At 37.3% G+C, this 72,089-nt stretch overlaps 2 protein-coding genes across 6 annotated transcripts; both read left to right on the top strand.

Moving 5' to 3' along the window:
- Nucleotides 1-40,046: 40,046 nt before the first annotated feature.
- On the top strand, nucleotides 40,047-43,688 carry LOC117910256 (box C/D snoRNA protein 1-like). The gene is made up of 5 exons (XM_034824340.1): nucleotides 40,047-40,344; nucleotides 40,943-41,144; nucleotides 41,497-41,565; nucleotides 41,668-41,800; nucleotides 42,705-43,688. Exons 1-5 carry the CDS (start codon nucleotides 40,131-40,133, stop codon nucleotides 43,242-43,244), a joined length of 1,158 nt encoding a protein of 385 aa, XP_034680231.1. The 5' UTR covers nucleotides 40,047-40,130; the 3' UTR covers nucleotides 43,245-43,688.
- Nucleotides 43,689-43,743: 55 nt separating this feature from the next.
- LOC117910255 (acetyl-coenzyme A synthetase, chloroplastic/glyoxysomal-like) lies at nucleotides 43,744-59,387 on the top strand. 5 transcript variants are annotated; one of them, XM_034824338.1, is made up of 18 exons: nucleotides 43,744-43,981; nucleotides 44,085-44,228; nucleotides 44,338-44,493; nucleotides 44,610-44,732; nucleotides 44,836-45,004; nucleotides 46,803-46,885; nucleotides 47,104-47,205; nucleotides 47,283-47,371; nucleotides 47,469-47,559; nucleotides 48,393-48,506; nucleotides 48,853-48,929; nucleotides 49,012-49,090; nucleotides 49,263-49,331; nucleotides 49,426-49,601; nucleotides 49,820-49,876; nucleotides 50,049-50,139; nucleotides 50,247-50,345; nucleotides 59,025-59,387. In XM_034824338.1, exons 1-18 carry the CDS (start codon nucleotides 43,838-43,840, stop codon nucleotides 59,034-59,036), a joined length of 1,875 nt encoding a protein of 624 aa, XP_034680229.1. In that variant the 5' UTR covers nucleotides 43,744-43,837; the 3' UTR covers nucleotides 59,037-59,387. The 5 variants fall into 5 exon arrangements, with proteins under 5 accessions (XP_034680229.1, XP_034680227.1, XP_034680226.1 ...); XM_034824336.1 differs by having other exon boundaries at nucleotides 58,986-59,387; XM_034824335.1 differs by lacking the exon at nucleotides 59,025-59,387 and adding an exon at nucleotides 51,894-53,252.
- Nucleotides 59,388-72,089: the final 12,702 nt, after the last annotated feature.

Genomic DNA, 72,089 nt, shown 5'->3' with positions numbered 1-72,089 from the left:
AAAGTCCACCTCTCTTCTTTTTAGAGCCACCTTAACCTTGTAGGTTGAGCCTTAAATCATTCGATCAAGATTTCCTTTCCTACACATGGGTGCATTTGTGGGCCTTTGGTTGAGGCCTAGATGGTTATGTTTTTCCCTATGTCCCTAAGTGGTGCGACACAACATTGGTTTGCTTCATTAGATGTATCACGCAGCCGGACTTGGGATGATTTGGCCCAAGAGTTCTTGAGATAGTTTGCATTTGACACTATCATTGATGTTTCAAGGAGAGAGTTAGAGGCTTTGAGATAGAGGCCAAAGGAGTCAATCACCTCATTTATCTCCTGCTGGAGGGATAAGATTTCATAGGTTATTGATAGGCCATCTAAGAGGGATCAGATTAGTATGATCATGAGGAGCTTGCAGCCTCGATTTGCTAGGCACTTGATAGGATTTCCTCATACGGATTTTAGATCCTTGGTACAGGCTTTATACAATATAGATGAGGGCATAGCTAGATGATTATGGTTCGAGTCTTTACTAACTCGAAGGGGAAGAAGCCTTTAGGAGGACAAAGATCAGGATATGTTAGTGTCGTCAGTTCAACAGGTTTAAGACCTCCTAGATGCTATCAGACAGTTAGGCAGACTTCTAGACTCTACTACCTACCACTACCTTAGTAGTATAGGCCATGAGCACCTCCATGGTCGTATGATCAGGCCTACTTGCCTCCCACACTAGCACTGCCTTATTACGCCGCACAGGGCACAGAGAGACCTCTGGTTTCCTATTCTACCCTAGTACAACCATGCTACGTAGCACAGATTGTCACGAGACCCCCAACTTCATATCTTAGACCTAGAGCTCCACAGACTTCTACTCATTTTGCATTGAGAACGCAAAGACAGTTTTCATGGTTGGGTATGCCGTTGAGCCAAGCTCTTCGAAAGCTCACAGAGGTTAGGTTATTCACAGCTCTTACTCATAGGCTATTACCTCAGCCCGTCCCACCACAGTTCAGGATGGATTTACATTACGCATATCATTAGGGGCTAGCACATGAGATTGACCATTGTACTGCTCTGAGGCATGCCATCTAAGATTTGATTAATCAGAGTGTGGTTCACTTGGGTCAACTGAGTGTAACCACTAACCCATTACCGGCCCATACTACACATGCGATTCCCCCTCTGGCTGATGGCATACAATTCATTGACTTTGTCGAGCTTGATGATCATATCCACATGCTGTGTTGGGATGAGTCAGAGTCGGAGCCTATAGTAGCAGATGGGATTTATGAGGTAGGTGGAATGACCTTAGGCTAATGGATGCCCACACCATTTAAATTGTTCCCGATATGACGCTAGTATGATCTACCACAGTTGAGCCATTAACTTTCCCATGCTACAATGTTCAAACTTTCGATTCCAGATGATGATGAGGTCCACACTCCATATGTTGATAATGTTCATACTCCACATATACAATATGTTATTCACGGAGGGAGGGTAGAACGAAAACAGCCCCCCACAACCACTAGACCCTTGGAGGGTGCAGCCTCTCATGAGGAGGTTAGGAGAGAGGATGATGAGATTCTGAGACAGCTTCAGAGCACTTAGGTTTGCATCTCCATTTAGAGTCTTTTGGCATCTACATTCCACCGGGAGGCATTGGTTAGGGCATTGAGTCAAATATGAGTTGAGACATCTACCTTTCCTGATGGATTGATCCACATGTTGACAGCTGATCGGGCCACATGTATTGTCTTCTCTGCTGATTATCTACCCCTTAAACGTTCTGACCATACTCTACCTCTCTACATTTTTGTTAGTTGTTCTGGGCATAGAGTTCCATCTGTCCTTTTAGACAATGGCTCTACCCTGAACGTTTGCCCACTATAACAGTCGCTCTCGACTTTGGACCTTCAGACTTTAAGCCATCTTCTCAGACGGTTCGAGCCTATGATAGTACACGCAAAGAGGTTTTGGGTACATTGACGTTGGACTTGCATATAGGCCCAGTCACATTTTCTGATTTATTTCAGGTTTTGAGGATTCTTATATCCTTTAATTTGTTATTGGGTCGGCCTTAGATCCATAGAGCCAGAGCTATACCATTTTCCCTTCATTAGAAGGTGAAGTTCATACATGAGGGCAGAGTCATTACTATACAGTCTACTGGATACACTTATTCTACTTCCGAGCCAATATTAGAGATTAGTCATAGCAACGACGACCTATTTCTGACTGGTTTCACCTTTGACAAGATACAGACTGTGGAGGTAGAGTAGTTCCGTAGAGATCATGTGGCGCTTCCTTTTGATGAGCATGGTAGTACAGTGGTTTTGGACATGATGAGGTTGATTACTACTCAAAAAGTGCTATTTTATAACTTGTAATTAACTCTTTTAAACACTTTTGATAATAGTTATTACCTTTTAACTCAATTGGCATGTTAAGGACCCTTACAATCGTTTCTAATCAAATTGTGTTAAGTTTTGGTGTTTTTGATAGCTTTTTTATCACCAAAGCAATCTAAGATGAGGAAGAGCTTTATATAATCCATGGCAGAGCAAATGGAAGCTCATTTACATGAAGAATTCAAGCTTTAGAGCTTCGTAGTTCTTTGCCAAAGCCAATCAAGAATGCAAGGAGGAAAAATAGAGAAATCTAACATGAAGAATTCAAGAGGACACCAACTGTTGGACACATTTCGAGCTCTTGGAGTCCATTTCATGCATACTATATTTCATTTCGAAGCTTGGGAAGTCAGGAGTCTAACGCTTCAAAAGGTGCGCAAATTGGAGTTGAAACGAAGATGTTATGGCCGTTTGAAGACAACCACGTCAAGCTATGCGAAATTTCGCAGCCTAAAGCCCATTTCACAGCTGCGAAATGAGCTGCGAAACCCACCTTTGGCACACGAGTGCCATTTCGCAGCCCATGCCTCCATTTTCGCAGCTGCGAACCACTTTGCGAAACCACCTCCAAGCTACGAATCAAGTTGCAAATCATCTCCAAGTTGCAGAATCACCTCCAAGTTGCAAAATCATAAATTCAACTTGCGAAATCAAAGTTCAAACCTGTGCAATCTTAGATATTTGCTATCGACTAAGTTAGATTTTTTCTCAAGATATTTTGTGTAAATTTCTATTTTCTCCTTGTAATCAGTCAAAGATATTATTGAGATATTTCTTAGAAAATATCTTCTCTATATATATCTTTGAACCATGATGTAATCAATAGATGTAATCCGATGAGAGGAGGATCATAAGGAAGAAATATATCTATAGAGCACTTGTTCTGCTTTTCCTATATATTTTTGTTTTCTTGTTATTTTTATTTCTAGCAAATCAAACTCTGAGGATGTTTCCTTAGAGGATGAGTGGCTAGGCTTTTTGTCTCTTGGAGTGAAGAAAGCCGAGTAAGTTTCCAAATGCAAAAATTGGAAGTTTTATTGTTTCAGCTTTTAATGAAGAGAAAGTGTGACCCGTTAATGGTTTATCTTTTTAGTTAACTTAAAACGCCTTAAAATCACCTGGGCCAACACTTGGTAAGGCAAGTGGTCTCCATCCATTGAGATACACTAGTTTATCTCTTGCGAGCCTTTGGGAGATGGTTTAAAGGTAGGATTTTCTAGAATAGCCAACACTTGGTAAGCTTTTGGACTCCAAGAAGACATCTATTAGTTATCTCTTGTGAGCTTTTGACGGGTAATCCAAGGTTAAAGATCACCTTGAATGGCAAATGCTAGGTGAGAGGTATGAGCCATTGCAAGATGCATCAGTGACAGGAATTTAGTGTTTGAACCCATTAAGGGGAAGCATCTGTACCACACCGGTTCGGGAAATAACTATATGTTAAATCCCCAATGCGCGGAAAAGAAACAAGTGATCGAAACTTTCTTTTTGTATTAGGAACCTGAGGCTAGTGATCTGAAACTCCAAGAAACACTTTTCTTTGTAATTAAAATCAGTTACTATTTTTGTTAGCTTAAAACCAACCTTTTCAAGCATCTTTATGTTTTCTTGTAAAGCTAGCCTTGAAATGAAAAAGCATCAATTCATCTTTGAATTAATATCAATTATGGAGTGAAAACCCATCCTAGTGAACGATCCTAGAGCCACTATGCTATGCTAGCTGAGGCTATCCTAGTACATGGTGTAATAAGTTATAAATTCTGTTGATTACTCCCGTTTGAAGACCAAAATCAAGGCACCAGCTGGGTACGAATCAAATGGCGCCGTTGCCGGGGATGGTGCCACTTTACAGTGATATCACCTTTTCAGAGTACTTGTGATCTTCATCACAAGTTTGGTGACTTTTTCTTTTCTTTTTACTAACTCTTTTTATTTGTTTATCTTTCTTTGTTCATATTTTAGTATACCTTTTATTTAGTTTTTAGTTTACTTTAATTTTTTTTTTCTTAGAATTGTTTTTCTTTTGTTTTCTTTTGCTTTTTCTGTTTTTAATTCACAAATTGCTAGTTGTGCATGCCATATTGAATACAAGATAGCAGAGGAAGCCATGAACTTCATGAGTTATGTGGCTGAAGTTTCATGAGGATGGGATGAACCAAATGCTAGAGATATGGGAAGAGTGACGTCTCAACCTAATACCAAGGGTGAGATGTATATTTTAAATGACGGCATAGACATGAAGGCAAAGATTGCAGCTATGGCAAGGAGATTGGAAGAGCTAGAAATGAAGAAGATGCAAGAAATGCAAGTCATCTCTCAGACACCATTGCAAGCTATGCCTTGTGCCATTTGTCTATCTTATGAGCACTTAGTGGAAGAGTGTCCTACCATTCCAGCGGTGAGGGAAATGTTTGGTGATTGCAACACCTACAATTCCAATTGGAGGGACCATCCAAATTTCTCTTGGAAACCACAGCCACCTCAGTATCAACAACCTACTCAAGCACTTCCGCAAGCCTCGAACCTTGAACAAGCTATGGTGAATCTTAGCAAGGTCGTGGGAGACTTTTTTGGAGCTCAGAAATCCATCAATGCTCAGCTCAATCAAAGAATTGACAGTGTAGAGAGTTCATTGAATAAAATGATGGATGAAGTGCAAAATGATCTATCTCAGAAAATAGATAATCTCCAATATTCAATCTCAAGGTTTGCCAACCTCAACAAAGTGCAAGAGAAAGGAAACTTTCCTTCTCAACCTTATCAAAATTCTAAGAGTATCGTGAAGGAAGTTAAAATGGTTATCACTTTGAGGAGTGGTAAAGAGGTTGATCTGCCCACATCCAAGCTAGAACATAAGGTAGAAAGTGAAGTAGAGAAAGAAAAGAGGGAGGAAATCAAAGGAAAGATAGTCATCAAGGAAGAAATGATGAAGAAACACATGCCTCCACCTTTCCCCCAAGCTTTGTATGGCAAAATCATACAGAGCAAGTCTCAAGTAAGAGATGCAAACTTCATATGGGATCCAGGCAAGCTAAATCAGGATCAAATTTTTTGATGGACTTAGTCTTTCTAAAGACTAGCTAGTCCATATCTTTTTGTTTTATTTTACTACTTGTTTTAATTTTAATGCTTTAATTTTACTTTGTTTTTATTTAACATAGGTTTTTGAATAATCAAAATCAGGAAGGATTGCAAAAGAAGTGAAGGAAGGTCTCTGAGAGTAAAAAGAAGCTCAAAGCAAGGAAAAATTCATGGTCTGTGAAATTTCGCAGCCCAAAATAGGCCCTTGCGAAAATGGCCCTTAGTTGCGAAATAATTTCGCAACCCCAAGAAGCTCGCTGCGAAATCAGGCCTTGACTGCGAAATTGCCCCTTGGCTGCGAAATGATTTCACAGCCCCGTGCACCCCCCTCTGCAACATTTTTCGCAGCTGCGAAACACCTCCTTGGCACACGAGTGCCATTTCGCAGCCCCCCAACCCCATTTCGTAGCTGCGAAATGGCCTGCGAAACCCCCTGCAAAAATGCCCCTTGGCTGCGAAATGGGCTGCGAAAATGGTCATTTGCTGCGAAATAATTTCGCAGCCACAAGGTACTTGCTGCGAAATCCCCCATTGGCTGCGAAATCACCCTTTTGCTATGAAATGGCCTCCAAACTTCGAATTGGCTACGAAATGGCCTTCAAGCTACGAAATTGACTTGCGAAATGGGGGAAATGGTTTGCGAAAACACCTTGTGAAGCCAAGGGAAGTTGCGAAAATGCTAATAGAGCCACGCAACCATGCATCTAAAGAGGAGAGCCCTCTCATTGAGATCACACACACGAAGCCTCTCACTCCATTTCTGACCTCCCTAAAACCATCAGAGCCTATAGCTCCAACTGAGAGCTCCAATTGAGGAGACTATGCCACCTAAGGAGACTACCAGAACAGAGGCCAAAGTCCTGATCCAACCCACTCAGGAGGCCACCACAGATGCATCATCTCCATAGGACCCTACCATTACTTGATCATCTCTTTACTTTTTGTATTTACTTATTATATTAGTATAAGATAATTCCATGTTTTGATGTTTTATATTCTGGGATTGGATGTATTACTGATGATACATCATATATAGACATCATTTTTGTTTAAACTTGGCATTTTTCTATTTCCTCTACTTACTAACTCTTTTTTTTTTTTTTTTAAACATGTGGTTTCTCCTATACGACTCAGACTCCATGTCACTCAGGATGTACCACTTCCTCCCTATTTTTCAATCGCTTTTGTCACATTGAGGACAATGTTCAACTTGGTTGGGGGGAGAGTTGAGGAAGGAAGTTTTGTTATTAATGCTAAGTTATTTTGGTAATTTAGTTGTTTTTTGCTTCATTTTAAAATTTTTTACAGTTTTCATTCTACTCTCCATGGTTATTAAGGAAAAACTTTCAAAATGAAAAGGAAGAAATTGAATTTTTGTCTTTTTACTTGACTTAGAGTTTGTATTATGCTTACTAAAGTTGATGAATTGTTAAAACTTCTATAGAATTCAACCTTAGTTCTTCCACTTTAAGCTATTCACACACTATGCACAATAGGTTCCGATTATAAGATGAAAAACTATTTCCCTCTTGACTTAGGAAAATTTAGACTTGGTACCTTTGACCTCATTTTAATAGTGTTGGGACACCTTATAAAAGGCTAATGAGCCTTTAAAAAAGAAAGAAAGAAAGAAAAAATGTTTTACTTGCCTTGAAACCCGAGCAAGGTCTGAGAAATATATGGTGAAAATCTTTAAAACCTGGTGCCCTAAACCTTAATTGGTTGGGAGTCACCGACCTCAATGCTTGTTACAAGGGTGAATAGGTGGAGTTTAACATACTGTAGGTGCTTGGATATTAAAATTCATTCTCTAAAGTCCGGGGTAAAATTCGAGGAGTTAGTGGTTGAAAGATCCTTAAAGCTTGATGCCCTAAACCTTAATTGGTTGGGAGTCATCGATGAACCCCCGTTACATGGACAATTTAGAAAAGAATACCTTTAAGCCTTGTACTCCTACAATGAAAAAAAAAATGTGGAATAAAAGAGGTGCGTTCCTAGCCTATTGGAGGTTGATCAGTTTGCTAAGCTTTGAAAAAGAACTAGGTTGGGGGAAGAGATTAGTTCAACATACTATATTCGGAAGCTAATAAATAACACTTAGATTTTTGTGGAAGAGTAAGGTTTGACCCTTTGGGAGTGGAAATTCTTTTAAAGCTTAAATTTGCATAATGTCTTCTCTTTATGAATTGTGATTAGACAAGTTATTTGATAACTCTTGTTGAAGTTTGAGTTTTATTTCTTTAATGTTCCATGTGAGAGTTAGATCATCATGCCACTTGAAATTTGTTTTTTGATCAGCATGATGTTGTAAATTATAGTACTTTTTATTTTTCCTTTTCTCTCCTTCATTGCTAAGGGACTAGCAATACTACTCAAAAAGTGCTATTTTATAGCTTGTAATTAACTCTTTTAAACACTTTTGAGTAGTAGTTAATACATTTTAACTCAATTGGCATGTTAAGGACCCTTACAATCGTTTCTAATCAAATTGTGTTAAGTTTTGGTGTTTTTGATAGCTTTTTGATCACCAAAGCAATCTAAGATGAGGGAGAGCTTTATATAATCCACGGCAAAGCAAATGGAAGCTCATTTACATGAAGAATTCAAGCTTTGGAGCTTCGTAGTTCTTTGCCAAAGCCAATCAAGAATGCAAGGAGGAAAAATAAAGAAATCTAACATGAAGAATTCAAGAGGATAGCAACTGTTGGACACATTTCGAGCACTTTCTGGAGACCATTTCATGCATACTATATGTCATTTCGAAGCTTGGGAAGTCAAGAGTCTAACGCTTTAAACGGTGCACGAATTGGAGTTGAAACAAAGAAGTTATGGCTGTTTGAAGACAACCACATCAAGCTATGCGAAATTTCGCAGCCCAAAGCCCATTTCGCAGCTGCGAAATGAGCTGCGAAACCCACCTTTGGCACACGAGTGCCATTTCGCAGCCCATGCCTCCATTTTCGCAGCTGCGAACCACGTTGCGAAACTACCTCCAAGCTGCGAATCAAGTTTCAAATCATCTCCAAGTTGCGGAATCACCTCCAAGTTGCAAAATCACAAATTCAACTTGCAAAATGGACAATTCAACGTGCGAAATCCACCTGTGCAATCTCAAATATTTGCTACCGACTAAGTTAAATTTTTTCTCAAGATATTTTGTGTAAATTTCTATTTTCTCCTTGTAATTAGTCAAAGATATTATTGAGATATTTCTTAGAAAATATCTTCTCTATATATATCTTTGAACCATGATGTAATCAATAGATTTAATCCGATGAGAAGAGGATCATAAGGAAGAAATATATCTATAGAGCACTTGCTCTGCTTTTCCTATATATTTTTGTTTTCTCGTTATTTTTATTTCTAGCAAATCAAACTCTGAGGATGTTTCCTTAGAGGATGAGTGGTTAGGCTTTTTGTCTCTTGCAGTGAAGAAAGTCGAGTAAGTTTCCAAATGCAAAAATTGGAAGTTTTGTTGTTTAAGGTTTTAATGAAGAGAAAGTGTGACCCGTTAATGGTTTTTATCTTTTTAGTTAACTTAAAACGCCTTAAAATCACCTGGGCCAACACTTGGTAAGGCAAGTGGTCTCCATCCATTGAGATACACTAGTTTATCTCTTGCGAGCCTTTGGGAGATGGTTTAAAGGTAGGATTTTTTAGAATAGCCAACACTTGGTAAGCTTTTGGACTCCAAGGAGACATCTATTAGTTATCTCTTACGAGCTTTTGACGGGTAATCCAAGGTTAAAGATCACCTTGAATGGCAAATGCTAGGTGAGAGGTATGAGCCATTGCAAGATGCATCAGTGACAGGGATTTATTGTTTGAACCCATTAAGGGGAAGCATCTGTACCACACCGGTTCGGGAAATAACTATATGTTAAATCCCCAATGCGAGGAAAAGAAACAAGTGACTAGAACTTTCTTTTTGTATTAGGAACCTGAGCCTAGTGATCTGAAACTCCAAGAAACACTTTTCTTTGTAATTAAAATCAGTTACTATTTTTGTTAGCTTAAAACCAACATTTTCAAACATCTTTATGTTTTCTTTTAAAGCTAGCCTTGAAATGAAAAAACACCAATTCATCTTTGAATTAATATCAATTGTGGAGTGAAAACTCATCCCAGTGAACGATCCTAGAGCCACTATGCTATGCTAGCTGAGGCTATCCTAGTACATGGTGTAATAGGTTATAAATTTTGTTGATTACTCCCGTTTGAGGACCAAAATCAAGGCACCAACTGGGCACGAATCAGAGGTCTATGTCTTTCTTACTTGGTTTGGGTTTAGGACGTCATCAGCATGGCTCTGGAGAGTTCATTGCCTTAGTTGATCACGATACTCCTTTCAGTCTTGGTTTTGTTCCTACTAAGGTCGATTTTCGATATATGGCATGATTGCACAAGAAGAGAGTGAGAGCCCGATTGACTCACACGCCATTTGACTATCCTATTCGCCCATACAACATGCGCTTGGCGAACTATTTCGGGAGGACACCGGAGCTACAAACGCATTCAGGTGGGATTATTGATGGATTCAGCACTATTCAAGAGGTTGACCTTCAATGTTTTGTCCATCAGTTGCGATTGAGTGATAGAACTCCTGGCACTTCCACTCCTACTTTAGCTACCCCATCATCTCCAGATCATATGAGCCTCATGACACTCTATTTCTTGGATGAGGTCGATGAGCATGGGACATTTTCCAAGAATGGGGACATGGTGGATGGAGTTGTTCCACACGACAAGTACATTGATGAGATGTTTGCAATGAGTATCAGCCAGATTGATGGGATAATTCAGCCTAAGCTTGCTTCGCCATTTGATCTCTTTGGGGTGTCCGTCATCGAGGTTGTCGAGGAGATCCACACTGCTCATGCTTTGGAGTTTTCAGATGGTGATGTTATAGTTGTTGATGATTTGTTTAAGGGTCTAGTTGGCCCAGTTGAGGGAGCGTCCGACTTTGTGGACTCACTTTTTTCATTTGATGTTTTATCGGGGTTTGTCTCCCGTTTTGATGATGTTCATGACTCTTCATTTATGGATTTGAGCATTTTCGAGTATCTGTCTGTCTCTTGTGATGTTACTTTATCTGTACCCTCTTCATCCACATCATAGATATTTGATATAGATGATGAGATTGCACATCATTATTAAGATGATGACTCATCTTTTGCTTCTGACCCGGGCCCCATCGATCAGAAGGTTTCACCTGCTATAAGAGACATTGAGACTATTGATTTTGGTACAGTAGACCAGCCTAGGAAGCTGAGGATTGATTGGATTTGTCTGCAGATGAGAGGGATGGCCTCACCTAGTTGCTCAAGTCATATTTGGATGTTTTTGAATGGTCTTATGAGGACATGTCGGGCCTTGATCCATCCATAGTCCAGCATCACTTGCCACTTCTGTCTCATGTCAGACAGGTTAAGCAGAAGTCGAGGTGATTGCACCCTCACTGGAGTTTGCAGGTAAAAGAGGAAATTCAGAAGCAGCTCAATGTAGGATTTTTATCAATGGTTGAGTATCCTGAGTGGCTGGCCAATGTCGTCCCTGTTCCCAAAAAAGACGACAAAGTGAGAGTCTGAGTTGATTTCTAAGATCTCAACAAGGTCAGTCCCAATGACGATTTTCCTCTCCCACACATTGACATGCTAGTTGATAGTACAGCAGGTCATTCGACGTCGTCCTTTATGGATGGGTTTTTCGGGTACAATCAGATCCTGATGGCTCCATAGGACATGGAGAAGACGTCTTTCATTACATATTGGGGTACTTACTGCTATAGAGTGATGTCATTTGGCTTGAAGAATGCATGAGCTACTTATCAGAGAGTAGCGACTACTATTTTCCATGACATGATGCATCGAGACGTCGAGGTCTATGTAGACGACATGATAGTGAAATCCCGAGATAGAGCAGATCACCTAGCAGCTTTAGAGAGATTCTTTGAGAGGACCAGAGAGTTCAGATTGAGACTGAATCCCAAGAAGGGCACTTTTGGAGTGACTTATGGGAAGCTACTGGGATACATGGTTAGTGAAAGAGGCATAGAGGTGGATCTAAATAGATCAAAGCCATCCTTGACATGCCTACGTCGACGATCGAGAGATAGATTAGAGGCTTCTTGGGTAGACTTCAGTACATCAGTAGATTCACTGCCAGATTGACAGACATCTATGAGCCTATTTTCCAAATTTTGAAGAAGAGTCAACTTACTATTTGGGATGATCAGTGCCAGCACTCATTTGAGAGGATCAGAGAGTACTTGTTATCACCTCCAGTCTTGGCCTCTTACACCAGGCCGTCCCTTACTCCTAAACTTGTCAGTCTCACACATAGCATTAGGATGCATGTTGGCTCAGCTAGATGATTCGGGAAAGGAGCGAGCTATTTATTATTTGAGTAAGAGGATGTTAGATTATGAGACAAGATATGTCATGATTGAGAGCTTCTATTTGGCATTGGTTTGGGCTACTCGAAGACTGAGACACTACATGATCGAGTATTCGGTGCACTTGATATCCCGTCTAGATCCCTTGAGATATTTGTTTGATAGGCCTGCTTTGGTTGGTCGACTCACGAGATGGTTGGTACTTTTGACTGAGTTTGACATTCATTATGTCACTCAGAAGTCTATTAGAGGGAGCATTGTTGCGGATCACTTAGCCTTATTACTAGTTTTCGATGGTAGAGCGATTGATAATGATTTCCCAGATGAGGATGTTGCTGCTGTGACTAGTATATCAGGTTGGTGCATGTACTTTGATGGTGTGGCTAACCATTCTAGATATGGGATAGGTGTCTTGTCGATATCCCCTCATGGTGACCACTTTCCTAGATCTGTTCGTTTGGCATTCTCAGATCGACATCCTGCCACGAACAATATTGTTGAGTATGAGACTTACATCTTGGGATTAGAGATAGCTCTTGAGCCCAGGATCAGATAGATGGAGGTGTTTGGTGACTTCAATCTAATATTAAGACAGATTCAGGGTGAGTGGAAGACTACAGATGTAAAGCTTAGGCCTTACCATGCATACTTAGAGCTACTGGTTGGGAGATTTGATGATTTAAGATATACACATCTGCTTAGAGCGCAAAACCAGTTTGTTGATGTCTTAGCTACCCTAGCTTCCATGATTGATATTCCTGTTGATACCATTGTTCGCCCTTTACTAATTGAGTTGAGATATGTTCCTGCCTACTGTTGTTTGGTTGATGAGGCAAAGTTTGATGATGGTTTGCCTTGGTACCATGACATATACCAGTTTTTGAGATTTGGTGCATATCTTGAGACCTTCACGACTAAGGATAAAAGAGCATTGAGACAGTTGGCCACCCGATTTATGATCTGTGGGTAGACATTATACAGACGATCAACTGATGGGATGTTACTACTGTATCTAGATCATGCCTCTGCATATCGAGTGATGAGAGAGGTTCATGCGGGAGTTTGTGGATCACATATGGGAGGGCATATGTTAGCCCGTAAGATCATAGGGACTGGCTATTTTTGGTTGACCATGGAGACAGATTGCTGCCAGTTTGTTCAGAGATGTCCAGAATGCCAGATACATCTCATTCACGTGCCCCCTTCAGAGTTACATGCATTGACTTCGCCATGACCATTTTCAGTATGGGGTATAGACATTATTGGGAAGATTTCACCAAAGTCTTCTAGTGGTCATGAGTTCATCCTGGTCACCATTGATTACTTCACCAAGTGGGTGGAGGCTACTTCATATGCGAGATTGACATCATTTGGGGTTGCTAGTCTCATCAGATCACACATTATCTATCGCTATGGAGTCCCTCACGAGCTGATTTCGAACAGAAGAGTATATTTCAGAGCAGATGTTGACACTTTATTATAGAAATATGGTATCCAACATCATAGATTGTTTGCATACAGGTCGCAGACTACTGGGGTAGTAGAGGCTGCGAATAAGAATATTAAAAGGATCTTGCGGAGGATGATTGAGACTTCTCGGGATTGGTCAAAGAAGCTTCCGTTTGCATTGTGGGCTTATCGGACTTCTTTTTGCACCTCTATAGGAGCCACACCTTATTCCTTAGTATATGGTATAGAGGCGGTGCTACCAGTTGAGATAGATATGGGTTCATTGAGGGTAGCATTGGAGCAGCAGATTTCGAAGACAGATTGAGCCTAGGCTAGATTATACCAGCTCAATCTCCTAGATGAGAGGAGATTGAGAGCAGTAGACCATGTTCGTGCCTATCAAAGGAAGATGACCCTTGTATTCAAAAAGCAGGTCAAACTTAGACCGCTATAGAGAGGTGACATGGTTATGAAGGTCATCAGGGGATTGATTAGAGACCATAGAGGGAAGTTCAGACCCAATTAGAGCGGACCTTATTTCATTAGGGAGCTGACCCTAGAGGGTGTTGCATGGTTGATGGATCTAGATGGAAACCGATTCTTAGAGCTGAACAATGTAGATCAACTGAAGAAGTATTATGTTTGAGACCATGGTCGTAGGATGGGTGGCCATCATTTCGATTAACCATATACCTTGTTATTCCCTTTTGACATACAGACTGTTGCTAGCCCATTGAGCCTCGCATATGCCTCAGAGTTTTTATTTCTTATTGCCTTGTTTACATTTCTATACTGGGATAGGGGCCCTTTAGTGTATGCATGCTTCATTCAGGAGTTTCATGAGCCTTCGGCCTACGAGCACATTATTCTCTCATTATTTTTCCTACCATCGCACTACTACATTCCTTCATATCTCATTGGTTGTGTTCTTCATCTCTTCTTCTTTATTATATCTACTACTTATTTTTCTTCATATTCTCTCCACCCTGAGTGATGATCCTCCTCAATTCATTACGTGGAGGATAGTCACATCATTTCCACTATCTATCATACGAACACTGATTTAGAGATCCTTAGTTTGAGAAGGTTATCTCGTCAGAGAGAGTTTTTGTCACCTTAACACTTGAGAGTGTGTCTATCCATTATTGATATCATCTTTGGGGTTCATTTGTTTATGTTCAGGGTATGTGCATTTGTATATATGTAAAAAAAAAAATCTAGGAAAAAAAAAAGAAAAAAAATGAAATGAAAAGAAAAATAAGCACATGTGTGTATGTGCATAGTATTCTCCATCATTGAGCGTATATATTGATATCTAAGGGTCATTTTATTTAGTATGTTTGTTGTTGAGAGTTCGTATGTGAGCTTTCTGAGATCATCTTTTCTTTGTTTTCACTTTGTCATATATCTTTGAGAGTGAGATGAGTGACCTTCTCCTAGAGACTTTAGGTCATTGTCCTTTTCATCATTATATTCATTATTGATGTGGCTTCACTCCACGTTTGACTTCAGATGATCATCACTTTTCTTCGTATATTTATTGTTTCGCTATCATCCTCGTCATTGCTTGTGATTCATCCTATTCGCTTCACCCCATTGTTCTTTTCTTACACTGACCTATTCCAGGTTCAATTTTTCCCTTACATCATTCTTGCATATCTCATTATCGGTTTGATTTGCCTCATTGTTTCATTATTGATATTATATTCACATTGGGCACCCTCAGGTCCATGGCTCACAAGCTTTTCTATGCATGTTGCATTTTATACATGAGGGCATGGGTTTTTTATCATTGGGTATTTAGGCCTAGTTTTCCTTCATTTCTATTACCTTATCACCCTAGCCTACGTTATGTCCCGTGTCTTAAGACCACCGTGAGGCCATGGGATCAAATGTCATCTTCGACTGCCCCTACTTGGACAGGTGTTTGAGATTTGGTTGATATTTAGATATCATCATGCTTCTTCTTCTGAGAGACGCCTCTTTGACATTTGAACTCAATTCAATTATGGATATGGATGACCAGGATTGCACATTTGATGATGGATGATTCGATGTTGTCTGCTTTATCGATCTACCATACATCTGATTCCATACTAGGGCATATTTCTGTTTCGATTGAGATTTATAGATCTTCATGGAGTCGCATGATCATCCCCACCTATGAGATACACGCCGAGATGATGATCTGTTTATTATCTTATCATGATCCCCCAGTGGAGCCTCTCTGGAGCCATCCAGTCAAGCCCACATTTTTCGACATTTGGTTGTCATCATGTTTCTCCTTTTGGGGCACACCCTTTTGATATGTAGGTCCAATTCAGTTATGGACGTGGATGACTAGGATTGCACATTCAATGATGGATGATTTGATATCATCTGGTTTTTCGTATTATCACACATTCAATGCCATACTGGGGCATACTTCCGTTTTGGTTCAGATTTGTAGATCCTCATTAATTTGCATGATTGTTCTCAGTCGCGAGATACAGGTTGGGCCGATGGTTTGCTTTCATTTTGTCCTGATTCTTCAATGGAGTCTTTCTCAAGTCATTAAGTTAGGCTCATATTTTCTTATATTATCATGATTCTTAGATGGAGTTATCTTAGGTGCATAGACTCCCACATCATCATTTCAGTGGAGTACATGTCAAATTTCTATACTGGGGCATATTTCCCTTTTTTTAGCTATGAAGATGATTTTTTTCTCACAAACTTGTTACAATCTTCATCACTTAGCCGATGGATATTTATTTGCATTACTAGTCATTGTTTCAATGATTTTTGTCGAGATGAGCCTCCAGAAGAGCACAACCTTCGGGTTTTGGCTGTCCCACTATCCATGACTCTTCCATAGATTGTTATGTTGAGGTCGTGCTAGTTACCCCAACGGACTATTCTCTTGAGGTCCCCTAGTGGATCAGTCATTTGAGATGACGATGGACTTCTCTTGTAGAGCATTTTGAGTTAGAAGTGCCTGACTTATTGTGACACATCATTAGGCCTTGTGATTTAGTCGGATGGATTGTGAGGCCATACTTATAGTTGATTTTACCATTCCGACTCACTAGCAAAGCATCTTTTGAGACTCATCGAGTCTCTTTCAGACCCTTTCAGTAAATTGGGAGTTGTGGTGGCACGCTACATTGAAGCATATTTCCCTCTTCATCATTTCCTTGCAGCTCGGCGTTCAGAGCTGCCATCTATTCTCAGTTTTGACATTCAGAGTCATCATTCTCAGTTTGACGTTCAAAGTCATCATTCTCAGTTTAACGTTCAGAGTCATCCTTCTCAATTTTGGTGTTCAAAGCCACCATTTCTTTTTAGTTTAGCGTTTAGAGCCACCATCTCTTTTCAGTTTGGCATTTAGAGCCACCATCCCTTCTTAGTTATAACGTTTAGAGCCGCCATCTTTTTACAGCTTGGTGTTCAGAGTCGCCATATCTACTCAGTTACGACATTCAGTGTCGTCCTGCTCAGTTTGACATTAAGAGATGTCAGTTCTCAGTTATGGCGTTCAAAGCCATCATCGTTTCTCAGTTACGACGTTTAGAGTCATCTTTCTCAGTTTGACATTCAGCGATGTCAGTTCTCAGTTATGGCGTTCAGAGTCTTCATCTTCTTCAGTTTGGCGTTCAGAGCCGCATCTCCAGCTTGGTATTCAGAGTCACTATCCCTTCACAGTTTGATGTTTAGAGCCTTCATCTTATTCAGTTTGGCATTCAGAGCCGCATCTCCAACTTAGCGTTAGAGTCACTATCCCTTCACAATTTGATGTTCAAAGCCCTCATCTTCTTCAGCTTGGCATTCAAAGCCGCCATATCTTCTCAGTTACGAAATTCAAAGTCGTCCTGCTCAATTTGACATTCAGAGATGTCAGTTCTCAGTTATGGCGTTCAGAGCCACCATCTCCTTACAGCTTGACGTTTAAAGCCATTATCGCTTCTCAGTTACGACATTCAGAGTCGTGTTTCTCAGTTTGACATTCAGAGATGTTAGTTCTCAGTTATGGCGTTCAGAGCCTTCATCTTCTTCAGTTTGGGGTTCAGAGCCGCATCTCTAACTTGGCATTCAGAGTCACTATCCCTTTACAGTTTGATGTTCAAAGCCTCCATCTTCTTTAATTTGGTGTTTAGAGCCACATTTCCAGCTTGGCGTTCAGAGTCACTATCCCTTCATAGTTTGACGTTCAAAGGCTTCATCTTCTTCAGTTTGGCGTTCAGAGCCGCCATATCTACTCAATTTGGCCTTTAGAGACATGTTTCAATTTGGCGTTCAAAGCCACCATCCCTTCTCAGTTTGGGCGTTCAGAGCCACCATCTCTTTTTAGTTTGGCGTTCAGGGTCACTGTCCCTTCACAGTTTGGTGTTCAGAGACATCATCCTATCATGATCGGGCATTCGCTACCACCTTTTCGGCGTTCAGAGCTACATTCCCGGCGTTTAGAGCCGTCGTTCATAGTTTGGAGTTCAGAGTCATTGTTCACTCCTAGAGTTTAGAGCCATCATATCTTAGGTTCGGCATTTAGAGCCATTAATCAGCTTGGCATTTAGAGCCATCATATATTGAGTTTGGCATTCAGAGCCATTAGTTAGTCTAGCATTCAAAGCCACCATTTTCCTCTAGTCCGGCGTTCAGAGCTACATTCCTAACATTTAGAGTTGTCTTTCTCTTTTAATTCGGTGTTTAGAGCCACATTGCTAGCATTTAAGGTTTCCATTTTCTTTTAGTTTAGCATTCAGAGTCATTCTTACCATTCAAAGCCACTTTCATCAATTTTAGGCGTTCAGAGCCATGTCTTTAGTTAGGCATTTAAAGCCATCATCTTCTTCAGTTTGGCGTTCAGAAACGTGTCTTCATTTTGGCATTTAGAGCCATTTTCCAACTTGGCATTCAGTGCCACCATCTTCCTTTAGTTTTGGCGTTAAGAATTGTTATGCGTACTCATTCAGGCATTTAGAGTCACCATTTTTCCTCATTTTTGGCATTCAAAGTCATTTTTCCTTAGCCATATCATTCACAGTCATAGCTCCTGACATTCATATTCATTGGCATTACATATCTTGCCTTCACGATTTTACATTCGTCCTCATTTTCCTCACCTTGTTACCTTGTGCTTATCGTTTGTTCATCATGCTCTTCTAGACTTTCCCTTCCACTGCACATGACATAGTCCTTTGAGTTCACGATGCATTTTCGGTCATGTTGTTGGACACCCCACACTTAGCGTTCTTATGTAGTTTACATAGGCTAGTTCCCATTTGGACGCGTTCTTTCCTGTACTCCAAGGTGGTTCGACCATTACTCATCTTTAACATTGATCTTTGAGTCACTTTTGGAAACATCTTAAAGGGAGTCTGGATCCATAGTGCAGTTTTAGAGGCACTCTGAGGACTACCCTTCTCTTAGGATTTTTAGAGCCGTTTTTGTTCATTTGTGGGTTCGAGCAAGTTTGCATTCTACTTGTGTACCTTTAGGTGTCTTTCTTTTTCTTCGGTAGAGTTCACTTCATTCCACTCACTATTCACACTTTCTTTTCACTCTAGTGTTCATATTCCTTACACTCATGAATTCTACCAAAGAGGGGCATATTTGTAGACCCCTCTTGGACCAGGGGATTTTTCTCACACCCGGGAATAGCTGCCTTTTTTATTTTCTGGAGGAGCCAACCTGCATGGGATGTGTGGTAAAGATGTGACTAGGCAATGACAGTGGTTGAAGCAGTGGAGCAGAGGAGTAGTTGGAGAGGGGATGGTTGGAACGAGATAGAGGAAATGATGATCTAAGTAAGAGCAGGGAGTCGGTAGAAGCTGGTATGAAAAGAAAAAATAGGAGGAGGTCTGAAGAGGAGATAGAAGAGAGAGGTGTGAGAGAGTTTTTTTTTAGTAGGTAAGGTTTTGGGAGAAGAAACGGGCAAGTAGGAAGAGGAAGCAAAAGTGAGAGTCGTTTTGGGTTTTTTGGGGCATCTGTAAAAAGAAAAAAAATAATTAGGAGAAAAGAGAAAGTAGAAAGAGAAGATTGCAGCTTGTTGGAAGCCAAGCAATATTTTACTCGAGGGGAATCACTCAGGTTTAACTATTTCACACCTTAGGGTCTCCATTTTTTTTAACAGACATACCATGTTCCTTCCTGATATTTGGATTTTTTTTTTAATTAATTAATTTATTTATTTTTATTATTTTTTTATTATTATTATTATTTTACGTTTGAATGTGTTAAGCCTATTTCCTATTTCTGTTTACTTGATCTCTGTTTCACCTAAATGCGTTGCAAGGTAGATATGCCATTGTTCATGTGTTAAGATCACTCAAACCTTCCCACTAACTTTTAAAACTCATCAGCATTTATGGAATGGAGCTAGATTTGACTGTGTTATTTTCGTTTGTGCATGCTCTATTTTTCTTTACCTTCTCCTCTGTTCTTAGTATATTTTAGGGTGTCAAGTATCATGTTTGAGGTTGGCCATCTTGTTTGGGGGTGTTTCCGAGAGGGCACCATGAGCTATTTTTCATACTGTTAGAAATTTCTGGGTGTTTGAGAGCCATATGGGTCACATTGAAGGCTTAAGAAGAGATGTGGAGAGGTGATTCGGGAAAGAGAAAGTGAAAAAAAAAATGGTGCTTGAAGGAAACTGCTCCGGTGGCGACACACGGTCTTGCTCAATCTGCTTGGCTAAGTGGGCAGTTGCACCGGTCACCAGTAACGACAGCAGCGTTTTCTTGGTGCTGCCGAATTAATACCACTGCTTCCGTCTCTGTTGTGTCGATGCGTGGTTGAAGCTTAACGCATCGTGCCATGTTTGCCATAACTCATCGTTGCTCCACCCAAATCATTCCTCCATGGAATGGATGTAAACCACTTGCCATAGATGCCCGACTATGAAGAAGAAGCCGATATTTCGTCACCAAACAACGCCACTCTTCCACCCACCAACAACGTTCCGCCTCCCATTACGCTAACTCTTCCTTCCGTCATCAACTAAGTATATTTCAGGGTTGTCGCCTTCTGGAGGTGGAACGAGGCCCTGCATGGTGATTCATGTGCTACCATGTGTAAATGGGCTGTGAGTTGGTGCTTTTCATAGAGAAGTGGGGCTTCATTACTCCTCTCCCAAAAGTCAGTAGTTCACTAATGACATGAAAAGGTTTAAACAAATGATGAATGACAAGTCAATAGTGGCATGAGAATTTTCATAAGTGGTAGGGCACTTCAAGTTTTCTAATTAAATAACACCCTTCAGTGTGTGGGTCCAGTTGTGGCCTTATGGTGAATTTTTTTTTTTTTCCTCACATGTCAAAGTTTGATTTTCGTAAATTTTTTTTAAATGATTCTTAAAATCCCGGTTTCTCAAATAATCTCATTTCTATTCCAATTTTCAAATTTAATTCTTAAATATTCCATTTTAAAATAATTTTTCAAATCTTTAATTTTTAAAATTTAATTTCCAAAACTTCTATTTTCAAATGATCGCCCAAAATTCTGATTTTCAAATAATTTTCAAAACTTTAATTTTCGAAATTCAATTTTCCAAAACTCCATTTTTTAAAATTTAATTCTTCAAAATTCAATTCTCAAAATAATTTTCTAAGACTCTAATTTTGAATTTAATTTTCCAAGATTCAAATTTTTAAATTTAATTTTTCAAAAATTCCAAAATTTCAAATTTAATTTTTAAAATTCCAATTCTTAAATTTAATTTTTAGAACTCCAATTTCTTTCAAATAAATTTCAAAACTCCAATTTTCAAATTTAATTTTCCAAACTTTAATTTTCAAATAATTTTTCAAAATTCCAATTTTCAAATTTATTCTTTTAGAAATTTCCATTCTTAAATAATTTTCCAAAATTCCAATTTTCAGATTTAATTTTTAAGAAATCTCATTCCCAAATAATTTTTCCAAGTTCCAATTTTCATGACTTCTAGTTTCAAATTATTTTTCTAAAATTCCAATTTTCTAATTTAGTTCTTAAAACTTCAATTTTCAAATAAGTTTCAAAACTTGATTTTCAAAAATTTGTCTTTCAAATGGTTTTAAATCTTTTAAATTTATTTATTTAATTTGTTTATTCACCTAATTTAATTATTTTATTTATTCATATTTCATATAATTATTTATTTATTTATTTTATTATTTTACTTTATTTATTTATTTGTCATTATTATTATTATTATTATTATTATTATTATTATTATTATTATTATTATTATTATTATTGTTATTTTCTTCTTCTTTTTTCTTTTTCTTTTCTTCAGTAAAATCCTGATTCACCAAAACCTAATTTTTAATAAACTTGCTGCCATTTTTTATTCAAGCATGCATCTTGTGATTTTCTTTGATTTTTAATAATTTTCGCGTTTTTCACTATTTTTAATAAGCATCAAGGCAATTTTCATAATTCCAAAATAATAGAATTTGTGAGATTAATTCATGCAAGATCAATTGGGCTTTGGTGGGGGCCCTACATATGAGTTTTTTCTTTTAATTGTCAATTGTTATGCTTAATGAGTATTGTCTAATCTTTGTCTTGCACTTTGATATGCATGTGATATATTTTGTATTCGTTATTGCGCACTAACTTTATTTCATGATAATGCTTTATTACCTGCTGTCAAGGTACGCTCTCACTCTCACTTTGTTAATTTATTCATTATCATGACTTGCTTTTAATCTATGATCTCTTTGGTATCCACTGATCTCCTAATTCATTGTCATGCTTGTTTCACCTTATTTAGTAGAGACCCATTTTTAGGGGCTTAGAGGGGTGCTACGGTTTTTATCTTACCTTCCTAATGAATAATCTGACTCCTAGACCCAAACTCGATTTTTCACGGACCTGTTTTTTTCCTTCAGGATTCACACTTAGGGTTTTTATTTCTTATTTTGTTTTTCCCTTAAAAAATAAAACAAAAATAAATGGCGACTTAAGTATTTTTCTAAAAATCAAATTTTCACCATCGAGTAGGAACACATCTAGCAAAATGCGGGGTCCACACTCTTATAATTGAAAATTACAATGTCGATTAAAAAAGAGAGAGAAATAAAAAAAAAATGAATGCAAATATTTGACCAATAAATCAACCATGTTTTTTCAAATAATAAAAGTACTCAATTTGTGAAATGATCGAAATATTATATATATAAGTCTTATTGATTTTGATAATTTTTTTTAAATGAATTCAATAGAAAAAAAATCATTTTAATAGATATTTTAAAAATAAAAATTTATTAAAAATCAATAATGTTAATAATAAGGATTATAAATACAAATCTTGATTTGACTAATGTTTAAAAACTAAATAAGAAATTTGTTTTGGAAAAAAGTTTTGGAAGTAGTTTATATTTATAAAATTTAATAATCTCATCAATTTGTTTTACCAAAATGTTTAAACCTTTTTACTAAACAATTAATAATTTAATAAAATTTAATAAAAAAAAAGCTTTATAGTTTTCTTTCTAAAAAGAAAATTTAAAAGTTTTCTTTGCTGAACATTATTTAAAAGTTACATGCACGTAGAAGCAGAGCGACAAGTTTTGGAAGTAGTTTTTCTATTTTTTATTTATTTTTAAATCTCTCTTTCCATTTATCTTAAGGAAGCATGTACCATTCCTTGATTCTTAATTTTGGGGGCCATCATGTAAAAAGGAAGCCCATGTCAATTCTTTATGAAAAAATTTCCAATGTAAACTAATTTCATATTGTAAAACATGATATATATATACTAACTTTTTGAAAAACGGTTATCAAAACAAATCTCCAGCCCATAAGACAACCCTTAGCTTCTCTCTTCTAACTCTTTCTTTTCCCTATTCTCTTCAACTGCCTTTCTCCTTTTCTCCACTGTAACCCTCCTCTCATCTTCCACTTTCTTTTCTATAAAGGCAAAAACCCCTAAACCAGAGAGAACCAAGACAGAAAACCCACCAAATGAAGCCCAAGAAACCTCACCAGTCCGAGAGATATCTCCACAGACACAGTTCCAAAGCCTGTTTAGTCTAAGAACCCAAGAAAGAGTTCCAAACAAACCTCTAAACCCTTCATCCATAGTTGCTAAAAATAAAGAAAATAAAATTGCTCCAAAAACCCTAGCAACCTAGAGAGATCCCCAAAGTCTCGAAAACCTCACCTCACTGGTCTCTTTCCAAAATCAACCCCATACCATAGAGCCTTAGTTTGAAAAGTCACTTCCCTGTAAAAGGGAAGAGTAAGTGTCATAGAGTGAATGAAGAAGACAGGTGGGGTCCATGTTATGATGGAAAAGTCTGTGGTTGTTAGAACTAAGATAATAAAGAGAGAAAAAAGTGAAAAAGAGGGAAAGAAAAGGCTCAGATTCAATCTGGAAGAAATCCTCTGTGTTTTGTTTACAGAGCAAACCTCAATATTTATATTACAATAGTTTCTTCTCACTAACTCACTTGCTTACACGTGTGCAACACTAACAATCTGTTATAGCAATCTAACATCCTCTTAACAGCTAACAAATTATTATTTTGTAATCCTAACAGCCCCCCTCAAACTCAAAGTACTTAAATCAAGAACTCTGAGTTTACTTCTAAGTAGAGAAAATCTGGAGCTGGGTATAGCTTTGGTAAAAAGATTTACTATTTGGTCACTTGAAGGAACATGTCTCACATCAATAAGCTTTTGAATAACTTTCTCACGCACAAAATACAAATCAAGCTCAATATGTTTGGTTCTAGCATGTAAAATTTTATTTGCAGATAACAATACTGTGCTCAGATTATCACACCATACTGCTGGAGTTCTTGGTAATGTGATCCTCAATTCACTTAGTAGGGCAGTTAACCATGTGATCTCAGTAGTTATTCTAGCTAAGCTTCTGTATTTTGCCTCTGTAGATGATCTAGAGACAATATGTTGTTTCTTTGAGCACCAAGAAACTAGATTATTTCCAAGATAGACACAATAGTCGGATGTAGATCTTCTATCATATGGACTTGATGCCCAATCAGCATCACAAAATCCCACCAAATTTAAAGTACTTGAATAGGTCAAATGAAGTCCATATTGAATAGTGTTTTTCAAGTATCTAAGTATCCTTTTTACTGCTTGCCAGTGTTCTTCTTGTGGATCCTTCAAATATTGACAAACTCGATTGACACAAAAGGAAATTTCTGGCCTAGTGATAGTGACATATTGAAGTGCACCTACAACACTCTTATAAAGTTGAATGTCTTGCACAGTACCACTTCCAGACACTGTAAGTTGTTGACCACTGATCATGGGAGTATTCATGCCATTTGCATTGTTCATTTTGGCTTTACATAAGAGATCATGCACATACTTAGTCTGAGACAAGTGTAAACCTTCAGTGGTGTGTTTCACTTGTATGCCCAAGAAATAGTCTATCTCACCAAGATCTTTAAGAGAAAAACTCTTGTTTAATTGTGAGATTAATTGTTGAATTACACAAGGATTGCTGCCAGTAACCAGTATATCATCAACATATACTAGGAGAAAGGTAGTGTGATCCATAGTGAACCTTGTGAATAAAGACCGATCAGATTTAGCAAATGTAAAACCAAGATCTATAAGTGCTTCATAGAGTTTCTCAAACCAGGAACGTGGTGCCTGTTTGAGTCCATATAGAGATTTGTGGAGCTTGCATACTAAATGAGAAGTGGACTTTTCAATAAAGCCTTTAGGTTGTTCCATATAAACTTCTTCTTGTATATCTCCATTCAAAAAGGCATTGTTGATATCAAGTTGTTGAATTTTCCAATTCCTTGATAATGCTATAATGAGAACCACCCTAATTGTAGTAGGCTTCACAACAGGGCTAAATGTTTCTGTATAATCAAATCCAGTTGTTTGGTGAAACCCCTTTGCAACGAGTCTAGCTTTATATTTGTTAATAGAACCATCTGGATTTTCTTTAACTCTGAAAATCCACTTGCATCCTATTACTTTTCTACCAGCTGGAAGGTCAACCAAAGAGCACGTATTGTTTCTCAAGAGAGCAGAATATTCATCTATCATGGCTATTTTCCAGTTCTCATTTTGCAAGACTTCATCAGCAGATTGAGGTTCTTTGGTAACACTGTATACTTTTGGTTTAAATATGCCCTTCTTAGATCTGGTAATCATATAGTGTGTATCTCCAACAGTACTTGGGATAGATGATGATACAATGGGAGCATTAGAGTCTTGACAGTTTTCCAAGTGAGTGGTTGTGTTGACAGGAGGAATGAGAGCGATGGGAGAGGGTGATGAGGCTATAGAAATAGAAGAGACAAGTTGTTTAGAAAAAAGAATTGGTGGTGATTGACTAAAGGAGAGAGGTTGAGAAATGGAAGAATGTTGAGGTTGAGAGGAAAGAGATTCTGAAAATGGAAATAGATGTTCATCAAAAATAACATCTCTGGATATGAAAATTTTACCGAAGGGGTTTAAACACTTGTAGCCTTTATGAGTGAGGCTATAACATAGAAATGTACATTGTATAGACCAAAAGACAAGTTTATGGTTGTTATATGGTCTAGTGTTGGGATAGCAAGCACAACGAAAGATTCTAAGAGCCTTGTAATAAGGAACATGATTAAAAAGAAGCTGTAAGGGAGACTTACCATGTGAAACTGGAGAGGGCAACCTATTATGCAAGAATACAGATGTTCTAAATGATTCATCCTAATATTTGAAAGACATTAAGGCTCTAGCAAGTAAGGTAAGACCATTCTCAACAATATGTCTGCGCTTCCTTTCAGCTACACCGTTGTGTTGGTGAGTGTGAGGACAAGAAATCCTATGAATAATGCCATTTATAGTAAGGTAATCAGTAAAAGCACAAAATTCTCCCCTCCCCCCCCCCCCCCCCCCCCAATCAGATTGTAGGCATTTAATTTTGAACCCTAATTGTAATTCAGCTTGAGCCTTGAAATTCTGAAAGGTTTGAAACGAATCAGATTTGTTTCTTAAGAGGTAGATCCAAGTATACCTAGAAAAGGCATCCACAAAACAGATATAGTACTTATAGCCATTGGATGATTGAACAGGTGATGGTCCCCATAAGTCTGAATACACTAGTTGTAGAGGTTCTTGATATTCAGATATAAAACTAGGAAAGGGGAGCATATGTATTTTGCCAAGAAATCAAGCTTTACATACAAAATCAGGTAGAATTTTATTGAATTTGGAAAGTTTACAAAGACTCATAACATTTTGTACAATCTTGAAAGATGGATGACCAAGTCTGTCATGCCAAAGACCAACTGTAGAGCTACCATTATGAGATTGAAGATCTGAAACATGTACAGACACTTGACAGTTTGCACTAGGACCAGATTGATGGGAAGTGACACTTTGTGAAAGAGAAACTTGAGATGGAACAAGTTTTTGAAGCTGAATTTGTGATGAATCAAATGCATATAGGCCACCTTTAAGTTTGCCCTCCAGAACCACAATTTTGGAAACCTAATCTTGGACAAGACAAAAATTAGGATGGAATTCAAAGAATACATTGTTGTCTCTAGCAAATTTAGATACACTCAACAAGTTCTTTGTGATTTCAGGAACATGAAGAAGATAATTTAAAGACAAAAGCTGAGAAGTGAAAGGAGAGGAAAATTGTGAAAGGCCAATATATTTAATAGAGATTCCCATACCATTGCCAACACGAACTTGCTCATTGCCATAGTATGGTGTGTGTTCAACCAGATTATTGGCATTTGCAATCACATGGTTCGAGGCACCTGAGTCTGGATACCAATTAGTATCACAAATGTTTTCTGGTGTAGCCATCAGGACTTGCATGTTAGGCTTGTTGCCACCATGAATATGTGTTTGAGGTGACTTTTGAAAACTAGGAGTGAAACTAAGAGTACGAGGACTCTGAAAACTAGGATCGTATCTGTAGTAACACCTATCTGTAGAATGACTAATCTTCATGCACACTTGGCATACCAGTTTTTCAGCATTAGCAGTATCATTATTATTCCAAGTGTTCCAAGATCTCTAACCACCATTGTTAAAACCACCTCTACCTTGAAAACCACCCCTTCCTCTGGGAGAAAAATTACCTCTGCCAAAATTAGGGCTAAACTAATTTTTACTAGTGAAACCTCTACCTTGAGAAAAATTGGCTCTTCCAAAGTTACCCGAACCTTGTGTAATATTAACAGAAGCAGTTTCAGAGTCTAGCCTCTTGCTGTGTTTCTCAATCCTAGCTTCTTGTGCTAATAAAAGAGACTCAATTTCCTCTACTGAATAATCCTCAGTTCTAGAATTAATTATGAGAAAGAATGTTTCGTATTCACTAGGCAATCCATCTGTGATAGCATCAATGTGATCTTTCACAAAGAGATTCACACCAACAAGAGCAAGTAGATCAACAAAACCACGAATTTTAAGCAAATATTCATTCATACTCAGAGATTCCTTTTTGGTGTTCTGAAGCAAGGTTTTATATTGTGAGATTTTAGCACGTGTTTGAGAAGCAAAATATACCTCCAATGTCTTCCAAATTTGAAAAGCAGATTCACAATTTACATACCTCGAAAGAACTTCTTCAGACATTGATGAAAGAAGCCAAGAAACTAAGAGTTGATCTTGTTGTTCCCAATCAAGAAAATCTTGATTCAATATTCCTCGAGATCGATCTTCTGAACTTCGAAATTTTAACGGTGGATCATGAACTCCAATGACAAAGTGCTAAAGATTGTGACCATGAATTGTTGAGAAAATCTGTTTTCTCCATATTAGAAAATTATGATTTTCCAGCTTAACTCAGGTAGAATGATTGAATGAAATAGAGACAAAATGACTAGAGGAAGAAGAAGCTAGGGTTTGTTGAGAGCTCTGATACCATGTTAGAACTAAGATAATAAAGAGAGAAAGAAGTGAGAAAGAGGGAAAGAAAGGGCTCAAATTCAATCTGGAAGAAATCCTCTATGTTTTGTTTACAAAGCAAACCTCAATATTTATATTACAATAGTTTCTTCTCACTAACTAACTTGCTTACACATGTACAACACTAACAATCTATTATAGCAATCTAACATCCTCTTAACAGCTAACGAACTAACAGCTTAGCAAACTAACAGTTAACAACTTATTATTTTATAATCCTAAGAGTGGTGTAAAAGAAAAGGTTTTATTTTGATGGGCATATTTTTAGTGGGTTCCAGAGAAAAATAGATGAATGGTGAGGTTATTGCCCACTGTATAAAGAAAAGACGATATTTTAATGGTGATGTTAGAAAAGGTATTTTATATGTGTATAATATAAAATATGAAATAAAACTATGAATAAAATAAAAATAAAATGGTTCCATTTCATACATATAGGAAGAAAACGAGTACACCTAATGTTTTCAGAATCTAATTAATTATTGGATAAAAAAAAATTATCGATTTATGATTCATTAATAAAAACGACAATTGAATCGATCATATGTTATAAATATAAATTTTATATATTATTAAAATTTTTAAAAATAATGAATTAAATAATTTTAAAAGTAATTCCTTATGTTTTAACTTTTTAATAATTTGAATAAATTAAAATGTGTAAATTGCAATAAATAAACAAAAAATTATAAAATTATAAAATTAAATATTACAGCACAGTGTTTTGTTGGGGGGTGGGTTTACAGCACCTGCCAAACCAGTGGGAGAGGGGCGCCCTGCCGCGGAGGGGGGTTGGGGAGCGACGACGTCCGGCCAGCGGCAGCTCCGTGCCGTCGGCGACAGTGGACGAGTCCAGCTAGGGCAGCCGAGAGAGGTGTTGCTGCTTGGGGGTGAGAGGAAGCGAGATTTTATATTCATCGTTGTTTTGGTATTCTAAATTTCAAAATATAAAATTACTAATTAAAACTAAATTTCTTTGTGAAATTAAAATTAAATTTGATCCACAAATAACTCTTAAAATTAAAAATTTCAACTCATTTCAAAAAGAGAGAGAATTATTTAACCAATGAATCAAACATGTTTTTTCAAATAATAAAGGCACTAAAATTTTTTAGTAAAGCAAGATTTGAAATTTTATGAAATTATTGAAAGATTAGAAATATAAGTCTTATTTTAAAAAAATTATTCAATAAAAAAATGCTTTTCAAAGATATTTTTAAAATAACAAAAGTGTTTTTATAAACAAATTAATAATGTTAATAATAAAAAGTTACAAATATAAGTCTTGATTTCCATAATTTTTAATAATTATTAGAAGAAGAGGTTTTAAAATAGCGGTCACAGTTTATACTTTAAAGTTCAATAATTTCATGAATCTGTTTTACCACAATATTTAAACTTTATTAATAAATAGCTAATAATTTAATTGGATGTGTTTCTAATTTTTTAGGGAAGGAATTTAACGAGTTTTTTGAGACGTACCATGACTGAACCCAGCTTCCATTGCTCTGGAGCTTGGGGCGAGTACATATTCTGAAAACCCCATGCTGCCCGTTAGTAGCAATCTCTGGTTGAATCTGCACTTCCTGACTTGAGGTTAACACTCCTTCAATTTCACTGAACAACAACATAGAGGCGACCAGACTGATCAAAAATCCCCCGTTCACCAGAATTGCTTCTATTTCCAGGTTGAAGGTGTCAAGCACAACATTTTCATCAGGCAGCATAAGGAGCTGAAACCTCCCTTTTTGAGTAGTTGCCTTCAGCATAAGCAACCCCATTAACACCAGACTCAGCTTTCCATATCACCTGGCCCTGTGAACCCCATTACTTGCCGATAGACAAAATCCCTGAGGGTGATTTCCATGAAAGAAGAGCCACCAGAAGCCAGGAGAGACGACCCCAAACTAACATTATACTTGGTTTCAGCAACAGCAAGAAATGGTAGAACAAAGAGAGGCAAGAGGCAGCCCTGGCCAATGTTAGTGAACTAGTTGAGTTAGTTGAGAAGCCCAGTTAGTTTCAACTAATCATTTCTGTTTAAAACCAACCTCTCAAGTTAGTTATAGCTATCAACAACTAAGTATATAAATACTACAGAAGTGTAATGATATTAGTACTGAACATAATAGCAAGAAACCATATACTCTGTTTTTCTCTTCCTCTTCTTCTAATCGTTTCTGTTATTCCATTTCTTCAACATGGTATCAGAGCAGGCTTTAGCTTAGTTATCCGCCATGGAAGAAACCTCAAGAACCACCAGTTTTCTCCCAGTTTCCTTTCCCCATCCAGTCTCATCCAAACTAGACAATCACAACTTTCTGGTTTGGCGAAAACAGATACTCACCACATTAAGAGGCCATAAGCTGCAACACTTCCTTTCTGAAACTTCAGTTCTACCCTCAGAGTTTCTCTCCTCAGACGATGAAACCCAAAATCATGTAAATCCCAAGTTCCAGGATTGGGAACAACAAGATCAGCTTATTATGTCTTGGCTTCTTGCATCTATAACTGATGCTCTTCTCACTCGTATGGTGAATTGTGACACTTCAGCCCAGGTATGGAAAACCCTTGAACTATACTTTGCTACTCAAGTGAGAGCCAAAGTAACTCAATTCAAAACGCAATTGCACAACACCAAGAAGGGAGACTTGTCTATAACTGATTACCTCCTTAAAATCAGAAATGTAGTTGACCTTCTTGCTCTGGTTGGCCACAAGATTTCTGTCAAAGATCACATAGATGCAATTTTTGAAGGTCTCCCTCAAGATTATGAAACCTTCATCATCTCTGTCAATTCCAGACTTGATCCATACACAGTTGAGGAAATTGAAGCTCTTCTTCTTGCTCAAGAAAGCCGTATTGAGAAAAACATCAAGATTGCAGACCTTTCCACTCCTAGCTTGGCTCATCTCATCACAACTAACAGAAATGGTTCTCCACATTTCAACTACAGAGCTAGCACCAGAAACTCAAATTTCCATCCACCTACACATTCTGGAAATGGAATGCAACACTTTCGTGGGAACTTCACTCAACAAGGAAGAGGACGCCATGGTCGAGGCTCCTGGAAAGGCAACAACAAACCTCAATGTCAACTTTGTGGAAGAATTGGTCATGTTGCCATGCAGTGCTACTACCGATTTGATCAATCTTTCACAGGACCCTCACAACTTCAAGGAAATCGTCCACAGGGAAACATGGCTCATCTTCATCAACAACTATTTGAAAGTCCACAGGGAAACATGGCTCATCTTCATCAACAACTACCTGAAAATTTTTTCCCAGGAACTTCATCAGTCAAACCAACAACAACAGAAATAATCCAAGACAACAACTGGTACCCTGATTCTGGAGCCACTCATCACCTTACACCAAACCTCAACAATCTCCTGACCAAATCACAGTTTCCTTCATCAGATGAAGTCTTCGTGGGAAATGGTAAGGGTCTCCCTATTCATCACATTGGTCACACCTCATTCTCATCATCATTCATTCCCTCCAAAACACTTGCCTTAAAACAACTTCTCCATGTACCAGAAATTACAAAGAATCTTCTTAGTGTTTCTAAGTTTGCTGCTGATAATCATGTGTTTTTTGAATTTCATCCTACCTCTTGTTTTGTCAAGGATCTTTCCACCCGGACAGTCCTCATGCACGGCCAGCTTAAGGGGGGATTATATGTGTTTGATAACACACAGCTGAAACTCCCTCTTCACAGTGTAGAAACTTTCAACTCTTCATGCTTTGCTTCTACAGCTCTCCCGTCCAAGGAACCAACAGTACTTGCTTCACCTACATCTCCCTTTATATTGTGGCATAATAGACTTGGTCATCCTTCCTCACATATTGTTTCTCTTGTACTCAACAAATGTAATCTCCCTCACCTTAATAAAATTCCATCTCTTATCTGTTCAGCTTGTTGCATGGGAAAAATTCATAAGTCCCCATTCTTGCATTCAACATCCTCCTACACCAAACCCTTAGAACTTATACATACTGACCTATGGGGGCCAGCATCAACACCCTCCTCACATGGACATCAATACTATATTCACTTCATTGATGCCTACTCCCGTTTCACTTGGATCTACATGCTTAAACATAAGTCTGAAGCATTTCAAGTCTTTCTTCACTTCAAGTCTCAAGTTGAACTTCAACTAGGCCACAAGATCAAAGCTGTGCAATCTGATTGGGGTGGAGAATATCGTTCATTCACTCAATACCTTACCTCCAATGGAATTATCCACCGTATTTCATGTCCTTATACTCATGAACAAAATGGACTTGCTGAACGTAAACACCGACACATTGTCGAACATGGCATTGCCCTCCTTGCTCAAGCCTCTCTTCCTTTTAAATACTGGGATGAAGCTTTTCGCACCAGTGTTTACCTCATTAATCGATTGCCTACTCCAGTTCTGAAAAACAAATCTCCCTTAGAAGTTCTCTTCCACCAAAAACCATCCTATTCTCAGCTCAAAGTTTTTGGCTGCATGTGCTATCCCAACCTCCGGCCCTTTAACCGCCACAAGCTGCAATTCAGGTCCATTCCCTGCACATTCCTTGGATATAGTCTCAACCACAAGGGCTATAAATGTCTCAGCCCTAATGGTAACATATTGATTTCCCGTGATGTTATCTTTGATGAACATACCTTTCCATTTGCCCAGCTGCATTCCCAAAAACAGACAACCTCTTCTTTCAGCTCTTCATCCACTTCCCTTCCCTGTCAAACCTCTCTCCCACTAATGGTCCTCCCTTCTTCAACTTCTTGTTCAACCTCTTCTCCAACCAATCCATCAATATTTCCTGCCACCTCTAACCACAATGTAGCATCACAACCTCCACCATCCTCTGCCCCTCCTTTTCCCACCCATCATATGATCACTCGATCCAAAAATGGCATCTTTAAACCAAAGGCCTATCTCATTTCTACAACTCCCACTTCAATCCCTGAAGCCCTCCAACTTAGCCACTGGAAACAGGCCATGACTGATGAATATCTCGCTCTCCTCTGAAACAACACTTGGGATCTTGTTCCTCCTCCCACTGATCGTAAATTGATCGGATGCAAATGGGTGTTCAAAGTCAAGGAGAATCCCGATGGAACTATAAACAAATACAAGGCCCGTTTAGTAGCTAAGGGTTTTCATCAGATTGCTGGATTTGACTTCAATGAAACTTTTAGCCCGGTTGTCAAACCGACTACCATTCGCATTGTTCTCACTATTGCTTTAAATCTACAATGGAAAGTTCGACAATTAGATGTCAATAACGCCTTTCTCAATGGCGACCTACATGAAGACATATTCATGCATCAACCTCAAGGCTTTATCGACCCTGTCAACCCAAACTATGTCTGCAAGCTCAATAAATCTCTTTATGGCCTCAAACAGGCCCCTAGAGCTTGGTTCGAAAAGCTACATCAAGCACTTGGCATTCTTGGTTTCTCATCCACCAAATCAGATCAATCTCTGTTTATCAACATCACACCTACTCACTCCACTTACATTCTAGTATATGTGGATGATATTCTTGTCACCGGCAGCAATGATCAGTTTGTTCAACAAGTGATCACTCAGCTTAACAACCAATTTGCTCTCAAAGATCTTGGAGATATTGATTACTTTCTGGGTATCCAAGTCAAGCATACATCCGCTGGAATGCACTTGTCACAGGCCAAGTATATCTCCAATCTACTTCAAAAAACCAAGATGCTTCATGTCAAGCCGGTTCCTACACCTATGGTATCTAATCAGTCCCTATCCAACTCTGGAAGTGCTCCATTCAGCAACACTCAACTCTATAGAAGCACTGTTGGTGCCCTCCAATATGCCACCATCACAAGGCCAGATATCACCTATAGTGTCAATCGAGTTTGCCAATTCATGCAAGCTCCTCTGACTGCTCATTGGAAGGCTGTCAAGAGAATTCTACGCTACCTGGCTGGCACTCTTCACCATGGACTCCATCTTCAGCACAGCTCCAACTCACACCTCAACATAACAGGGTTCTGTGATGCAGATTGGGCATCAGATGTTGATGACCGCCACTCCACATCAGGATATTGCCTCTTTCTTGGTCCAAACTTGGTTTCCTGGCACTCACGAAAGCAACATACAGTCTCTAAGTCTTCCACCGAGGCAGAATATCGAAGTGTAGCTACCTTAGTTGCTGAAATTTCTTGGTTGCAGTCTCTCCTCAAAGAATTAAACATGTCTTCCTCCACAACTCCGGTCATCTGGTGTGACAACCTCAGCACAGTGTACCTCTCGGCTAATCCCATCCTTCATGCTCGGACTAAGCACATCGAAATTGATCTTTATTTTGTCCGAGAAAAAGTTCTTCAGAAGCAAATACAAATCCATCATGTACCTTCCTCTGATCAGCTGGCAGATGTCTTCACCAAGGCAACTCCTAGCTCCAGATTCCTCACCATACGTGCCAAACTCAGTGTCAACCAAAGTCCACCCTGAGTTTGAGGGGGGCTGTTAGTGAACTAGTTGAGTTAGTTGAGAAGCCCAGTTAGTTTCAACTAATCATTTCTGTTTAAAACCAACCTCTCAAGTTAGTTATAGCTATCAACAACTAAGTATATAAATACTACAGAAGTGTAATGATATTAGTACTGAACATAATAGCAAGAAACCATATACTCTGTTTTTCTCTTCCTCTTCTTCTAATCGTTTCTGTTATTCCATTTCTTCAACAGCCAAGAAGAGGACAAGCCACATTGTTAGAGAGAAAAGCCAGTTGATTGCAGAGAACCCACGAGCAGATTTGAAGACTACGTCAATGGAAAGCTACTGAATCCATTATCTCGCTTACATATTGTTTGGCAACGTTTTCCACAAGGGTACGTTATGATCGCTCTTTTTTTATTTAAGAAAGCCGATTTCAAATGTTAAAACCTCCGTTGGTACCATGTGATGATGTGGCATTTTCCTTTATCATTATATTTGGTTCTAGAAAATGTAAGGATAAAAAAAAGTTAGAAAGAAAAAAATAAAAAAAATAAAAAATAAATTTGAAGTAAAAAATTATTATTATATATTACTTTATATTCATATCACTTATTTTAACTTTTCATATAAAATTAAATAATTTAAAAATATATAAGTTTTTAATTAATTTTAATCATAATTCATTTTGTTCAACATTTTATAATCACGATATAAAAGGATTTCTATTATTCTATCAAGTAGATTTCTATTATTCTGAGCTTCTGCTAGGGATCTGAGAATGCAAATTCTGAGCTTCTAAGAGAAGAAAAACCAGAAAACAATGGAGGTTTAGAGAGAAAAATTGAAGAGAGAGAAAACACTGAGGAAGATGGAGGGAGGGCGGAATAAATAGAGGTGGCGGATAGAGAGAATAGGTAGGATGCAGTGTTGAAGAAGCTGCGGGTGATTCTAGCAGTACGTGGCTTCACCGCTGGGGAAGAGAAGAAAAGGTAGATTTCTCTGGAGTATGTGGAAGACACTACTCGCTGTGGATGATGACACGTAATGATTGTGGTTGGTACATGCCTGATTCAACACGTGGCAGAATTCCATTGGTCAATTCAGCTACAGCTGGTTAAACCAGAAGTGACCCTTTACCATATGATGTGTCTTTGGTATCTTAGATGCTTTATCTTTAATGAAAATAATAATAATAATAAATTCATGATCCAATTTAAAAAAAAAAAAAACTAAATTACTAGTTTAGAGTTAATTTAATATTTTCTAAGAAATAATTGGTATTTTTTATTTTTGATTTTTTATATTAAGCATAAAACGATCAAATTAAGAGTTTATTCATATGTTAGATTTAATTATTTAATTTTTCCATTTTGACTTTAAAAAAAATATTATTTATATATAGGCATCTTTATAATTTAGATGAGATTTTGTTTATATTTAGTGAAATTTTTATAAAATCAATAATCAATTTTTATTTATTTTTTTTATGATAAGTATTTTAGTTTTACCTACAATTATGGTCTTATAGTTCTTTACTTTAAATAAGGGTCTCCAACGGGCCGGGCCGGGCCGGGGTAAAAATTAAAATAATTTTACATTTTGAAGGGAAGGGGTTGGGGATTCGAACCCCTTCCCTTATGGAACCATAAGGGAGCTAGCCACCAACTGAGGGCCCTCTTTTGTGTAACTATTTTGCATTAATTATATATATATTAGAAATGTTGTATGATTTTTGAAAAAAAATAAAAGTGAGTTGGCTGTTCAACAGTTACATGACTATTGAACATGCCACTCATAATTCAATTTCAAATATATGATCATTGAACGGTCTTGAAATTTTAAAAAAAAAAAATTAAATCCTAATATTTAAATCCCTATAAATATTAAATACCCTCAATTTTTTTCTATTCTCTCAACTCTTAAGCTCTCTCCCATTCCACAATATTTCTGATTATTGCATTTTGTCTCAAATTATTCAATATTATTGGTGGTGAAAAACAAGCATTGGTGGTTCAAAGAGTTCAAATTTGAAGGAATTTCTGCTTCGGTTCTCCAATTTAGTAACATACTTCACCTTTTCTTTTATTTATTTGTTACATTTTAATTTTACATTTATTATTTTTAGCATAATATTTTATCAATAATTATAATTATGGCAAGTGGTTTTTGTTCTTCATCTAATGCATGTGATAGCAAAAAATTTACTTCAAATATATAGAATTTTTTTGATAGAATATAAATAAATTTAGAAAATAATAAAAAAGAAATAAAAGCAAAATGTAAAATTTGTAACAAACTTCTTAGTGGTGGCTCAAATGCAGGTACAAGTCATTTAAAAAAGCATCATGAAAATTGTAAAAGTAAAATTAATGTAGATATTAGAAATTATATGCAATTAGGTAAAGATGAAAGTGGAAATTTAAAAACATTTTTTTGTGATGAATCTTATTGTCGTGAAGAAATAATTGGTTATATAATAAGAGCAGAACAACCTTTCAATTTCACTAGTTCGCCATCACCGCCAAGAGATAATGATTAAAATATTTTACTAAATGTATGTCATATTTTTATTTTTATTTTTATGGTTGAAAAGTACAAATGATTGACAAATAAGTAGGTGTCAACCTAGTTGGGATGTATTTATTTTGTAATAATGTAAACTTTTCCCACATTTTCAAATATAATGTATACATTCAATGAATAAAATAGTTAACAATGAATATTTTTATTAATGTAATATTTTCTATTTCTTGAATATTTTTTTAATATATATATATATTTTAAAGTGGCGGGCCTACGGGCGGGCCTATGGACGGGCCTACGGGCAAGGCCTAATTTGGGGCCCGTGGCTCGGCCCATCCAGAAATGGGCTCGGGCCTGCCGGACTCGGGCCAGGCCGTGGGCTTTTTGGAGACCCTTGCTTTAAATTGCTTTTTTACTTTTTGAGCATACAAATTATCTTAAGAATTTTTTTTTTTAAGATAAGACATTGTAAAAGAGTCAACTTGTTGATTTAAAGGTAAGAGATAAAAAAGCAATGGAACCTATGTCGGCCTTACTAGGATAAAAAAGACTATATCATCAATAGTGAAAGGAAAAAACAATTGTAGAACTAATTTCTCTTTCTTTTATTTAGAGTAGCAAAATTATTATAATGTGTCACCAATTGTAGCTATAGGATCCTCCTCTAGAGTTGATTATTGTTTTAAGACCCTTTCCCTGATAATTGTGTTTCTCCTTCCTATGATCGATTATCTCGATATTCTCTTCTTCTTTTTTTAATTTTCTTCCATTTGGATTTAGATCTCAATGAAGGGTGACAATCACATGATCTTATTGATATTTCCCTCATTGTCATTCTTTTTGTGGAGCATTATTGGTAAAACGATAGCATGGTTAATACGGGACTTAGTGTAGTGCCAACGAAAGCTTTGATGTTAACAATGTTAGTTCAAGAACATAAAGATAAAACAATCACACATACGGTACACAAGGTTTTAACGTGATTCGGTCAATCATGTCTACGTCCACGGATGAGAGATAATAATTCCACTATACAATAGAGAATATTATAGAGGACAAAACTAGATACAATTATTGGGTCCCCGAAACATCCCATGTTTCCCCACTCTTTGTATTTATACCTTACTACGAGCCCTCTCGCTCCACCGGGTATCTTTCTCACATCTCTATCCACCTCGTATAGTCTCTACAGGTCCATCTCCATCTCATAACTTTTTTCCCTCATGACCTAGAATATTTATAAAGATATATCCAACAACCTTCCTTATTCTATTAGGAAGTCTAATATTACAATAATATATCAACCTAGAAATATTTATATAATATTCTTTACACAAAAGGAATCTATACTAATTAGGAATTTGGGACACTTCCTAACACTTAGATTATTACATCTTTATCAATTTTTTGTTTTATCTTCTTTCGCTTAATTGTCCTTAATTCTCGATTTTAATCCTAATGGTTTTTAACACATAACACGAACTTTTCCCACTTTTTATTCATTAAAGTTCAACCTTCCACAAACTTTTCCCAATTAATATATGATCTTCCTCTTGCTTTTATTTTTTCTTCAATTTTTATTTGTTTTGATGACATTGTATTATGAGCGAGCTTGTTCTACTCTTACTTGTTGCTCACTTGTGTCACATGATATGGGCAACCCAAGTAACGTCCAAACAACTACTTAAGCAAAGTACCTATTGGACTAGAAACATGATATAGCTTATTAAAATAGCTTGTCTTAGCCTTTCTAATGGTAGCTTGCAAGTTGTCCATATTTCCAAGCTCTAAGATAATCATGTTGGCAACATACCCATTGAAAGAAATTTTAAGTAAGTTTGACCTATTTAAAAGAATGCTTCATTGGTTCATAAAGCTCAATGAAATTGACACCACTTGCAAGCCTCATACCACTAACTTATTGCTACAAATTGGAAGCATCCTCTAAGATGAATCAAAAAAACAAAGAGAAGAAGGTAGTGTTTGTTTTTTGGTTGAATAGAAAAAACCAAAATATTTTACTTTTTCTATTAAGTTAAAAATACCTTGTTAATATTAACCAATATAATTAAAATGAACTTGTTATCAATAAGTTTAATTTAATTATATTGATTAATGTCAATGAGTTATTTTTAACTGAATAAAAAAAGTTAAATATTTTGACTTTTTCTATTCAGCTAAAAAACAAACACCACATTAGATTTTGTACGAAGATGGACTAGCATATTTCTAGAAATCCTTTTAGGAAATATTGGAAAAAGGGTCACCCCTTCTTCAAAGCCTCCAACAATGAAACAAAATATAAAACTTTAGTACAAGGAATAGGAATGACTCAATACAAGAAGACTGTCTTTTGATAAGAAAAAGGTGCACAAAGTTTGAATCAAAATAATAAAGTACTTTATGATTAGCATAAAACTCTATTAGAGTTCTACTAATAGGCCCTATCTAAGATGCTCAATGCCCTCTAAAATTAAATGTCATTAGGAGAATAACATCAAGGGCAATGTCACAGTCCCATGAGAATAAGAATCTTCCTTACAATCCTTTACATGAAGAGTTCAGATTCGATGCTATTTTTTTTTTTTAAATATAATGGGAAATAATTTAAAATAAGGAAAATATTTTAATAATTTTTATTTTTTTACATAAATACATGATACATTTATTATAGAGAAGACATCAAAAAAAAATTATTTTTTGTATTTGAGTATTCAAATAAAATTTTATTCCCCGAATTGTTTGTTAAAAATTATTATAAAATACCTGTTTAAGAATGATCTTCAAAATTGGGTTAAAAAAAATGTTGTTAGTGTTTTTTATAAAATAAATAAATAAATTGAAATAAAAATAATTAAAATTATAAACCCCTGTCCCCATAAACCCTAGTCTTCCCTCAAGAGCAATGTTTTAAAAACTTGATTGGACCGTGGAAACCCTAAACCTTTCACCCATGGAAGAACAAACAGCCCAAAACCCTAGACTCCCACCTCTCTGCCAGGAGTGCAAATTGAATCCGTCAAAGTACACATGCCCGGGTTGCTCTGTGCGCTCCTGTAGTCTTCCTTGTGTCAAAGCTCACAAGCAACAGACTGGGTGTACGGGCAAGAGGCAGCAGACCCAGTTCGTTCCCCTCTCTCAATTTGATGATAATCTCCTCTTATCTGGTACCTTTTTTTTCCTCTCAATTTGGGTTTTTGTTGTCAAATTTCTATACCCATTTGGCTATTCTGAAGATTTGTCATGAGTAGATTGTGATTCCATTGAGGAAATTCAATGTTTTTCTTTTCCTTAAAATTTTGGCATGTGTCTCCATTTTGAATATGTTCACTAAGGGTGTATTGTAATTAACTTGAGGAATTTTTCTATTTGGTCCTCATATTTCAGCGTTTTCTTTTGCTGGTTTGTCTATTCCTTCACGGGTATGTTTTAATTTAATAAAAAAAATTTCATACCTTTTGGCTGCTTTGAAGATTGATCCGTAGGTATTATGTGAATTGTAATTGGGTTGAGAAAGTTGAGTATTTTGTCTACAAATTTCAAAGTTTCCATATAAATTTGGGGTTTCAAAGTTTTTATATGGGTTGATTGTTAATTTGTGTGAAGAAGTTTGCTCCTTTTTCTTCAGATTTTGATACTCATTTCATGATTTTGAGTTTTTAAATATGGGTAAATTATGATTTTGTTGAGGAAGTTTGTTGTGTTGTCTTTGGATTTCACTTACCCATTTTTCAGTTTAAAAGAAAAAGGAATTTTTTTTGGTAGATTACAATTTGCTCGAGGAAGTGAAGAGTGTTGCAGAATCTGCTCAAAGAAGGAGAGTTAAACTGTGCGGGTATTCTCAGCTTAAGTTTCCATACCATCTTCGAGGCCTTAGGAATGCTGCAGGAAGTCGCAGGACGAAACTCCTATTTCTCCCCTGTGGAATGTCAAAGAGGGAAAAAAATAAATCTCAATACAACCAAAGGTAATTATGTATTCATGAGACACTAGTTGTCTTTAGTTTTAAGGAAGATTATGTCTACTTATGGTTTGTTTGTTGGTTGAATTTGATATGATTTATAATTCTAAAAATTGAATGGAGTTCCATTTTATGGTATGAATCGTATGATTTTACATGGAGTTCCTATTTTCTAGCTTTGTTTCCATGTAACTGTTATTTAAAAAATTAGTAGTCAAAGGAGTTTTTGAACTCAATGAACTGTCTTTGGCGGTTATTTTGGGTTTTTTTTTTTTTTTTGTTTTAATAAATTGAAAAAGTGGAGGTTGAGAATTGTTTTTCAGTTCCAGACATTACCTTTTTATATCTTTTTTACTAGATCTAAATGCATTACTTGGACAATTGAATGGCGGTTTCATTCAACAGATGTTGTTTTGCTCGATCACGGGTGAGCGCTCTTACCTATTCTCATCTTTAGGAGAGCTTCTATAATAGTCTTTTTACTCTATCAAATTTTAATGTTTCATTGATTCATTTAATGTTATTACAGGATAAATGAAAACTCAACCCTCTCATCTGTAATTGAGAAGCATCTAAAGCCTGGTCCATGGAATCATAAGCTCAAGCCGTTCTGTGCAGAGCAGCTGGACTGTCTCAAGTTTTTCATTCGTAAATATCCAAAGGTATTTCCTTTTCCTTGTTGATTGATAGTTGTTGACTTGTTGATTATAGACACCTGTGGCACCAATTTTAAGCCTTAAAAAGGTTTCTTGTGTTTCCATAGAAATATAACTTAATGGATTGACTTGGTCCTTGTGGAACTGGTGCAAATTGTTTGGGAATTTAACTGTGCTGAACCCAGATTCATTGTTAGATTGCATTGAGCTGGTGTTGAGGCCATAAAGCCAAAACGCCAGCTGAGTTATAACTCATCATCCCTGGACTACTTGTTAATTGGACCACTGTTTTTTTACCGTGATTTATTATTTGTCCTCTTTGGAGATGGTCCATTTATGTTTGGCACTGCTGTTGAAATCCTTGAAATTGAGAGGCTAGGATTTGCTCAACTTGCAACACATGGTGCATTGCCAACCAAAAAATTATACTTTCTATCACTATTGTATGTAGACTTTGTAAGTTAGTATGTGTAGATGGATGACAAAGTTTGGCTCTCTGATTCAAATAATGGTAAATAATGGTCCCCCACCTGGCCCTACCAAAATACCTGAATTTTCGTTTTTTTTCCTGGATTTGGGAAATGAGCATCCTCGTTTGGGACTGAATTGGGTTATTGGTGGATTTTCTATTTGGGTTTGTGTTGGCCTTCAATTCTACAGCACCCATGTTACCTGTGAAAAGAATTTTCTACTATTCCCACCTGAACTCTAGCCATTACCTGATGTCTACTCAATTTTTTTTTTATCTGTAGCATTTCCTTGTATATAACTTTCCTCGTTTTATAGTTTTTATTTCTTTTTCTCTTGTGCAAAATAAAAAATAAAAAAGACACTATTGGAACATTTTTTCCCCTTGGGAAGGAGAAAAAATTCTATCTGAACAAAATCTAACCCTTCCATGTCACTGCAGGGCCCCAGGTCACCTTTCCATGAGTTGGATATAAGAGCTCCAATAAGACAGCAATTTGCCAATTTAGCTATTCTAGAGTACCCTCAGATTCATGTTTTCCTCCCTTCGCATAGCTATGATTTTGATGTCATTAAAGATGCCAATCCCCGCCATCGTCAAGCAGACCTTAAGGAGTCTCTTACCATTGATCAGCCAAGTCCAAAAGGCATTTCGTTCAGGGAAGAGGAAATAGAAGAACATGGTGGTTCTTTAGATTCTCAGGTTCTAGATCTCATGCAGCATGTGAAATCGACACAAGCTAATAAGCCACAGTCCAGCCCCCAGAAGAAGGAACCAGGCGAAAACATAGATTTTGATTTTGAGCAAGGCTTGCTTGATGTATATTCTGATATCATTGCTCAAATTAATCCTGATGATTTTCTTGATTGGGAAGGTGACTTTTCCAAGGAAGTGAAATCTGAAGAAAGAATAGATTGTTCAGATTTTGGTGGAGTTTTCCCAGTGGAGGAATTAGAGGAAGGGGAGATTCCTGGGTGCTGAACAATTGAATGCTCATTGCTCTGTTCAAGACGAATAAGAACTCAAAGTAGAAGAATCATCTCCCTAGAATTATCTCGAAACATGAAGCAAAGTCCTCAATTCTTTGTGCATGACACATCCATTTAGATGGAGCCTGAGGAGGCTGTGGATTGAGTGATTGTGGGCACAACACCTTCATCCCTTTGTGATCAATGGCAATGCTTATGGTTGAAACTGCAGTCTCTGTTGGTGGGGTTTCTCAAGTTCTGAAATAGCCTGGCTTCTTGATCTTCATCGTATTCTTCAGAGGTGCAACATAGATGTCTTGGAGCAGCACTTACTGTTATAGTGATTTATGGTCTTGTCATTTTGTTTCTCTCCAGTGTCAAACTTTCTGTTCTTCCGGAATGTTGTTACTGCAAACAATTAATATGGTTCATTTATAAATTAATCAGTTGGAAGAGATTTGAATCCTTCTGTGTTATATATCTACTTCCAGCATCAGTTTCAGCCTTTTGTCAAAAGCAAAAGGAAAAGTGGCGACGTCTCCGGCATCTTCATCGCCGCAGCGGAAGATTCTCAAGACCTCGGATCACCTCCGCCACGTGGATTCAATGTCGGTTAAGCCTTCCGGCGCTGGCAAGGTGTCGCAGTTGAACGCTGTCATACTGGGCGAAGCGCTCGCTTCCGAGGCGCATGATCTCGTCTTTCCCAGTCTCGACTTCTCCTCACAAGCTCTCGTCTCCTCTCCCGAAAAGGTCTTCCGAAAGCCCAACTCTTTTTTTTTCTTTTCAATTTCATTTTTATTATGTTTTTGTTTTATTTAATTTTGAATTTTTTTGGGGGGGGGATGATCATCAGTATGAGGAGATGTACAAAAGGTCAGTTGAGGATCCAGCTGGATTTTGGTCCGACATTGCTTCCGATTTCTACTGGAAAAAGAAGTGGAGCCAGCCAGTCTGCTCTGAGAATCTTGACGTCAGGAATGGAAATATCAAGATTGAGGTACTCTAATTTTCAAGTTAATTTAATTTAATTTAATATAATTTATTTTATTTTTTTAGTTTTTGTTCTTATAGTATGTAATGTGGGGGGAATTGAATTCTGTGAGCAGTGGTTCAAGGGAGGAAGAACCAACATTTGCTACAACTGCTTGGATCGAAACATTGAAAGTGGAAATGGTGGCAAAGTTGCAATGTACTGGGAAGGAAATGAGCCTGGTTTTGATGCTTCTTTAATGTATGCCCAGCTACTGGACAAAGTGTGTCAGGTAAAGATGGTTTCCTCCAACCAGATTTTCGGGAATTAAAGCGATAAATGAAAATTTACATCGATGTTTGGTTATGTTGTGTGAGATCTGGATTTTGTATGTGTATCTTGTGACAGCTTGCAAATTGCTTGAAAGATATGGGTGTTAGAAAGGGTGATGCTGTAGTGATCTATTTACCCATGTTAATGGAACTCCCAATCGCAATGCTTGCATGTGCTCGCATTGGTGCTGTACACTCGGTATGCCACAACTTTGCTCTGTCTTCCTTTTCTTTGTAAGTGGGCAATGCCTTTTTGGAAGTGTTTTGCGAATAAATGGCTTTTATTTGCTCTATTATTTCAGGTAGTATTTGCAGGATTTTCCTCAGAGTCTCTTGCTCAGAGAATTGTAGATTGCAAACCAAAAGTCGTGATAACTTCAAATGCTGTTAAAAGAGGTTCTAAGGTTATTTCCCTCAAAGACATAGTTGATGCTGCCCTTGTTGAGTCAGCCAAAAATGGGATCTCTGTAGGTAAGAAAATCAAGTGAATTTCTTATGGCTGACAAATATTAGTCTCCAGTAGTGCCTTTGCTCACCTCATGCCTAAAACTGACTTGCCTATACACCTTTGCAGTAAAATCCTGTCTCATGTGATAGATGTAAAATTTTATGCCCCATAATATGATCAATGGTAATTATGGGAATGAGAGAGGGGCCTTTTGGAATCAGGTTATCCGTGCCAAGCATGAGAAAGCAAGAGAGGGGTGGGCAACTTAGGAGGTAAAAGAGGGGTATGGGGTTGGATTGTGGAAAGTGATAAGAAAGGATTGAGATCTTGTGAGATCTAGAATTCCTTTGTGGTGGGTAATGAGTGGAGGGTACTTTTTTGGAGGAAGATACATTGATTTGGTCCGTGATAAAGAGTGGTAAGTTTACAGTTAAGTTCCTTTACAATATTTTAGAACTAGACTTGAGTGGGTCTTTTCCAATGAGCTGCATTTGGATTTCTTGGGTTCAGCCCAAAGTTAGTTTTTTTTTTTTGTGTGTGAGAGACAGTGTGGGGTAAAGTTCTAACTTTGGATCAAGTTCAAAGACGAGGTTGGTCAAATTGGTGTTTCTTGTGCCTTGGACATGAATCCATAGATCATTTGTTGCTCCATTATGAAACGACAAGGGTTTTATGGGAGCTAATTTTTGTACTTTTTGGGGTGTCTAGGGTGCTTTCTTTGTCAGTTAGAGCTACTCTGCTAGGTTGGTATGGTTCTTTTGAGGGCAAAAAGCGCAAGAAGGTTGGCAAGGAAGTCCTTTGTGCTTGTTTTGGACTGTTTGGAAGGCAAAGAACAACATTGCATTTTTTTGAGTCGCTGTTTTGGCGGTTCTTTTCAATACAATTTTATCTCTTTTATTTATCAAGAAAAAGGAACAACATTGCATTTGATAGCGAGGTTTTTTCTATCCAAAAGCTGAAAAGGGATTTTGTTTCCTTTCTATGGTTTAAGTCTAAGTTGTTTTTAGATGATTGTCCACTGACTTTAGTAGGTTTTTTTTTAATGGTTGGGTGCTTTTTGAGGTTGTTCTTATTTTGTATTCTTTTGTTTGAGCCTTGGTGGTGAAGGGAGGTTTGTTTTCTTGTATACCTTGGGCTGCTTTTCTGACAGCTCTTTTTATTTTAATTTGAGTCTTTATTTATAAAAAAAAATATGACCAGTGGTAATTGTGAGTTATTGTTGTGTAGTATCTGTAAGATGGAATTTCTATTTCATAAGCAGATGGTCTTTTTTAAAATACATATACTGTATGTACCCTTAAGGGGAAAAACTGGGTTAAGGCATTGTAGGCATAGTGGTTCCGCTTCTTTTCTTGAATTAGTAGTTTTCATTCACCTTCTGATATTTTCCGATTTGAATTTTTTTTTAATGTGTTTGATAAGTGGACGTTGCCACATTTTGATATGGAAAAAAATATGGAATACTGAGTTTTTTCTACAACAGGGTTTATAAATAAGTATCTAAGTGTGAGCTGAATTGATGTGAACTTGTGTAAAGCACCAAAGATTAGAAAATGGATACAGTTGACATAAACCAGATCGATCAGGCCTTAGTTATGGCCTTGGGTTAGCTTTCAACCTGCCTAATTTTCCCATGTTGCAGTCCTCATTACAATCAATTATCATAATACATGAATCTATGTAAAATTTATACCGAACATTGATGTTTTTCTTTTGCCTTTTTCTTTCTCCTAGAATCAAGGACCCTTCCCTCTCTTCTCTCCCCTTAGAATTTTGTGTTCTTTTTTTTTTTGCTTTCTTGATCGTCTGTTTTCTGAGCAGATGCATGCTTAACCTATGAAAATCAATCTGCGATGAAGAGGGAAACTACTAAATGGCAGGAAGGAAGAGACATTTGGTGGCAGGTTAGTAGAAAAATTACCTACTATAGGCTGTATGTTATTGTGGAAGACAAAACTCTTCTATTTGTAATGTTCATGATATGACCATATTTTGGCATTACTAATATCACTGTATAGCCACAAGTATAGAAATGGCAATTGATAATCTTGAATTGAAGGAAGTGCCGTTAATAAAGAGCAATAGTATTTTGAGGAATTGATAATTAACAACTGTCTTCCAGGATGTTGTTCCTAAATATCCAACTACTTGTGATGTGGAGTGGGTTGATGCAGAAGATCCACTTTTTCTGCTCTATACAAGTGGGAGCACGGGAAAGCCCAAGGTACCTGATATCATTAGATCAGATGAAAATTTTCCATCTATAGTTCTTTTTTACGGTCTAATATAAATTTTTAAAAGGGTGTTCTGCACACAACTGGAGGATATATGATATATACTGCGACAACATTCAAATATGCATTTGACTACAAGCCGTCTGATGTATACTGGTATTATTGAAAATTCAATCTATTCTTTTAGAACTTTATTAATGGGAATCAGATCAATAATTTATCATGAGCTAACATATCTTTTCCCTGATTTTAGGTGTACAGCTGACTGTGGTTGGATTACAGGACACAGCTATGTTACTTATGGACCTATGCTTAATGGGGCGACTGTTATTGTTTTTGAAGGGGTAATGAATATAGCACTTGTGAAATAGTTTGATCACTCAAATTTCCATTGAGTAACAAATAATGAATCGAACATGATACATCGTTACCAGTGCATTAAGATCAACCAAAAAAAAAAAAATTCAATTCTAGGATTTGGAAACCTTGGAAAGGATCAAAGTTGATATCTGAATGCATGTATAAAAGCTTAGATGTAAAGGATATAATTTGATATAATAATTGTGAACTTAGCATGTCTACGAAAGTATTAAATTCTTTAATCTTCTGGTAATCATTCCATATCCATTTTATTTTGTCATAATTTATGAGGATTAAATGATATCACTTAAGACTAAATTTTAATGTAATCTACTGAAGAAGCAGAAATTTATATGGCAGCTCAGTTGAAGATAGTTGGTATCTGGTAGATGTGACTACTAAAGATTAAGGCCAGATGTTGAAACTGGCACCCTGAGATGGCCAAGGGATTGGTGTGTTTTATGATGTCATGTTAACGTCCCAACACCTCAGAATTCCCTGCTTTCCACCCCCAATCTTTTTGAGGAAAAGAGAATTTCTATATGGAATTATACAATGAAAAAGAGATAATTCGTTGGAAGCTTCTTTATAATTCATTTATTTTATTTCTAAATATTTCTAGAGATTTTAGCAAGTTATGGGGTATAAAGTAGAAGGCATCAGCACACCGCAATGTTGTTCTGTACCTGCATGAATTCTCAAGTCTAAGTAGGTGATAAGTTATCGTAGTTGCCTGTATTCCAAGTACATTTTATTTCAATCTACTTGGATGTCTAATGATGCCACTTAGTAGCTTTATAACGTGTATAACTTGCAGGCTCGAAATTATCCAGATTCTGGACGTTGTTGGGACATTGTAGACAAATACAAGGTGACGATATTCTATACAGCCCCCACTTTGGTGCGCTCCCTCATGCGTGATGGTGATGAGGCAAGATATATCTCTAGACCTTATATGGAAAATTGTGGTTGAAATCATTCATTCAGATTATCTAGTCAAGTTCACAACTCAATAATGCCTTACCCAACCATTTGGAGTTAGTTACAGAAATCCTATTTTGCTAGTTAGCTGTCTCTAGGTCCATGGTTTCTTTGTAGCCATGCTGTTTCTCGGTACCTTTACGACGGTGTTTCTCATGTTCTTTTTCCTTGCACCCCTGTTATGTTTATCCTATTATAAGGTGGCTCTTGCATTGTTTTTATAATTTACTATCTGAGTAAATTATTCATGAAAAGGCATTTTTAGCTGCTTATATCAGTTATTGTTGATGATGCAGTATGTCACTCGTTATTCACGCAAATCTTTACGAGTTCTTGGAAGTGTAGGTGAGCCGATCAATCCAAGCGCATGGAGGTACTTAGCTCTATTTTACATTGTATAAAAATCTTTGTTTTCAAATTCAATGGTATACTTAATAGATTCCTCTACCTTACAGGTGGTTTTTCAATGTTGTTGGAGACTCAAGGTGTCCTATATCTGACACTTGGTGGCAAACAGAGACGGGTGGCTTCATGGGTGTTTTATTTCCATCCTTTATTTTTCTTCTACCATGATCACAGTCATTTAATTTATATTTTCTAGGTCAAGATATTTGTTCAATAGGAACATTTATGCTGATTTTGTTTTATTTTATGTTTTTAAAATTTGTAAATCTGTTATTCATGGTGGATGTTTGTTGCCTTTCAGATTACTCCTTTACCAGGTGCCTGGCCCCAGAAACCAGGTTCTGCTACTTTTCCTTTCTTTGGTGTTCAGGTATTTGCTTCACTCGACTCATCTTCAATATCTTCTTTGGTGTTCATTTTTTTGATATTATTATTATCCATCTTCCTCTTTGGTGTAAATGCAGCCTATTATAGTGGATGAGAAGGGCATTGAGATTGAAGGTGAGTGTAATGGGTATCTGTGTGTAAAAAGCTCATGGCCTGGGGCATTCAGAACTCTTTATGGTGATCATGATAGATATGAAACAACCTACTTCAAGGCATTTCCTGGCTATTACTTTAGTGGTGATGGCTGCAGCAGGTAAATTATGATTAGGATCACATTTGTCATTCTATATCTGTCTGCTGTGTGAACAAATTGCCTTTTAACTTCCTGAATTACTCTTTTGATTTTAAATTTCTTAGTTTTTAAGCTTGGTGGTATCTCTAACTTGTGAGTTATGTTTCCTCCTAAGAAATGATGCCTTAAATGCTAAATGAGTGATTGTTTTTCTTGTGTTGGTCAAATCTTTGTTTTAGGGACAAGGATGGATATTACTGGCTGACTGGAAGAGTAGATGATGTCATCAATGTCAGGTATGTGGGATTTCAAACACTGTTTATGTGAGATATACTTTTTTAACAAATTTAATGTGAAGGATATGTGCCCATTGAATCATGAAGTTGTAGGTTTCTTAGTTTTCTGATATTAAAAGTCATTGTTTTTAAAAAAAATTGGATTTGTTTAACATTTTATTAATACATGCAGTGGACACCGAATTGGCACAGCAGAGGTGGAATCTGCACTTGTCTCACATTCGAAATGTGCTGAAGCTGCTGTAGTTGGTGTTGAGCATGAGGTAACTTTTCATTTGTCAATGTCACAATTAAAATGTCTGTAACAGATGCCCTGTACACACTTCGTCTCAATTATCTAATTTATCTTTCACTTCTTGTTGATTGTTAGGTAAAAGGGCAGGGCATATATGCATTTGTTACTCTAGTAGAGGGTGTTCCTTACAGTGAAGAACTTCGGAAAAGCCTTATCATGACCGTGCGAAGCCAGGTTTGTAACTACCCTAGATGCTTCTAATATGGAAACAAGCTTTTACTTTTCAGACAAACTATGTAGTTAGCTTTTTGAAAGAGGAGATTGATGACTTCATACCACATGATGCCATCCGTATGGTGGAAATTTTGATGCTTCAAAATGCAACAATACGATTTGTAAGCAAGATGAAAGAATCTATGCTTCAGGGTGTATCCTGTATCTTCAGTAGTCCCACGATTACACATAAATTGTAAATGTGTTTTATGATAGAAATAAAAAAGAAACATGGAACAAGTCCAAGGGAAAGGCCTTAGTAAGACTTTAGAACTGTTGGAATATTTGGGAAAGCATCCAGATTTACAGTTCTTTTTCCCTAGAAAATTTCTTGTGTCAAACTCTTTGATACTAAACAAAAAAGTAATGACCAATCAGAAAAAACCATGTGATAAAAATGGTCTCATTTATTTAGATTTTTGTCTTTGTTTCTATCCAGATTTCATTTGTTTGTCTTTAAATTTTGTTTCTTTATATTTTGATCTCAGTTCTTTGAACCACTATTCAAGTATTCAATTTGATTATACACACGAATAGCCTGCATTGAAAGTTTAGTAGGTGTAGCATTTTCCTTATATGGGTTTAAGTGGCATTGCAGTTAAAACAGGTCCTTTTAATGTACTCATTCAATTGCTTTCACCCTTTTTGGCCCTACTCTTTCATACTCATTCTTTATTATGCTTAGCTAATGCTGTAGGGATTGTTTGATCACTATTCTTAAAAATAACTTATTTATTTATTTATTATTATTATTTTTTATGATAGAAAAATGCTTTTTGAGTTCAAGACATATTCAATAAATTTTGTATTGAAAAAGGCTTAAAAGAATTTGATCGAGAAAAAATTTGAGGTATTTTAAGTGCTTTAATAAATAATTAAAACTAAGGAGAATAGGCAGGGAACATTACATCATAGGCATATGAGGAAACTTTCTTCAGGGAGGATAGAGATTTTCAAGTAGAATTTTATTCCTGAAAAAGTAGAACCTGGTAATAAAAATATTTTCGTTTTCGGTTAGCAAGTCAACTATTTGCCTACTTTGACTAACTCAAAAACATATTTTTTCTTCCATGCATGGAAAACCAGGCTTTAAACAATGGATTCAGTAGCTTTCCATTGATGTACTCATCAAATCTGCTCATGGAAAATTGATAAAATAGCAATAGTTTTTGTATACATTGAACATAGAGAAAGATTAGAGAGAATGAAAACATGATTACATGCCTTTTGGATGGTAACTAGGCCTTGTTCCTCATGGGGTTTCTGAAATCAACTTATTTTTCTGCTTAAAAGTGTAGTATAATTTGAACAAGTTCTCAAAAATCTCTCTACCAATCTTTTCCCATTCCTGGCCATAATTGCATCTTGCTTGTCTTTGTTCTTCCATTTCTTGCTGTTTCTGAAACCAAGTATAATGTTAGTTTGGGATGTCTCTCTTGGCTTCTGATGGCTCTTCGTCATGGAAATCCCCATCAGGGGATTTTGCTTTTGGATTTCATCCACTTGCAGATGGATCACTCTTCCTGCCAGCAATCTGGTTTGAGAAAATCCCTGAAAGAACTATAGTACGGTATACCAATGGAAGTCATCTTGTACCAAAAGGATCCAAAGTGGAGCTTAAGGCTGATGGTCAGTTCACACTTGAGGATCCACTGGGCCAATTCATATGGCAAGCTCAGTCTGGGGCCCATGGGGTTGCTTATGCTGCTATGCTTGAATCCGGGAACTCTGTTCTTGCAAGTGAAGATTCTAGTTATGTATGGGAGAGCTTCAAGAGTCCTGCAGACACCATCTTGCCAACCCAAGTCCTGGAGATTGGTGGCATGCTGTCTTCTCGGCAAGCTGAAGGCAACTACTCAAAGGGGAGGTTTCAGCTCCGTTTGCTGCCTGATGGAAATCTTGTGCTTAATACCTTCAACCTGGAAACCAATATTGAATATGATGCTTATTATTGAAGCAACACCCATGATGCTGGAAATAGCAGCAATTCTGGGGAAAGGGTGATTTTTGATGAGTTGGGTCGCCTCTATGTTGTTCTAAAAAATGGAGGGAGTGTTAACCTTAAGTCAGGAAGTGCTAAAGATTCAAGTGGAGATTACTACCACCGGGCAACACTGGATTTTGATGGGGTTTTCAGAATATATAGTCACCACAAGCTCCAGAGCAATGGAAGCAGGGCTTAGTCCTGGTATGTTACAAAGGACATTTGCTCTGAGATTCAGGGAGATTTGGGGGGTGGGACTTGTGGCTTTAACAGTTACTGAATTCCTGACTCAAATGGAAGGCCAACTTGTGAGTGCCTCCCAGGGTTTTCCCTTGTCAATACATATAACAAGCTCAATGGTTGCAAGCAGAACATAGTACAAAAATGTGAACCGGGAGGAGGTTCAAATCCAGAGGACTTGTTTGAGAAGCATGAGTTGTCTAACACATTTTGGACTGCAACTGCAAACTTTGAGAAGATGGAATCCTATGGTGAAGACCTCTACTGGAAGTCTTGCTTATATGACTGCAATTGTGTGGTTGCTGTCCTTAAAGAAGGCACCTGTTGGAAGAAGAAACTGCCACTTTCCAATGGGAGGGTGGACGGGAGCATCCCTGGGAAGACTTTCATCAAAGTGCCAAAACACGATAATTCTTCCGGTGTGCTGCCTTCTCATATTCCAAATAGGGAGAAGAAAGATCAAGGAACTCTGATTACTGTGGGGTCAATTCTTTTAGGTAGGTATGGAATTTTTTGTCATCTTTTCTTCTCCATTGAGCTCACTTAGGAAACTTAGGTGTACCCACAGTCACTGTTAGACAAGGGAATGGAGATTTTGTTGGTTTGGACAAATATGAATAAAACCAATGATGGAGTTCCCAGTATTTTGAGAAATGGCTTATGATGGCATGTAGAACCCAAACCAGGAAAGAGAGTGAAGAGAGGAACCAGGAATTACAGCACCTGAAGCAGGTGGTCACCCAGTACTAGGAGCAGTTGAGAACGCTAGAGATGTCTAGAGGAGGTAGAAGACGGTTTACTATGGAATCCAAAGCTTATGAACTTGTGATTGATGAAGTAGGAGGAAAGCTGAGAGGATGCATTTGGGAGAAATGTAAAGGGATATCATCTTGGATCAGATTTGGAGATGCAAGTCTTAGTAGTTTGTTGGTAGGAGTGGAGTCTTGCTGTAGAGATAGAGATGATAGAAATTGGTCCTTCGCATGGGAGGAGGGAAGGAAGTATAGATTGGAGCGTCGTACAAATGAGGCGGGAAGATTCATTCTCTGTTATGTTCGTGATTTAGAGGCAAAAAGATTTTGCTTAATTTTTCCAGAAGGAAAGAGGCTATCTGGAGGATGGAATATCTTGGTTGAGAAGCTGAGAGAGGTTGGGGTAGCTCCATTTGGAGGATTAAAGGACCCTCTTTCTCTTGAGGTGCTGAAGAAGGAAAAGGAGCTTGATCAAAGGACATATGCGGATGTAGCAAAACTGAGATTGGGTAGACTTGGGGATAAGGTCTGGTTGGAAGTGGGAAGGAGGGTGAAGCCTGGTAAATTAGAGCAGCTGGGTCGTTGCTTAGTGGGTAGATGGGAAAAGGTGGAGAACCATCCCCCTGAGTTGGATTACCTAAAAAACTAGGCTGTCCACGCTTGGCTCCTCAAAGGCAAGCTGGACATAGCTGTAATGGGAGGTGGGCTAATACTCTTCGAGTTCGAATTGGTTAGTGAGGCCAAGCATGTTTTTGCTAGAGGGAAGAGAAAGGTTCAAGGCAGTGTATTATTGATGGAAAGATGACACCCGGAGGCGGGGTGCTTTAGTAATGGAGCTTTTGCTAGCGAGGTATGGGTGAGAGTGGTAGGTCTTTCCCTTCATTTATGGAATCGAGAGGTGTTTAAGTTGATAGGAGATGGTTGTGGTGGGTTCATTGCTGTGGACAATAAGACAGATTCAATGGCAGAGCTGCAATGGGCTAGAATGTTGGTGAAAACGGTGGGCAGTGACACACTTTCCTCCGTCCAGATTGTGGATGAGATGGGGTGCTTCTTAGTCCAGCTGTGGTGGGAATCCCCACCTTGGTTCTCTCAAGTGGTGCCGGCGGGAAGTGGTCTCGGGAAAGGGGCTGCAGTGGCTGTAGAAGTTACAGGGAGTGGGTCTCGTGATGAGTGCAGAGGAGGCGTGTTGGTGAAGGTTGGACAGCCGAAGGAGCAGAGGGGAATAGCTGAGCCGCCCTGTGGTAGCTCTTCAAAAGGGGTTTCAGGCTTTCCATATGAGTTGGCTGAAAGAGGGCCTGGAGCAGAGATGATTGATAGAGAAGACAGCTTTGGGATCAGAAGTCGAGGTGGAGGGAAATCAGCAAGTCTGGGAGGTTTCAAATCCGGGCCAGCAGCTTGTGTTTTTGGGCTTGTTTGGGAGGATGGTCTTAAGCCAGACTATGAGGGAGCCTAGATGGTTGGGCCAGATTGTGAGCCGAGGCCCATCACGTTAAAAGGGTGGGTAATGGGCTGCGAGGATAGGCCTTTCCTCATAAAGGGTTCGATTGCGGGCTGCGAAGGGAGGGCCGATATGGGTTTTGAGCTTGAGTTGGGGGGGATAAAAGGAAATAGGGGTTCTCCTCGTGCCGAGGTCGGGGAGATGGAGATTAGGGCTACGATGGAAGCTTCGGGTGGCCAAGATAAGGAGGACGGGGGGACCGCTTGCTTCCTCGGAGGAGATTGGAGGGATTCTGAGTCTCCCACGGCGAAAGGGAGAGCGCGAATGACTGAAGAAGCTTTGTCAACTGAGGCATCCAGGTACGAGTCCGTTACTGATTTTTTTTTTTTGGGGGGGGGGGGGGGGGGTGTTAGGGGTACGGTAGTCATTGACGAAGGTGTTGGATATCAAGCTCTGTTGCGTGCCGTGCTGACTAATGGCAGTCCGTGGGAGACGGGTACAGAGGGGGGAAAGAATATGGGTTTCAGGTCAAAGGAGAGTGAGGATCTGAAGGAAAAAGAGGACCAGGGTAGCGGTTGGGATGACATTGGACATTCATCAATTCGTAATTCTTTGAGAGCGATAAGGTGTCGAAGAACCGATCCTGTCGAGAACTGGAGCTCTGGGCAGTTTGTGATCTTTAAATTTAGAAGAGAGGAGTTGTTGAAGTCCCCCCCTGTCAAGAGACTTGAGATTGGGAAGCTCTTCAATTTCAAGAGAAGTTAGAGAAGAGGGCAGCAGACACTCCTTGGGAAATAATTCAACGCCTTCACATCCACCTTCCATTCTTAAACGTGTAAGAGAGGTCAACCTTTGCAAACCCCAATCCACCTGAGGCGTGACTTTGTTACACCTTTGAAATTGAAGTTCACACAGGTTGGAAGGCAAACCCTCTCTCTGAAACAACAATTCTGGACAATCCCATAAATCCAGCTCCTGTATAGATGAGTGCGTGTGTGCCAACGACCTGAGCTTGGAGCAACTAGAGATTCGACAAGACTTCAAGTTGAGACTAAGCAATTTGATAGATTCAAGATCAGGGCACTTTGCTAGATACAAGGAACGTAAAGATGTGGGTTCACCCTTTGAAATCAAAATGGAGAGCTTCTCAAGCCCCTTAAGATCATCAATTGTGAAATCAGTCAACTTGGGGAAGATGCCTAATGAGAGGGATAACGAGAGAGAATCACCGTTAACACCCCTACGGATGCGTAGGCTTTCAAGGATTGGGAGATGGCATCTGAACAGCTCAAGTAGGAGAAACTCTAGTTTGGAACACCGAGAGATTGATAGCGATTTCAAAGTAGTAGGTAAACCAACTTTGTATAGGGATCTAGAAAAACAACAATCACAAATATTCAGATCATGTATAATGGTTTGCGAGATTTCCTCCTCTAATAGAGACTCCACAGAAACACATTTTCTGATTGAGAGCTTGTGTGGTGCCATTGGAAGTTGCTTCCACCGAGACACGCCTGAAATTTCAATTTCAAAAGGTTGAAGAGTTGTGAAGTCACAAGCTGGCATTTGCAACTGCAATTTGCCAAAATCCACCATCTTTAATTCACGGACGACAGGAACCGTAATTGAAGCCATAAGCAACTGTGGACAATTAACAATTACAAGTCCCTCCAAAGAAATAAGTTGTTCTGGTAATTTCCCAATGAGTTTGGGACACCACCGTATAGAAAGCTTTCGGAGACGAGGGAATTCTCCACACCATAACCATTTCTCCCAGTTCAGCATACCCTCAAATGATAGTGTCTCTAGGGATCGGAAGGAAGTATTCCCATGAAACTCACCATCCACACACTTTACTCCACTCATTCATGAGATCTGTAGATATTTAAGATGGGTTAGCTGCCTAAGTGGTGGCAATGTTGAGCAATTGCCACAACCCCGAAGCTCAAGGGACACGAGTTTCAAGACTGAAGGATCTCCAAGCCAATTTGGAAATCTTACACCAGGATAGTTTTTGATGGAGAGTTGTTTTAAATTTGGATGAGGTTGTAACTGGTTGAGTATGTCATCAATTGTAGCATCATATTGTGTAATACCACCATCTACAACCAATTCCAATTCCGATTCCGATTCTGATTCCGATTCCGATTCCCATTCCAATTCCCAATCCAATATTAACTCATCAAGATAACTCTTATCCTTCATATTAGCTTGTAATGCATCGTTAACACTCACCACATTCTTCACGTTTGAAATATAAAGTGTTTCTCGAATCTCTAAAAGCTCCCTCAATTCTCCAATTCTTAATCCACTCTTTTGGCCCACAATAAAACAAGGCGATTTCTGTAAACATTTTAATCGACTAATGCCATGACTTGACCTTTCTTTCAATGAATAACATTTAGAAATATCAAGATAACGCAAATTAATCAATTTCCCCATCTTTGAAGGCAATTCAATAAGATCTGAACATCCTCTAAAGATCATCGTTTGTAAATTGTACAAACAACATATTGATTCAGGTAATTTTTTAATCAACGTGTAAGATAGATCTAAATAGCGCAAATGTTTCAAATTACCTATCCAATCAAGCAAATTAGTTATCTCGTATTCTTGTAATGACAACACACGTAAACACCTCATTTTTGATATATCTTCGAAAACTCTTTTACTCAATGTATAAAATGGGTGGCATAATGATTGTTTCACATCTAATAATGTCCGAAGAGATTTAGCTTTAGTAAAAGCCTCAAGCTTGTTAAATGTAACAAACTCTTCAAAATCACCGTGAATGTATGAAAAGTGGCGAGTCTTCTCGGATACTTTTAGTACCTTATTGTTTTCCGCTCGGACACAAAAATCTACTCCGGACACATGTTGAGCCAATTCATGGACTAGATCATGCATTACGAAGCAAAATGATTTTTCTCCTCTAATAGATTTTTGAAAAAATGATTTCGCCAAAAGCTCATTAAAATAGGACTCACCTATCTCTTCCATTCTTCTTCCGTCGTCTTGTTGTGGATGTAAAAGACCTTCTGCCATCCATAATAAAACTAGCTCCTCTCTGTTGAATTCGTGGTCTTGGGGAAAAATTGAACAATATGCAAAACAATGTTTCACAAGTAAAGAAAGATGATGGTAGCTCAATCTCAAAGAAGGAAGAATTCCATAACGACTATGAAGATGCCATATTTCACTATTCAAAACGTCCTCCCATTCCCTTTTTTTGACCTTAGAGTGCAGCAGATGCCCGAGTGATTTAACAGCCAAGGGCAATCCTTGGCACTTATCCACAATCTGTCTACCTATGGGTTCAAGCTCAAGGCATGCGTTAGAGTCTCTATCTTGAAATGCAATCTTTACAAATAGGCTCCAACAATGTTGAGGGCTTAATTCTCCCAAACGATGAGTGCGGACTGCACGCATAGTTTTTGCAACAGATTCATCACGATTGGTCAGAACAATCTTGCTTCCCTCTGCTGCACCCAGGAGCGGAGTTCGTAGGCTATCCCAACTTTCCCAATCAATATGTCCGTTTCAACATAAGAAACAAGAACTGTCCCATCAACTTATACCAACAATATTGTTAATTACCCTATCAGATCACTAAGAATGGGTCAAAGCCTTATTGGAGAAAGGAGGCTACATAAGAATGTTAATTTGCAGATCATACACAGGTGGTGTACTAGACACAAGTCACAGAGCAGGATAAATACTTTCCATAATATGTCCTGCAAGCTCATATTGAACCTCATTTATGAAACTAGAGAGAACCATGGTCCTAAACATAAAATGCATCAAGACACAATTCAATTAAATTTAATTAGGTTGTTCTTATCATTGAAACTCTGCATGGTTTAATGCACAAACAGACTCATAAAGAGTGCAAACCTCATTACCTTATATCGAAGCAATAGAACAAAAAGACACATCGTTCCAACACATTTGAAACCAAATTTCAAATTGTTGATACATTGTTTCCATTAATACTAAAACATGATGTAACAACTTGACCAATAGGCATTTGGGTATCAAATTACGAACACTAGGGTTCCTTATACGATTATCAACTCTCAGTTTGAAGAAATCAATGAGCACTATTTCATAGATGCTTTAAATTTGAGCATAAATTGCAAAATAAAGTAGGGTTTTGATAAAGAAAGTACCTGATTTGTGTGAAGAGGAGGAGAAATTGAACAGGTTGTGGGTTTGAGTTGCAGAGAAGCCCATAGACAGAGGAGTAAAGAAAGAAGCGACGTCAATCTGCCCATGATTCATCTTCATCGTGATCTAAAATTCCTTTCCCATCTTCCACTTCTTGGTTGCAAGCCTCCTCGTCACAGGAAACAAAAGGGAGTCTTCGTCACAAGAAACAAAAGGGAGATGGAGCATGCTAGTTGTAGGTGTGAGAGGTAGCGGGAGAGAAAGAGACAAAGGTAGGGGGAAAGGGAGATTTGGAGAGCTTAAGGTTTTTTTGGATTTAGGCTTCGAAAGGGAGAAGTGCAGATGGAGAATTTTTTATTTGGATTTCAATGTGTAGTGAAGAAGGTGAACAAGACAAACATTTTAAGTTTTTATTTTTATTTTTTGGTTTATATATATGTGTGTGTGTGGAGGCTGACCTGGCAGGTAAGAAAAGGCATATTAGGCATTAAAAAACACCTCAGCCCAAAGTGCATGAAACCCAAAATATTTTGGGTTCAACATTGTAAAATTAGAAATGGTAAAAGTGGGTTCTCATTTTCATAATATTGAGATATCAAAAGCCCAAAACCAAACTTTCCCTTAAAACTTGGGATTTCAATGGTCCCACTAGGGTCAATTCCAGATCCAATAAGATGTCAATAGGCCACATGAAGTGCTGACTTTCTGCATGATTGGCTAAAAGTAGACAAAAGTCTTGAAATCAAACTTGTTTATCTTATCAAAATAAATTAAATAAATGGATTATCATAAAGAGTCTCAAGCTCAATGTTTACAATTGGAATAGTCAAACAAAGTTGAAAAGTAATTGAATCACGAAATGATGATTGAATCATGATGCAAGACGATATCATAAATATATGATTTATATTAAAATTATACATAAATAAATAATATAAAACTTAAATTTTTTATTTTTAATATTATCATATTATAAAATATAAATATATTAAGTTTTTTTATTTTATTAAATAACAAAATTATAGTGTTTAATTTTTATTAAGATAGTTTGTATATATTAAATTTTATTAAATTTTTATTATAATTTTTGTAAGGATGATAATGATTAATTTTTTTATTTATAATTTTACTCTTATAATAATTTATATTATTATGAAATTCTTAGAAATATATTAAATCACTTTTAATCAAATAAGAATCAATATAAAAGTTAGTTTCCCTAGTGCATTAAGATATTAGAATATAAAAAACACACAACTTAATACATAATAGAAATGATATAATAAAAACAATCATTTAATACTTAATATTATTAAATTATATTTAGAGTTAATTTAAATTAACTTCTATTTATATTTAAGTAAAAAGCAAAAAAAAAAATATCACCCAAGCCTTAATTTGATTATTGAGAAAATTAAGGGGAAAAAGTCAACATCTTGAACATTTCTCCTAAATTTTCTTGGTCATCAAATAACAAGAGAAGGTGAAGAGAGAGAGAGAGAGTCAACTTGAGCATAATAAAAAATTAATACATACATTTAGCAATGAAGTCTAGACTTCTAACATTATTTCAACTAGTTTGTGCTAGTTGAGAAGTTCAAATAGAACTCATTAAAGTAAGCTTTCTGATCATAAAAATAAAATCAAATCAAATTATCATGACTTACAAGTTGCTTATGGTTTTTAATCCATAGTAAGAAAACGTAGTTCATTTCTTTATGAATACTTTTTGGAAAGGAAGATATTAAAAAAAAAAAAAAACATATTTAACTATAGTCTTGAATGCATTAATAGATGAGACAAGTGATAAACACATTAACTAAATAATTATAAATTATAAGTTATCTATTCGCTTCTTTTTTTTAGAAGAAAAGGGGTCACTTTTTCTAGGGTCATATAATTCAGAGTCAAACACTTTATTTCATAAATTCAAACTTGTAAAACAAAATATCATATCTCCAAAAATTTTCACTTTTCATAAATAAACAAAGAAGATTTTCAAATATACTTTCCATACAAAACACATATTTGATTCATGCGAAAAGATAAAAATAATATTTTTAAACATTTCAAAATACAATATAAAAAAGAAATTATTTTCTTCTATAAAAATTTGTATTAATATCCCTTACCTTGAAGAAGCACTCAAAATCTTGATGTATTTAACTCTAAAAAATTTCCTCCTCACCTAACATAATATCATACACAATATTTATAATTGATTATTTATCTAAATATACAAATTTGACAATCTTAAAAATATTTTATTTAATATTAGGGATCCTAATTAATTTCCCATATTAATATTATTACCATCCAATATTATTTTCAACTTCCTAAACAATAATTTATTTCTTTTTTTCTAGCTTATCTAAATTAAATCTTTTAAGAATATTTATTTGCATTAAACTATTATTACTATTATTTAAATCTCCTACCGAAACTTAACAAATACCCCATGAAATTTTTTTTTTTCAACATGCCAAATCCTTCCTACGCATCTTTCATCATTTTTTTTTCCTCTCTAAAGTTAAAACTTTTAACCTCCATACTCATAATTTTATGTAATTTTCACATCCGAAACTATACAATTTTTTATTTTATTTTATTTAAATCTATTCATTTGAGTAATCAAAATTTATCGATCACCATTAATAAATCAAACCATGTCCATAAATTTTTAATCTTTTTGACCTAGAAATTAATTAAACAAACTCTAATCAAAATTGAGATATTCCAAAGAATACTAAAGTGTTTGTAGACCCCAAAATTTGTCTCATTTTTATTTTACATTGATTTTGAGCCCAATTTTGTCCATAGATGTTAAATCCTGATTACATGTGTTTTTTTTACCCACTCATAATTTATTTCTTAGTTTTTATTATTTTGTATATTGTTTTATTTTATTTATTATTACTATTGTTATTATTATTTTATTATTATTTTTTATCTTTTATTTCCTTCATTTCTCTCTCCTCTCTCCTCTCACTCCCCTACCTACCCTTACCTACCCCCATCACCCCACGTTCAAGACCCATAACCCTAAGCTCTCTATTTGGTTTTTTTTATTATTTTTTTCCCCTTGGTTTTTCTTTTGGCCGGCCCCCCATTCAAGCCCTAGGGCTTTTTTGAGCCTTCTCCTCCATTTCCCAAAGAAGGATGGCCGGGCTGCCCGACTTTGAGTCCCCATTTCCTTTCTTTTTTTTCGACAGTTTTTCTAAGAGAGAGACACGACAGCTAAGCCCCGAATTTTTTTCTCTCTTTTCCCCCTCTCTGCAACTCCACTTTGATTTAGAGCAAGTGCCTAGGGATTCACTTCTTTTTTTATTTTTCATCATTCCATTTACTCCACTACACCCCATCGGCCGAACACTCCTTCATTTCCTTCCCATCTTTTTTTTTTCATTCTCCATTTTTTTTCCTTATTTTCTTTATTATTATTATTATTATTATTATTATTATTATTATTATTATTTTCAAAAACTCAACCCCTCACCACCGCCGGGACATCGACCAGTCGTCGCCGACGAGCCACTGCCAGTCGGCGACCTTCTTTCCATCTCATCCGTTTCCCATTACTATTATTATTATTATTATTATTATTATTATTATTATTATTATTATTATTATTATTATTTATCATTATTATTATTCATTTTTTTTTATTTGATTACACTAGTAATTGTTGTTTGTGATATTTGAATTGTTGAATTAATATGAAATTTGAGTTAATTTGTTGGTGGTAAATTAATATGAAACTTGGGCTATTTTTGTTTTTGCATGGGCTCGTTCTGCGAACTTGTTGGCTGAGCATAAATTTATGACACGTGGAGCATGGAATTTCATGGAACAAAGTGAGACTCGAAAAGCTGTAAATGGAGCATTGAACTTGTTGTAAGCCTATTGGGGTACATATTTGATTTCTCATTTATATTCAGTTTTATTTTTATTGATTTCTGTAAATATTTATCTGTGTATATTTACTTGTGTGTATAGAATTGAACATCGAACAAACTAGAAATTTTGTTTAAATGAAAGGAAGAATTCAGTAAATGTGTTTTGATGAAACAATGATTTTAAAATATTATTTTTAATAAAAGAAAGTTTTTTTTTATTTATAAAAATTTAGAAAAATGCATTTAGAAAAATCCAAAAAAAATTGTTTTTAATAGAATTCAAAAAATTGTTTTTAATGACATTGTCCAAAAATTTCTTTGTTTAATAAAAATTGCCCAAAATTTGTTTTTAATAAAATTGCCCCAAAATTTAATTTTTAATAAAATTGTCCAAAAAAATGTTTTTCTTAAATGAAATCTTTTCCCTTAATTAAAATGGGATTAAAAGTATTTTTTAGAAATTAAGGATTTAATTTTTTTTCCTTTTTAATTAAAATTTCTTTTGCAAATAAAGTTATGTCATTTTAAATAATTTGTAAAAATAACTATTTTAAATGAAAATGAATCTAAATACTTTTGTAAATAAAATTGTAAAAATCCATTATTTTCTAGTAAAAGCAAGTAAAAATAATTTTTGTGCCCAAATTGAAATTTTGTAATAAATTCTTTTGATACTAAGTGTAAATAACTTTTTTTTTTAACATTGAATACAAACGAAGTTGAGAAAATAAATTGATTTTTTTTTGTAAGTAAATAAATTGAAATCATTAATTCAAAATCATTTTTAATAAAATCCTTTGAAATTTCTTAAAACTTTTTTTTTAGTATCTTTTATTTATTTAATTCAATAAATTATTCTGCATAATTCTCTTATTATTTATTTTGTGTATTTTCGTAATTAGATTTCATCATTATTTGTGTATATTGCTTTTCATTTTGTTGTGGACCTGCATTTTTCACGTGCGTCCCCACTCGATCGGCGAGACTCGCTTTTTATTTGTGAAAAATTATTTAATTTTGGAAAAGTTGGAGCCGTCACCTATTTTATTTTTATTTTAAAAGGAAAATAAAACAAGAAAGAAAAACCCTAAAAAGTGACTCCATAGTTTTGGAAAAAAGCATGTCTTTGGGAAACCTGAGTCTAGGTTCGGGGATCAGGTTACTTATTGGGAAGGTACCTCTAAAAGGTAGCACCCCTCTAAGCCCTATAAAGGTCTCTACTAACAAAGTTGAAGGAATCGTGGCAATTAAATAGTTGATTATGGATTCCTAAGTAAGCAAGGTGATTTCGAAAAATAGCATGCCAAACAAGATCAAATCAAGATAAAGGAGAGTTAGGGTGCGTACCTGAACCACTTCTTAAGCGCTATCAAAAAGTCATCAAACGTTAGTTTGAAAATATGATACAACATTTGTTTTATCCAAGCCAATCAAGCATGTATCTAAACACCCAAGAATCACATCAAGTATGGATATAATCGCCAATAGCATATGTGCCCATATAATTCTCGAAAAATAGGTGAGGAGGAGCGTACCTGGATAGCAAGCTAGTACTCCTTTATGGGAAACAGTATTAGCCAAATAACATATCCAAAATAATCTCATATATACCACAAAATGAAGCACAATCAATCGAATATCAAACAAAAAATATTTGAGGAAATATCACGAATGTCGGGCCCCTCTCCAAAGCCCTAGTTAATTTTGCATGAGTTGATTCTATAAATTCCATTATTTGGAATCATGAATTTTGTTCATGCTTGTTGAAAATCGAGAAAACCATGAAAATATCCGAAAATCAAATAAAGTAATGAAACGCATGTCGGAAGGAAAAGGACAACAAAAGTTTTGTTAAAATCTGGATTTTAAGCTTGGAAACTCCTAGAGAAGCTTAAAGAAAACTAGAGTTATTTTGATGGAAAATGGTTTTGAAATCTAGATTTAAGACGTATAAGATCACAAAAAGAAGAAAAAGAAACATTAGAAGGAGTATGACGGGTGGCAAGACGGCCAAGCTGTCTGTCCGGGGAATCTGAATTGTCGGCTGCGGATGCTCTCCGGGTAAGCGCTATTAGAGGATTCGGGCGTGTCTGACCGGGGAAGTTGAATCGCCTTCCTTTCCCATCCGGCGTCAAAGCTGGATGTGAAACATCCAGAGAAGGTGGAACGTCGGCCGGACAAAATTCCGGGTGTGAAATATTCGGAGAAGGTGGAATGTCGGCCGGACAGAATTCCGGGTGTGAGATATCCAGAGAAGGTGGAACGTTGGCCGGACAAAATTTTAGATGCGAGACATCCGGAGAAAGTGAAACATCGGCCGGATAGAATTTCGGATGCAAGATATCCGAAGAAGGTGGAACATTGGCTGGACAGAATTCCGGATGCGAGACATCTGGAGGAGGTGGAATGTCGGCGGACAGAATTTCAGATGTGAGATATCCGGAGAAGGCGGAATGTCGGCGGACAGAATTCCGGATGTGAGATATCCAGAGGAGGTGGAATGTCGGTGGACAGAATTCCGGATGTGAGATATCCGGAGAAGGCGGAATGTCGGCGGACAGAATTCCGGATGTGAGATATCCGAAGGTGGTGGAATGTCGGCGGACAGAATTCTTCCAAATCCAAGAGTTCTGGAAATTGCTGCCTAACGGAGACAGGGTACCCCAAAAAAAGGAAACTAGAAAAAAGAAAAGAGAAGAAGAAACGAACACAAAGAGAAAGAACTCCAGAAAACATAGTAGAGATAAGAAAAAATTAAAAATATTAAAAAAAGAATAACCAAGCCAATCCACATTCCATTGCTTTGTCAATGGGCTTGGAATGGTGAGAGAGGTGCGAGCAGATTCCAGCAAACAAGTATAGCCATAGTTCTCATGTAATGCATAGGAAATTTTAAAAAATAGAACCTTTCAACCCTAAATCAAAATTAGATAACTCCAAAGAGACAAATCAACAACATTTATAGAAGCAATCAAGTACCAATGTAGACAAACATATGACCTCTGTCATTCTACCCCCTAGCATCCAAACGAGACTCAAAATCCAACTAAAATTCATACATCAAAAGGATAATTGGAATCAAGAAGGGGTCTACAGTAAACATACCTGGAAACACTTCCTTTCGGTGAGAAAATCTCCACTAGTTTTTGTGTTCTCAGATTTTTCCCACTGGTCTTTTTTGTGCTTCCTTCCTCTTCCATTGAAAACTTCTCTCTCTGTCTCCTGACAATCAAAGCCTCTCCTATTTTTCTTCCTCTCTCACGTATATACATCAGCCTTCCCTAAAGATCCCCCCAAATCTGCTGGAGGAAAATCTTTTTTTTTTTTTTTTTTAAAATCTGATTTCCTTTCTTATTTTCTTCCCTTTTTATAACCGATTCCCCCATAGAAATAATATATGTGCTATCCTTCTAAAAACAAAATCTCATTTTTTTCAAAATTCTGTTGCTTCTCCTTCCAAATAGATGGCGACCCACTTCCTCATGCCCAAAAGCTAAGAAATATGATTTAGAAAACTTGTCATAAGATAAAATAAAATGAAATAAAAATGATAAAGAAATCCATATAAGTCACACAAGTCATGTAAGCCATGCAATCATGCAACCATTTAAGAAAATGAGTCAATGAATGAACTAAATGGGTTGGGGCCTAGTGGTGCCTAATGAATTAAGTGTCTTAAAGTGATTGGGATATTGTCTAAGTGACCTAAACATGCTTAAGAACTATCCTAAAAAGGAATGGAAAGCTTTAGCCTAAATCAAAACTGCCAAGGGTCACAATAAGGGGCTAGGCAATCCCTCAACCAGAGTCTCTGAGGTGGCTAAAAAAAGGTGAGTAACGTGAGTAGCTATGGGCCACCAAGGAACTACTGTAAAGTATCGAACTATCTAATAGGACATGTGCTAGGAGGACAAAATTGAGGGTCTACAAATATGCCCCTCTTCGGTATGGATCACGAGCGTAAGGAATATGAGTAAAAATACGAATAATGAGTGGAACGAAGTGAACTATACCGAAGAACTAAAGAAGGACCAGAGATTTTGTCTTAGCACATGGCGAGGGTAAGGTAGGAACACAGGGTTGCAACGACAAGGAAGGAGCAACTCTACGTGGGGGAATGGCAGTAAAGAGAGGAAGGTATGTGATGAGTAGCACAAAGATGGAAATAGGTGGAAATGATGACTCAAAGGCATGAATGGGATGAATAACTCTAGGTCATGGACAAGATGAATGACCCTGACTCAAAATAGGACAAATGACTTTGGGTCGGAAATAGGATAACGACTCTGGATCAGAAATAGGATGAACGACTCTAGGTCATGAGCTCAGGGCTATAAATGCTAAGAATGACTCTGGGTCATAGATGAGGTAAATGACTCTGGGTCATGAGCTCAGGTCTCTAAATGGAAGGAATGACTCTGGGTCGTAAATGAAAATCGACTCTGGGTCATGAGCTCAGGGCTGTAAATGGATAGCCGATCAGGATGCTTTCCGACTCAGGGTGCCGGGTCGAGGCCACTCACAAGTGGCTAAAATGATGAAACAAAACATCTCAAGGATGTGAAGGATGCAAACGACTCTGGGTCATAAGCTCAGGGCTCGGAATGCTATGAATGACTCTGGGTCATGATGCGATGAGTAACTCAGGGTTATGATGAATAGCTCAGGGTTACGGATGGTATGAATGACTTCGGGTCATGATGCAATGAGTAACTCAGGGTTACGATGAACAACTCAAGGCTATGGATGGAATGAATGACTCTGGGTCATGATACAATAAGCAACTCAGAGTTACGGTGAATAGCTCAGGGCTATGGATGACATAAATGACTCTGGGTCATGATGCAATGAGTAACTCAGGGTTACAATGAATAGCTCAAGGCTATGAGCTCCGGGCTCTATGATTGATCGGCTAGAAGGAGAATGCGATACGCAAACTCCCGGTCAAACCACTCATGGGCGACCAAATGATGAAGGCTCAACTCAGGGCTGGAAAGACTCCGGGTCTATAGGAAACGATAGCTCAGGGCTACCAGGCTCAGTACCTAAGGGAAGAAAGAGAGCTTAGGGTTATAAGACTCAGGGTCTAGAAGGAATGGATAACTCAGGGCTATGAGGCTCGAGGCCTAGAAGGAACGGATAAATCAAGGCCATAAGGCTCAGGGTCTAGAAGGAGTGGATAGCTTAGGGCTATGAGGCTTAGGGCCTAGAAGGAACAGATAAAGAAGACCAACTCGAAAGTGGATATGAAGTAAATGGGCTCAAAACGTACACTCAAAGTGACAAGGGTCGGACTATTGAGCTCAAGAAGGGAAATATGCCCCAGTATCCAGGGTGCTTATACTGCTAAAACAACCAGTAAATCAATCATCCGTTGAAATCAATAGGTCAGAAACTGATACATCATGACAAACCTCTGAAAAGTCTAAGCTGAAAGAACTCTCTATGTCTGAAAAGCTGCCTTGTCGACGGATCTCAAAAGGTAAATCTCAAAGTGCACAAAATACTACTCATCTGGGTAATCCAATCTGCAAGGTGACAATGATGAAAACAAATCTATCCCATGAACATCTGGCTAAAGGATCCAACCATGCTCCTCTGGTGAAAGCCGATATGATCCATCTCTATTTTGACAAATCCATGTAGAGAGGTCATGACATAATCAATCGCCGAAAGCTCCAAACTAATCTCAATCTAGAACCAAACTGGCCATTGTCTCAATCTCGAGGATACTAAAAGGAAATGGGGAAATATGCCCCAGTATAAGATCCGATATCAAAATCATGATGTAAACAACCGACACTAATCATCCATCCTCATACCACTGCCCAAACGAATCTCGCAAAGGAGAGGGGAATATGCCCCAGTATGATATCTAATGTCGAAGTCGTGAGATAAACAACCAACAACGATCATCCATCTATATACCGCTGCCCGAACATAATCTCATCATGAAGAGGGGAATATGCCCCAGTATGGATAACCGATGTACAATAGAGAATCAGTCAAAATCAATCAAACATCTCTATGACCATGGATAGGAATAGTCATATCATCCAACAACAACTAGAAAACCTCCGAGAGAAGGGGGAATATGCCCCAATGTGGATGTCTGACGCACAATCAAAAGGATGAATCCAATATCATCAATCAACTATCTCTAGCTCAACAATAATCCGCTAAGAAATCAGAATGAAGTATCAGCCAATACCTCAAGGAAGACTCTCTAAATCTGATCTCAAATGAATAACCAAAATGATGGGGAATATGATAATCTCGAGAGTAGAAGCACGTCTCTGATGAATCCTTAACTAAATCTGATGGGAATCTGGTGACCTCCAAATGGGGGAATATACCCCAGTGTACAAAATCTATACACTGCACTGAAAACTGCCTCCAACTAAAAAATGATCCACTAGTCTATCTCAAAAATACTCCGCAGATGGAACTTGGAATCATGAAAACTGTCAATGAGCTCAATAATGCTCCACTAGAACTGATATCATCTCAACATACTCCACTAGGGATCTCTGATCGATGAAAATGCCCAGACTCAAAGAAGGTGCTCCACTAGGGGCTCATCTCAACTGAATGAAAGGGGAATATGCCCCAGTATGGATATCTGATGTCGACAAAAGGATGAATCCAATATCATCGATGAACTGTCTCCAAACTCAAAAATCCATCAAACATCAATATGTCAAGCAAGAGAGAGACCAAATGCTTCCAAAAGTATCTTCCATAAAAGAGAAACATGATAACGACTATACTTCAACCAGTCTACAAAAGCCTGTCCAAGTGAAGACTGTCAAAGATAACGCCTGATCTCATGGCCTCAGGGTGGTCTTAAGACACGGGACGTAACGTAGGCTAGGGTGAAAAGGTGAAAGAAGTGAAGGGAAACTAGACTCAAATACCCAATGATCAAACCCATACCCTCGTGTACTAGATGCAATGCATAGAAAAATCTCATGAGCCATGGACCTAAAGGTAGCCAAAGGCAATGTCAATGGCGAAATGAGAGAAAGGATGAGTGGTCAAACTATCAATGAAACAGGTGAATGGTGTGAAAGAGGTATCGAATAAAAAATGTGTATCAATATGTAGGGAATGGATAAAAAGTGGAATGAATATCTGGAAAGAGGTAATGGGATACAAAAGAAGGCAATAAGAAAGTAGAATAGGTGATGATCGACCCATGTTAGTATAATAAAGGAAAGTCATATCACCAATGATGGAATGATGAGTTAGACAATGATCCGGAGACCCTAGTAAAAAAATTACTCATCTCTCATACCTAATACATATCAACCATGATACGATAAGCATAGGATACCATAGAACTCTCACATGAACCCTCAACACTCCAAATCCATAACGAGAGTGGCTCAAGGAGTGAAAACTCGTATAAAAAATCTCACAAGAACCCGCAACGACAAATATACCCAGTAAATAAACCTTAAAAGGTGATATAAGTGCCCAATGGAGCAAGATACCATACACAAACATGTCATTGCGTTTTTTTTTTCTTTTTTTTTGATTAATTTTTTTTTTTGGATGCGCATGCTCTGATCATCAATAAATCGAACTCCAATGGGAAAGATACAAGGAATGAACAAACTCTCTCAGACCATTGATGAATACATGAACCCCTACCCATGAGACAACCTCTCAAACTAAAATCTCCGAATCAATGCCAAATGATGGGATGAATGGAGTGATATGACTGCCTTCTTTGCACTAAGATGTGAAGAATCATCAGCCCAAGGAAGAGAAGAGATAAAATGAAGCAAATAATGATAAAAGCAAGAAAGAGAATGGAAATGTGATGATAGCAAAATAAAACAAACGGGTTGATAAGGAGATGATGACAAGAATGAGAAGATAGGCCTATAAGTCTAAAGCTCATGAGACTTTCATAGCAAAGCATGCATATACACCAAAGGGTCCCAACCCGGGTATAGAAATGGTAATCAAGGCTATAAGAAAGAAATAAGGCTATAACATACCACGTGAGGCTCAATGGGTTAGCAATGGTTTAGTATATCAATAAAGGTGATAAGGTGTAAGGCTGACTGAAATGATGGCCACCCATCCTGCGACCATAATCTCAAACATAATACTTCTTCAGCTGATCCACATTGGTAGGCTCTGAAAATTGGTTTCCATCTAAGTCAGTCAACCATGCAGCCCCTTCTGGAGTCAACTCTCAAATAACATAAGGCCCACTCCAACTAGGTCTGAACTTTCCTCTAGGGTCTCCAATCAAACCTCTGAGAATCCTCAAAACTAAATCCCCTTTTTGTAATGGTCTAGGCTTAACCCGTTTCCTGAAGACACGAGTCATCTTTCTCTGATAGGCCTGAATATGATCAGTTGCTCTCAATCTCTTCTCATCTAAAAGGTTAAGCTGGTCCAACCGAGCCTGAGCCCACTCAGTCTCAGAAATCTGCTGCTCAAGGGCTACTCTCAGAGAACCCATCTCTATCTCAACCGGCAAAACAACCTCCATACCATATACTAAAGAGTAAGGTGTAGCTCCTGTAGAGCTGTGAAAAGAGGTACGGTATGCCCACAATGCAAAAGGAAGTTTCTCTGACCAATCTTGAGAAGTTTCAACCATCTTCCTCAAAATCCTCTTAATATTCTTATTCGCAGCCTCTACTGCCCCGTTGGTCTGTGGCCTATATGCTGAAGATCTATGATGTCGGATGCCATACTTCTGCAACAAAGTATCTACCTCAGCTCGGAAGTGCACCCCTCTATCTGAAATCAACTCATGGGGAACCTCATAACGGCAAATGATGTGTGTCCTGATGAAACTGGCAACCCTAGCAGATGTCAACCTTGCATATGATGCGGCTTCCACCCACTTGGTGAAATAATCTATGGCAACTAGGATGAACTCATGACCACTGGAAGATTTTGGTGAAACCTTCCCAATAATATCAATACCCCATACTGAAAATGGTCATGGCGAGGTCAAAGTGTGTAACTCTAATGGCAGTGCATGAATGAGATCACCATGAATCTGACACTCTGGGCATTTATGAACAAACTGACAACAATCTGTCTCCATAGTCAACCAGAAATAACCCGTCCTCATAATCTTACGGGCCAGCATGTGTCCTCCCATATGAGGACCACAAACTCTTGCATGAACCTCTCTCATCACTCGATCTGCAGAGGCTCGATCTAAACATAATAGAAGCATACCATCAGTTG

This window comes from Vitis riparia, unplaced genomic scaffold (assembly GCF_004353265.1).
Source record: "Vitis riparia cultivar Riparia Gloire de Montpellier isolate 1030 unplaced genomic scaffold, EGFV_Vit.rip_1.0 scaffold674_pilon_pilon, whole genome shotgun sequence".
NCBI classification, from domain to species: Eukaryota; Viridiplantae; Streptophyta; class Magnoliopsida; order Vitales; family Vitaceae; genus Vitis; species Vitis riparia.
The sequence above is the reverse complement of the archived record's forward strand: the minus strand, read 5'-3'. Positions and strand labels throughout refer to the sequence as shown.

What these genes read in the sequence shown, in the direction of transcription:
- LOC117910256 (XM_034824340.1), top strand. Translation starts at nt 40,131, where the DNA reads ATGGAAGAACAAACAGCCCAAAACCCTAGACTCCCACCTCTCTGCCAG. An exon ending in AAATCTCAATACAACCAAAG is followed by an intron (nt 41,145 to 41,496) that starts GTAATTATGTAT and finishes CTTTTTTACTAG; the next exon opens with ATCTAAATGCATTACTTGGA. An exon ending in TCATTCGTAAATATCCAAAG is followed by an intron (nt 41,801 to 42,704) that starts GTATTTCCTTTT and finishes ATGTCACTGCAG; the next exon opens with GGCCCCAGGTCACCTTTCCA.
- LOC117910255 (XM_034824334.1), top strand. Translation starts at nt 43,838, where the DNA reads ATGTCGGTTAAGCCTTCCGGCGCTGGCAAGGTGTCGCAGTTGAACGCT. An exon ending in TACTGGACAAAGTGTGTCAG is followed by an intron (nt 44,494 to 44,609) that starts GTAAAGATGGTT and finishes ATCTTGTGACAG; the next exon opens with CTTGCAAATTGCTTGAAAGA. An exon ending in GATGATGTCATCAATGTCAG is followed by an intron (nt 49,877 to 50,048) that starts GTATGTGGGATT and finishes TAATACATGCAG; the next exon opens with TGGACACCGAATTGGCACAG.